The sequence below is a fragment of the Hyperoodon ampullatus genome (genome assembly GCF_949752795.1).
Source record: "Hyperoodon ampullatus genome assembly, chromosome: 1".
Classification (NCBI taxonomy): Eukaryota; Metazoa; Chordata; class Mammalia; order Artiodactyla; family Ziphiidae; genus Hyperoodon; species Hyperoodon ampullatus.
In genome coordinates, this window is record NC_136914.1 from 94,431,982 (window position 1) to 94,504,070 (window position 72,089).

Below are 72,089 nucleotides of genomic sequence, written 5' to 3' on the forward strand. Positions count from 1 at the left end.
TTTGTAATATTATAAAATACAGTTCTTTTCCATTAACTTTTTGTTCTTAGTTCCTTGAAACAAGAAAAATTAGGAATATGATTGTTCATATTCTTTTTTTAAAATAAATAAATAAATAAATTTATTTATTTATTTATGGCTGTGTTGGGTCTCTGTTGCTGCACATGGGCTTTCTCTAGTTGGCTACTCTTTGTTGTGGTGCGCAGGCTTCTCATTGCGGTGGCTTCTCTTATTGTAGAGCACAGGCTCTAGGCATGCGGGCTTCAGTAGTTGTGGCACATGGGCTCAGTAGTTGTGGCTCACAGGCTCTAGAGCACAGGCTCAGTAATTGTGGCTCACGGGCTTAGCTGCTCTGCAGCATGTGGGATCTTACTGGACCAGGGCTCGAACCCGTGTCCCCTGCATTGGCAGGCAGATTCTTAACCACTGAGCCACCAGTGAAGCCCTGCTCATATTCTTGATGCGAACATAACAAGCCTTTGTTGAAACATGAGTTAATACCAAATATAGTTTGAAAATTCAAGTTCATAATTATGCCCCATGAGAACATAAAATTTTTTCTTCATTGTTCCAATATTTGTAACTTTTATTTCTTTCTTGTCTGAGTTGGCTAATGTATAAGAACTACACGAAATAAACGAGAACAGAGCATCTTTGTTTTGTTTCTGATGTTAATAGAAATACTCTAAAATGTTTTACTATCAAGCCTTCTACTGACTTTGTTTCAGACCATTATATAAATATTGTTAATAAAGATTCATCTCTTTCTACAGGATCTTCTTTGAAAACATTAGAAATTGACATGGAACTTTACCAAAAGCATCTACAGGCATACCTCAGAGATACTGCAGGTTCAGTTCCAGTGAATATCTCAATAAAGCAAGTCATACAAATTTTTTAGTCTCCTGGTGCATATAAAAGTTATGTTTACACTATACAATAGTTTTAAGTGCACAGTAGCTTTATGTCTAAAAAGACCAATGCACATACCTCAATTTAAAAATATTTTATTGTTAAAAATTGCTAACCATCAACTGAGCCTTCAGAGATTCGTAATCTCTTTGCTGGTGGAGGGTCTTGCCTAGATGTTAATGGCTGCTGAGGGATCAGGGTATTAGTTGCTGAAGGCTGGGGTGACCGTTACAATTTCTTAAAATAAGACAACAATGAAGTCTGCCACATTGATTGACTCTTCCTTTCAGGGACAATTTCTCTGATAGCATGCAATGATGCTGTTTGATGGCATTTTACTCATAGTAAAACTTCTTTCAAAATTGGAGTCAATCCTCTCAAACCCTGCTGCTGCTTCTTTGTTTTTCTTTTTGGCCGCACCAAGCGAGCGGCATGCAGGATCTTAGTCCCCCACCAGGGATCGGACCTGCACTCCCTGCAGTGAAAGCGTGGAGTCTTAACCACTGGACCGCCAGGGAAGTCCCCCCGCTGCTGCTTTATCAACTAAGTTTATGTAATATTCTAAATCCCTGTCATTGAAATTGTTGTCATTTCAACAATTTTTACAGCATCTTCATTGGTGTAGATTCCGTCTCAAGAAACCACTTTCTTTGCTCAGCCATAAGAAGCAATTGCTCATCTGTTAAAGTTTTATCGTGAGATTATAGCAATTCAGTCACATCTTCAGGTTCTGCTTCTAATTCGAGTTCCCTTGCTATTTCTACCACATCTGTAGTTACTTCCTCCACTGAAGTCTTGAACCCTCAAAGTCATCCATGAGGTTTAGAATCAGCTCTTCCAAACTCCTGTTATTTTAACCTCTTCCTATGAATCAAAAATATTCTTAATGGTATCTAGAATGATAAACCCTTTCCGAAAGGTTTTCAATTTATTATACTTTGCCTAGATCCACTGGAGGAATCACTATCTATGGTAGCTATCACCTTACACAATGCATTTCTTAAATAATAAGACTTGAAGGAATTATTCCTTGATCCATGGGATGTTGTGTTAGGAGGCTTGAAAACAATCTCACTGTACATCTCCATCAGAGTGCCTGAAGCTCCGTGAGGAAACCGAGGCGTCACAGGTGATGGCGGAGACGGGTGAGAGGAGCTTCGAAGCCGTCGCGCTCCCACCGTCCCAGCTTCCAGAGGAGCGGGGCGCCCCTCGCGCTGCTCCCGCAGATCCGGTCTGTGACGGTAAGCCCCAGATCGGAGGCGGTGGGGATGGCGGTTACGTAGCGCCCGAAGCGGGGCAAGAGCAGGCTCCGCCTCCCAGGGAGAGACTGGAAACTGCGTTTGTATCCCTGGCGACGGACGGCAGCCGGGGAAATGGCGGCCGGCGGGGAGAGCCGTGGGGCCTGGGTGGGGAGAAGCCCCTAGAAACCTGTGGCGCGGAGAAGTTCGGATCTGAGCTGATGGCGGAGGCGAAGGCTGAGGAAGTGAAGATTGAAGAGGGCCCCCTCTTCTCAGTCGCAGTGGATGAGGAGGTGGCGGAGAAGGAAGGAGTGAAGGAGGGGGAGGGAGTGGAGCAGGAGATGGAGATGGAGGAGAAGCCAGTAGGTGGAGAAGTAGAAATGGTGGAGAATAGAGTGGTGGAGGAGGCAGGGCACCGGCCCTGCGTCGGGATCTCCGCATGAACCCTCTGGAGGCCATCCAGCTGGAGCTGGACACTGTGAATGCTCAGGCTGACCGGGCCTTTCAGCAACTAGAACATAAGTTTGGACGGATGCATCGACACTACCTGGAGCGGAGGAACTACTCATTCAGAATATCCCGGGCTTCTGCGTCACTGCCTTTCGGAATCACCCCCAGTTGTCCCCCATGATTAGGGGCCAAGATGCAGAGATGTTAAGATACATAACCAATTTGGAGGTGAAGGAGCTCAGGCACCCTCGAACAGGCTGCAAGTTCAAGTTCTTTTTTCGAAGAAACCCCTATTTCCGAAATAAACTGATTGTCAAGGAATATGAGGTCAGAGCCTCTGGCCGAGTAGTGTCTCTTTCCACTCCAATCATATGGCGCCGGGGCCGTGAACCCCAGTCCTTCATTCGCAGGAACCAAGAGGTCGTTTGCAATTTCTTCACCTACCTAGTTTTCAGACCACAGCCTTCCAGAGTCTGACAGGATTGCTGAGATTATCAAAGAGGACCTGTGGCCAAATCCACTGCAATACTACCTGCTGCGTGCAGGAGTCCATAGAGCCAGACGTCGCCCAATAAGGGAGCCAGTGGAGATCCCCAGGCCCTTTGGGTTCCAGTCTGGTTAAACTTTGCATTGGTAATGTTCCTGCATAAAGTCCCTTTCTGCCCCTTGCTGGACCTGTGCTTGGGCAACAGAAATGGGTATGCCTTCTACTTTTTTTTTACTCCCCTTTCTTTTCCTGACATTTCTGCAGCCTTTTTCCCTTGGACATTCAGTTCCCTCAGCCTCAAGATTGAGACCATCATGACCACGCTCCACCACTTCCACATGTGCATTAATATCACATGCTGCATTAATATCACATGCATATTCATGCTGCATGAATCAATCCATGATTCACACCACTCCTAAGCCAAGTTTGTGATGATGTAAATTGCACTGCCTTTATCTGCACTACTTGGACCCGTTTGTTCTCAGGGCCTCCGGTCTGCCTCTTATACCTGGAGTTCTAGATTTGTCTAGGAGCCCATTCTACCCGCTTTGCTCTTCAGTACAGGCATATAGCCTGTGGACAGTTGCAGGCCTTTAATGATATCAAGGGAGAACAGCAGTGGACCACTTGGCCTGTATGATTTATGTGACTCCATTGCTCTTCTTGTGCCTCTGGTCACCACCTGTCGCTGTCTGCTACTGGCTGTGCCCTTGGCTGCTACCTACTGGATGAACATCTTCTAGACCATTGTCAGCCCCACTCTGGTTTCTGGTAAACAGTCTCCAGGTTTCCTGCCGGCACACAAAAGACCTTCCATTCTTCTCCCCAAAAGACCTCTCCTCTATTCCTCACCCCCACCCCCCTTCCCTCCACTCCCATCATCCAGAACCCTATTAACTGTCAGGCAAGTGGTTGACGTGACAAGTTAGACTTGTCCTTGTGGCAGGATGGCCTAAGGCTGGTGTCCATTCAAAGTACCAGGCTTTCTCAGCCTCAACTAGTGAATTCAGCCAAAACCTAGGTACCTCTTTGTGCCTCCTTTTCTCATCGGGAGCGTGATTAAGTGCCAGGGTGGCAGTACACTTTCTCCATTGTCTCTCTTCTGGCTCTTAAAAGAAGTGATAGCTCATAAACATCTGCAGTATCAGGTCTTTTAATTCGGCTCTCCATTATTTCCAGAGACAGGTGTCTTGTGTAGACTACCAGAGCTCTTATTTCCCTCTGCTTTCTTCCCTATCCTCTACCCACTTTAGCAACATCTAGAGGATTTAAAGGGAGACAGATTTATTAGATTAAATGAAAAGCGATATCTAGTCCCTAATGGATGGAAGAACTAAAGATACTGTGATGGGTGCCCAAAGCATGGGAAACTAAACAGAAGACCACAGGCAAAAATGAGCCAGGAAAAATTGGGCCTAAAATTTAGACTGAGAGCCTTCAAGGAAGGTTCTCTCTGTCAGTGGTGATGAGAGAAGTTATTTTTCTCAGGATAAACAGGGGAGAATTGAAGGGTGTTGGAATGTTAAATATGTTGTCTAGAGAAGAGATCTTTAAAGAAACGCAACACAACTTTGCTTTCTCTCGTTTTCATTTGACTGACTTTATGAGGAGGATTAATACTGTGTCTTTTATTTCACTAGTATTTAGTAAATCCTGTTATGTTATTTCTGCTTACTGGGAAAATTGAGCTGTACAGGCTTTATTTTGCTTTCAGTTGGGAACATTTGGAACAGTCTTATTTTCCTATATGATATAGAGACTTAAATGAATATCTATAGTGGATTTCAACTTGTTTCTGTTAAAACCATATCCTTAGAAATATAATTTGAATAACTTGTTCTTGTCATATTATTAAGACTTTGGAAATTGTTGTCTTCGTGGAAAAATAACTTACTAAAAATGTGTGGCTTAATTGTCTTGATAATTTGCCCAGTTAACAACTTAATAATTGATGTGTCTCTTTTCCTAAGTAGCATAAATACTTGTGAGGTTCCTCTGTCTCTTTGAAAGTATACCATTGATATATTGGTCTTTCCTTATATGCATGATGGTAAAATAAAAGCATGTTACTCTGCAAAAAAAAAAAAAACTTTTAAATGAGAGACGTGTAACTCTTCCTTTTACTTGAGACCTTAGAGGCCATTGTAGGATTATTAATTGGCCTAATTTAAATATTTTTGTGTCTCAGGGAATAGGGAGGGCTGATGAGAGGAAGAGTGACCATGGAATGGCTGGTCAGTGGAGCAGTCAGAACACACACATTTATCAATTAAGTTTGCCATCTTACATGGGCGTGGATCATGGCACCCCAAAACAATTTCAATTGTAATATCAAAGATCACTGATCACAGATCACCATAACGAATATAATGATAATGAAAAGGTTTGAAATATTTTAAGAATTACCAAAATGAGACATAAGACACGAAATGAGCAAATGCTTTTGGAAAAAATGACACTGATAGATCTGCTCAGCACAGGGTTGTCACAAACCTTCAAATTGTAAAAAACATAATGTATCTGTGAGGCACAATAAAGCAAAGTGCAGTAAAATGGAGGTATGCCTGTATTGAGTTGATTGTATAATTTTTCTTTTAATGGTGAAAATATTTTCATAGACTTTCTGATATTGAACCATCTTAGTTGCTGGAATGTACTTCACTTCATGGGGTCATATAATTCTTTCAATGTATTGCTGAATACTATTTACTAATATTTCTTTTAAATGTTTGCATTGATATTTATAAACAGGATTGACCTACAGCTTCCTTTCTTATGCTAACTTTGTAAGGTTTTGATATTAGTATTTGCTGACTTCATAAAAATATTTTGAAATTTTTCTTCCTTCTCTGAGCTGGAAAAATCCAAAATTTCTTGTCCTAGTACTCTTGAGGGGAGAGTTTCTAGATAACATTCTTGATTTTTTTTCCAAGGCCATCAGTATGCTTAGATTTTTTTTTTTTTCTTTTTTCTGAGGTCAATTTTGGTAGCGTCTACTGTATTATATATTCTCCATTTTATCTAGGTTTTCAAACTGATGGGCACAGAGATTTGAAAAGTAGTCTTATGATTCCCATTTCTTCTGTATCTGTTTTAATTTCCCTCTTTTCATTTGTATTTTTTTATATTTATGGTTTCTTCTTTTCATTGATTAGGCTAGGAAAATTAGGATAGTTTATTTCATTTTTTATAAAGAATAAGATTTTGATAAGAATAAGATTTTTGGTTTATTTACCAATTGTTGTATTTTACTATTTTATAATCAATTAATTTCATCTTTCATTTTATAATTTTCTTCCTCTCCTTTCCTGAGGTTCACCTTGTTGTTCTTTTTAACTTAATGACAAATTCCTAATTCACTCACTTTTTCTTGCTTGATAGTGTTTAAAGCCTTAAATTTTCCACTAAATATGGTTTTGTCAGAGTCCCATAAGTTTTAACATGTAGTGTTTTCATTATCTTCATTTTCTAGATATTGTATAATTTTGGTGTTATCTTCTTTAGTTGGAAATAACGTGTTTTGATTTTCGTTTCTATGAGAAAATATTAAGAATTTTATATTCTTAAGCTAAATACGTATGTATTAAAGGGTTGAGATAAATTATATGAATGAAATATTTGCAAAAATATGTTCAGCATAGAATCTGCATTGAGGATTACATAAAGTTAGTAGAATATAGTTTTATTTCTGTGGTGTAAATTTATCAGTGTGCATTTGCATTTAATTTTAAAATTCATAGCCTAATAAGATATTAAGATTAACATATTTATTAAATGTGTAGGGCCATTCAATAGCTACTAAGTGTCTACTGTATCTCCAGCATTGAGGTGGAAACTCTGGGAGTCCCAAAGTAGAAGTCATACTTTCATGTCTTTCCACATTTTCTTAGTTCTCTGGAAATGGTAAATCACAACTCTTATAAAGAATCTTTGAATATAGGTCATTTGGAAGTCAGAAATGCGTCCAGTCTGTAAGTTATGACCCACTATTGTGGACACTGATTACCAAAATAAGAACATGATCCCTGACACATTCTACTTGCACAGTAAATGATGATTAGGTCAGTGTCTGCAAAACTGATGACAACTATTGTGACACAGTGTGAGGAATGCATGACATGGGCAAAGCAAATCTGGCCCTAAAATACTAGCATTTTCCATCATATGAAGTCCTCACAGCCTCTATATTTGCAGTATTTATATAGAATATTAATGTACACATACAATCAAATAATAGAAATAAACTGAGCATAGGTTAACTTGTGAAGATCTGCAAATGACAGAAATTTTCAAACTGGGTTGAATTGTGATGCACATACCATTTTAAATGTAACCTTCTGACCTTCTTCCATTGCGTGGCTGGAAAATAATAAGTGAGAAACAAATCAATGTAACTAAGGAGAGAAGTTAATTTTCATAGAAAGCAGCCTAATGATCTCGTTGAGTGGTATTATTTCTTCCTTATCTATATCTGTTATTTTCCTCCTTCTTTCAGTCCATTCTCCTCCAATTTATTGTTAGAATTAGTTTCCAAAATGCAAATCTTACCACATAGCTCTCCTTAGACTTTATAATAAAGTTGTAATTCCTTAGCTAAATATTTCATTGGCTAATATTTCTTTAGCTAAATATTTCATTAGAACTTAAGGAGTAATACATCTTTCAGACACTCATTTCCTACATGAAATGTTATGGAACTAAACTGTGAAATAGGTGAATGTCATTTGGGGTATTTACAGACACGAGTAGTGGATTAGAGAAGAGATCAGAGATGCCATGATATTAAGGCAATAAGGTGGCGACAGAAGTGTATCTCAGATTGTAACACTTGCTGTCAAATATCTTTAGATAAACTACAAAACTTAATTAAAACTTATGAGTTAATGTAAATAAATGCACAGTGAAAGTATTTTTCAACGTTGATGTTGATTGATTTTTTTTTTTAAATATAGTATGTGCATACCCTGAATAAAAAGAATCCTCTGCTTTGGCCTTGGAATTCTCCCTGGAAGAGAAAATGAGGGCATTACAAATCAAACAACAGTAAAAATAAGTGCAAATGCTTCTTGAGAGTGTAGTTATTTTAAGCTATCATAATTAAATAATGAGGGAATCAAGGACTTGAGTATATAATTCATATCAATAAGTAATTTTTGTATTTCTACTGGAAGAATTTTCAGTGATACTAGCAGTATCATCAGCGTGTTGTATTTTAAGGTAATTTCCTTATTAGTCTAACAGATAATATTTTCATGAAATTTGTCAGTTGTACATATATTCATCAATAAGTAGGCAGAGGATATTTCATAGATAATTAACTATATTTAAAATCTCCCTTCAGCAGTTTGTTAGGATGAAATGATTTCTTTACAATACATATTGTATGTACTAATACATGAACAGGCAAAAATATAAAATAGAATTATGTCATAGCTAAAATATATAATATATCTATAGAAATTTAAATTGAGGGACAAATTTGGTAAACTATATTTATTCAATGGGACTTCAGAAGAGATTTTTCCCAATATAATTATATTAACAGAAATGGTAATGAAAAAAAAAAAAACCAAATAGGAACAAACTGATCATTCATAATGGATGTATTTTGAAGTGTTTCTTTTCTCAAAATATTTCAATTCAAAGTTAATGGAAAAAAATATTTAACATTTTATGATTTCCATAAAGTTGGTTCTTATAGCTTCCTATTTTCAAGAGCAAGTTATAAAAGTATCAGGACAGCAATTATATGAAATTTGTCATCAAGACCTTTTTCAAGTATTCCATAATATAAGTACAATCACATTTTTAGATTCTAAGAAATGGCCCTGACATCTATTAAAATTCTAAAATCCCTTCTTTACAACAAATGTATCTTAAATTCTCAACATTCTATATCTAATTCTCATCCTGATTATTAAATCCCCCCAAATTGCTTTAAAGATTGAAAATTTTAATATTTAAAAATGTACACATAGAAACTTTATATGTTTATATAAGAACAGCTATGTATTTTATATTACACAGAAAAAAAGAAAAGTGAGACAGATGTAACTTAAAATGTGCCCAAATTTAAAAATTTCAAACTCAGCCATACAGGTCTTTTTAGTCTTATTGGAGATAGAACAGTATATAAAAGAATTTGGGTGGTAGAGCTGAAAAACATGTGGGGATGGAAGTGAGGATGTCTAGCAAAGAACATGTAAGAAAAGGGTTTGAATGCACTAAAATCTGAAAACTCATTTTCTTTAAGAACCCAAAATATTTCACTATCAAAAATATGGTTTAAAACTAGGTGACTTAGGCCCAGCAAAAGTAATACTTTACTGTAATTTTCTAAAATTCATGTTTTACATTTTTTTCTCCTAGAGATTCCTAGAAAACCTGGCTTGCTGCAAAATACTTTTAAGAGCTATCATTTGTCCAACAAGATATTACTACTAATTCAGAGTTCACACTTTTATATAGTTATCTGTAAACATAGATAGTCTCACTCAAGGTGGAACATTTAGATAAAGTACCAAACCGCCCACAATACTGAGTAGCTTTGATTTTGCAAATACTAACGCTGAAGTGTTGTAGTAAGCTAATAATTTGCTGGTGTATTTTAAGACACTGGATCTTTACATTGAAATCTTACACTATTCATAAGTCAGGAAGACTCTTCAGAAAGTAAAAGTTAATTCAAAAAAGCATATATTACTTCTAGAAAGTTTGATGAAAACTGATTTGATTTTTTTCATATTGGAAATTCTAAAATTTTAAGGGGCTACTACAGTCCCTCTTACATTTCTCATTAACGTTGGCAGCAGTATTGTCTTCCATGATGGAAGCTTAGTTCAATGATGTGAAGAATTTAGAGAGGAAATAGTGATCATAAAAATAAATTTTGATGAATTTGCCTAAACTGTATGTGTTTTTAAAAGTATTTGAAAACTTTTGGTAGTAGAAGAATAAAATTAATATGGTATTCAAATTAAGAAAAAATTTAATAATAAAATAATAGAAATATTCAAGATTAGACTACAAAGGAAACAGCATAGTGAAAAAAAAAATTTGCCTAGACTGGAAGTCAAGAGATTGTTATAATCTCTAATCCCACTTACTACTATGATCTTGGGAAACTCCTTTAACTATTCTGAGTTGTTTTCCTTTTTGTAAACTGGGGATAACAATACTTGTTAAATGCCAACAGAGTTGTCAAAAGAATAAAATGAGATCCTATAAGACTAAAAACTATAAGGCATTCCAACAATGTAAGGCATTACTTAAAAATAACGCCTAGAAACTTTCATCATTGAAAGAGTTAGGATTCTTTTCAAAGGACAATAAAAATGCCACAGTTTCTAGTTTAAAAATGTGTTAACTCATTTATGTTCCTCTTAGTTATGTTCATCTTAAACACAGACACTGAGTTTGAGCCATATTTTTGTTAACTGTGGAAAAAACGAAATACCTACGTTTAATGTCTGATATATTTATAATACTTCATGAGCCTTACTCTTACTAATACTTTAATACCTGGATAGAAAGCTTGTCATTCCAGCCATCTGCCGACCTGTACACAGAGGGGCAGTAAATGGTCCTTGATCTTTTCTCCTATTCCTATCTAATGACTAGGCACACTGCCATGTCCTTTCTTAAACCAAGAATGAATAGGTTTCCTCACTGGGAGGGGCACGGCCCTTGGAAGGAAGTCTAATCCCGGTTTTCCTCACTGCCCACAACCTGGCTTAGAAGGGACATATAATGGGGAGGAGGACAGTTCTCTTCTTCCTGAGTGTGAAAACACTTCTGCGAACAGATGCGCTTCTGTAGGCTACCTGGGTGTTACATGAGGCTTACCCAGAAGAAGATCTTATAAACCACCACCACAGGGAATGAACAGAAAGGGCTGCCACACACAGAGTGGCGAAGCAAGCATGCAGTTTGTGTTACATACGTCCACTTTGAACCTCTTCATTCTTCTCTCATGCAGTTGTGGAATGAGCTGCAGCAGCGGATGCAGGACAGACGACTGAGAGACATGAACACACACACGTGATGAGCACAGAGGTTTCTCAGCATTGGGCATAAAGACGGCTTCCTATTTGTTTTTGTTTTTACCCACCATCCTTGCTCCAGACAAAAAAGAACAAGAAAGATGTGACCTAAGACAGTCATTTGTGAGCATTTCAAAGAGCTGTGGAGAATAAACCAAGAGATGGAATAAAATTTCCAGTTTTATGATGGGACCTTGCTCTTTCCTGAGGGCCTGAGCTCCATCTGCAGCAGCCAACAAGGAGAACACCCACCTGCATCTTTGAGAAGCAAAAAAGCTGTCTGTCTGTTTCCAGACTTACTCAGAATGATTTGGGACACATGAAACCAACTCTGTGAGAATCAGTTTTCCATCATGAACATTTTTATCTGGAAGATTATACTGTACACACATCTAGTAATCTTCTTTATAAAATATATATTTCATTTAAATTGAACATGTGGAACAAGACAACAGGAGACACACAAAATGGCAATGTGTCATTGCTAGTGAAAAATGTGACTAAGATACATTTTCTCAAGATGTAAAGATGCCGAGCAGAAGAAAATGAAAGCACATTTGAGACATGCGGCTGCCTGATAATGGTTTCATTTTAAAGGCATGACTTCAATTGAACCTTCTCACAAATATTAAATTCATTCATCAAATGGACTACTATAAGCCTCATATAGTGGTTATTTGTTAATCAATTCTACTTCTATTTCATTTGAAGCCAGTATAACCTAACTTTCAACTCCTCACATGTAAGAATATTCAACGGGATAAACATTTAAAACTGAGTTTATGGTTACAGTTACTTTCCCACAGGTAAACACGTTTAAAATACACTACGCTCCTCGTTTCATAAATTGGTTCACGGTAGTGAGTCACAAGCTTAGAAAGAATATTATAGTCAAGTAATTATTAAGTATTCTAGATTGAAACACCAAAGTAGATTGGTTAGCATTTTAAAAATCCATGCATACAAAAAGAAAAACTACCACTAAAACCACACAATTTAGAAGTAAAATGAATTCAAGTTATTGGTATCTGGCTAATCTTAGTAAATTCTCAGATTAAGTGCCTAGTTACAAATAAGGAGCTCTTAGGAATACAAGTGGTATTTCTAGTTATATTTAAATACATTTTTGACAATCATCTTTTAAAATAGTTCTTAAAATGACTTTGCATAAGTCTGTTTTTCCCTTGCACTAATCACCATCTAAAACAATATGTTTTACTTAATCATTTGCTTTTCTTTCCTCTAAAATGTAAGTTGCATGACATTTACTGCTATATTTCTAGTACCTAGAATTGTGCTTGGCACATAGTAGATACCCAGTAAATAACTGTTGAATGAATAAATGAATGAATTTAATGTACTTGTAGTTATTGAGATATAAAATAAATGTATAATAAATATTGAATTCCATTTGTTCACGCACATGTAAACTTTTAAAGAAAAATAAACAAGAATTTTGATCTACTCTATAAGATAAACTGCAAAAACAGGTTTAAAATAAAATACTAGTGATTACTAATAAGAAGTAATTCTACAACTTACCACAGCATTTGAATTGCCCAACTTTTGTGTCTTCGAATAATGAAATAAGAACTGTTAAAAAAATAGTGAGCTTTACTATAGATAATTAGTGGTTTCCTTTATTATTTTTTAATGTATATATTTATGGAAATAACCTTACCCTTTTGGTATTATCTTTTTCATCTGTTTCCTGTTGAAAAGAGAGATATAGAAATGTCATTATATTAGAAAATCATAATATGTATAATATAAATGTATAGTTTAAAATTTATAATTTATTATAAGATTATATTATATAATTTTTAAAATATATGACACATATGTTATACATAGAACATAAGACTGCAATTGGTTAAGCATATATTACTCTAAAAATAAATGGGCAATTAATCAAAAGCTTTATAAATAAAAGTATGTTTATAAATAAAAGTATGAACAAAGATCTTTACTACAGCATTATTCATAAGAGTGAAAAACTAGAAACATCCTAAATGTTCAGTAGTGGTGGAATAGGAAATACTGATATGATCACATGATAGAAAATTCAGGGAAAAAGACTAGAAGGAATCGTATCAAAATATTTGTAGTTGTTATCATGAAAGAACAAGATTATCAGTTATTTTTGCTTTCTTCCATAAACTTTTTTATAGTCCTCTCTCCCTACAAAAATCTGTCTTTAAGAACAAGACATATCATTCCTTTTTTGCTGTTCTTTTTTTTTTCTCATTTTCTTTTAAAATAAATAGAAACTCATGGATAAACACCATTGCCATTTATTTTCTCTTAATTAGGAAAAAAATCAATTAAGTTTTGGAAAATGTCACTATTAAAAACATTGGGAAAAAATACAGTTGTAAACACTTATTTAGTTTAAGAAAACATTTATGCTTTCAAAATATCAAGTTTTCTTTGAATTACCATATGTGAAAGTCATGGAAGTCAGACCAAACCAGTGATCATAGGTTAAACTGCTAATGAAGAATACATTCTAAACCTAAGGCTCTTATCCTTAATAAGGTAATTTTAAAATTAGTTTACCTATAAGATACAGAACATAACTGAGGTATGGTACCTCATGCCACTTTTCAAGTTCCCATTGCCTCACTTTGGGACAAAAAGTTCTCACACAAGAATCAAATAATAATTTTAATAAAAACTGAGACATCACAGTAAGAATATAATTTTCAAACCGACATTGACAATATAGTTTGCTTTTTTGCATTCTTAATGTCCTCTCTGACAAGGTACACTGTCCTAACCTCTGGGCTTAGAAAAATGCATCTGTTCTCCAATTATAGTATGATTCAGGAAGAGAGAAAGAGCCAAATGACCTCAAATTTCTCTCATCAGAACTAGAACACATCTTATATTTGAAGGGGACACACCATTTTCCAATTAGATGATTGCAAACTCCATTAATATAACCCTAAATTCTCAGGCATCAAAGAAACTGAAGTATTTGTTTCTTATCCAAAGTCAATTTATGCTCTTCTAGCTCCTCTTGGCATGCTTCCTAAATTGGGCATATTTTCTTCCAGGAGGAATTCCAAGATACCACCGAGCAATTTTTTTGCCTACAAATTAAACACTATTTGAACCTTACCTGGGGCTTTGGTAGAGTCCCCATAATTATGAAGCAAAGCTCCTCCAATGCACTGGATGCCTAATGGAAATGAGAAGATATATAGGCAATGCTTCTGCTTTATCATCACTTGCATAGAAGAGATAACCATAAAATGTTAGGATCACAAGGACATTCCAACCGTTAGGAGAACCACTGACCGAAACTGCCCGCCCTGGCCAGGCACCACAGTAACCACTTGCATGAGTTATCTTACAACAGGAGGTCCTGGTAAGAATGCGGAACTAACAAGCTAGTACCAACCGGAAGAATTCAGGAAAGGTCAAAAGGAGAGAAGAGACTCCAGTCCATATGTTACTGAGTCCAAGCTCGCTCTGCTTGCAGCACAACAGGCCAATAAATCGGAGACGAGGTGCTGAGGCAAGGAATACGACTTTATCCGGAAAGCCAGCAGACCGAGAAGATGGCAGACTAATGTCTCAAAATAACCATCTTATCGGGGTTTGGATGCCAGTTTCTTTTATAGCACAGAGACGAGGAGGAGATTAGGAAGTAAAGTAAAAAGGCCATACGTTTTGCAATATCCCCTGGAATGGCCAGCCTCGGGGAGGGGATGTGTTAATTTCTTCTTTCTTGCAGCCATCCACAGGTGGACAGGGTCTGGATGTTTCCCTGAACAAAGGCACTTTGGTTTAACATTCAGGCAGAGGGGCAGGGTTCCCCGAGGCAGGCCATTATGTAGAGACAATATCCTTTTCGTGAACAAAAGCAATGGGAAGCAAAGGTTAAAGTAAAACAAACAGATCCAACATGTAGTCAGATTTGGCTCTTCCCTGTTACACATATGTCCTACCAACCTCTCAGTATCCTTCTCGCTGGAACCCATCTTGGCTGAGTGATGCACGCGCCACCAGGAAGGACCCTGAGTTGGTGTGATTGGCCAGAGATAACCCGGAAACTAGCCCCATTACCAGAAAACCCGAGACTGCGAGCCACGTGGCAGAGCAGTTCTCCTGGCTCCCTTACCCTGCTGCTCTCCGCCCGGGCTCCCCTTCCCAATAAAGTCTTTTGCTTTGTCAGCACATGTGTCTCCTCGGACAATTCATTTACAAGTGTTAGACAAGAGACCACTCTCGGGCCCTGGAAGGGGTCCCCCTTCCTGCAACACAACTACACCAAATAGAATCCTTGTGGCCCATTGACACTGTTGGAATCCCTTGATTTCTCTCATGACAAAAACTTGGCTCCTAAAAGTAAAACCTTCCTTCCAAAGAGGAAAAAAAAAAAGTTACATATTGTCTATATGCACTGATTAAGGCTTCCACTGTGGGTCCAGATACAAAATTCTCAGTATTTGCTAAAATTCTATGAAATTCTGTGACTGAGAGTAACTAAGACAGTGCCAAAAGAAGGATTATTCTTCCCACCTTGCAGCAAAGTCTGAATCTACATGTCAAAGTGGTGAGCCTCGCTGAATAGTACTCATTACTGGCTAATTTGAAAATCCTTCAACTGCTCGCAAACAATGGGAGTTTGGAGAAGAAGCCATGTATGGTGCACCTAATGTGAGTTCCCACCCTTCCAGGCTGCTGACTGCATACCCCAGGGTCAGGTTTTTCAAAGCACCTGAGCACAGAAGCAGGGCAGGGCTCTTGTGGTTTGCAGCCAGCTGGGTGTGGTGAGGAGGAGCCCAACTGGACAAGCAGGGGCGAAACCCACCTTGCACAGAATTCAGCATAGTCGCACCAGGAGTAATTGATTACTTAATAAATACATATGGGAAATAATGAGGAGCTGAAACAGTGTGGGAGTGGGGTAGGGCTGTGGAGTTGAGCGGCCTGCAACTCCAGAGCAGTGCAAATTCCATTTCTCTTCTTTATTAGCTGTGTGACCTTGGGCAGGTTACCTAACCTCTCTAAACTTCAGTTCCTGCAGCCATAAATCAGGGATGACAACATCAATGCAGAATTCTTGGAAGGATTACACGTAGGTAAAGCTCTTAGCACAGTGCCACATACAGAGCAATTAGTTAACAATAGTAGCGCTGAAAAATGTGTGACCTGTAAAGCTTGATTTAACAACTGCAGTTACTGCTAATTCAGAAGACGTGTCATAAAGGATTGTTCAGGGCCAGCAAGATCCTCACCCTTTGAACAACAGCACATGTTTAACAGGATTGGCTATAGTTTAGGGATACAGTTGGAGTCATGAAACAGCTTCTCTGAGCATCCCACCTAGCATGTCAAAGGCCTGCTTTGTTCTCTTCTATTTGTTTGCCTGCCCAGTGCAAATTGTTGGGATATTTGTTAATAGTATTAAATGGCTCATATTTAAGTAGTATTTCAATAAATTATCAAACATTTTCATATACATAATCCACACTTTGTCTTTAAAACACAGCTTGACATATACAGGATGGGAATTGTTATTCTCACATATAAGGCAAGTGAGATTCTAAGAGACTGTCACTTGCCCAATACTACACACGGCTAGGTCGTCTGATCTATAGGTATCCCTGTGTTGCACTGGTATTGACTGTTAAGCCTACGGTTGGGAGTTGGATGAGAGAGAAAGCAGAGTGTGAACACTGATACATCTTTTCTCACTTTTTCTCTTCAGCATTGGGTATGCAGCTCACCCCAGAAAAATCTAGAAATAAATCCCTGAAACTTCCTCTGATGGCCCATCTAGAAATGCTGAAAAAATACAAAATAATTTTTAAAAAAATCTAGTGATACCATGTGTCTCTTAACTCAAAGAAGAATAAATTTAGATATATGAGTGTCCCCTTAGAAAACAGCTTCTAAGCCAGCTGAGGCTTGGCAACAAGACTGAAGTTTGACAGAAAAAGTTTCAAAACAAATTGCATTTTCTCCAGCAACTTTTTACATGAAGCCAGTATTCACTGAGCTACAACTATTCTTTAAGGATCTTTCTCATATGAGATTTTTAATATTTTATTTTTTATTTGTGGACCTTTTAAAGAGCCTTTATTTTCTATTTGGTAAAAATGTTTTGAAGAACTATTCAGATAATCACATACATAATATAATAATAGTTAACAGGAAATTAACGATTTTTAAAAAATGGTATCAGTTAGTGTAAAACGTTTCATAGTAAATTTACAAAGCTCTCCTCAAAAGGTACAGCCTCCAAATCCAACAAAAGCTTAGTTTACCTTGATGGTATTTAGATGAGTGCTTTAAAATTCATCCTTTTAATTTTGAAGACATAAAAGTGATTCTGAGGGTGTTCCTGAATTTCCAATGTAATGCAAAAACTGGTGTGCTGATTAATATCCACCACATGTTATACATCCATCAATGCTCCTCAAGCAATTTGAAATATCATTCATAAATGTTGTCTATTGTGATTCTGGTCTTGCTTTACCACTTAATGCCTCTAACTTGCTGCAAGTGATCCTCTGCAGGCTGAGGAACCAGTCGAGGCAGGAGAAAGGCTGCTTCTTCACACCGGCCAGGATGACATTCTGGAAGGACTACGTGAAGGACAGGCATCGCGCCCTGGCCAGACCACGTAGGGGTTCACCCCAGGCACACAGCTGACTGTGTCGAGAAGCCAAGAGCCTCTGCTGAGCCCTCTCCTCTGTTCAGGAGACTTAGTGATGCTGATTAAGAAAGTTAAGACACCAAGCCTAACTCTGCTACACCTGCACTCAGAGACAGCTGCAGACAGAGGGAGCAGCATCCAGCAGAGACGTGTAAGAAGGACACACTTATTTCCCACGGCTCGTGTTTCTGAGACTGCTGGGACCTGGGACCCTTTGCTGCAGTGCTGCAAGTCTTGCACCTGGACAGACCTCTCCTTGACCAACCAAATACAAAGAAACCATGTGGGACTAAAAATAACTGAGTGTATGCACAGTTGGGGCAAATTATGAACCAAAAGATACAAACAGACCAAAAAACCTTACTGCCACTTCTGAAGAGCTGGGGGCCAAAAACAGGGTGTGGGGAGCAAAGGCAGGGTACAGAGCATGCTCCCTGCACTCAACACCACCAGAGGAGTGGCCCAAACACTTAAGCCAGCCCTCCAGCCTGACCGCTGGACACACCCCTACCCTCACCCCATATAAGGAACTAGCTCGCCCCCCCTTGGATAGTGAGCAAGGGCACCAGTTACCTGTTCTAGCTCCCCCTGCTGCAGCAGGGGCCCCAGTAAAGCTTTGCCTGAATTTCTTGTCTGGCCTCTAGTCAATTTCTATTGATTAGGGAGGGCCAAGCACACTGGTCTGTATCATTTCCAGGTACAGAAGCTAGACCACCACTCCTCTCTCCCCAGTCCTCTTAACCCTTTCCTACGGAAACGGGAGTGAGTTACCTGACAGATGATTGAGAGGAGGAAATTGGGCACGCTCTGTTGAGCCCTTTCCTCTTAGAGAGCCAGCTCTCTGGCCAGTTGTTCTTGCCTGACTGCTGCCCCGTGGCAGAAAACCTGATTCTGGCAGGAGGCTTGAGTCACAGTCTAACCTCAGTTTAATTCTGGGGGTAGTTTCAGCAGACACGCTTAGCAGCAGATCTAAGGCCACATTCACAAATTGACTTTTCAGTTACAATGATATTTTGATCTCCTAAGTCTGACTCTGTAAGTTCATCTCTCCATGGGTTGCAAACTCTATTGAGGGCCAGGATATTAGTCCCCCAAGAGAGCAATGGGTTCATTATTTTTAATCTAACACAGAATTTGATTTTGAAATTAGCATTTTAATTTCAAAAATATGGGTATATTATCTGCAAATCTATTTTTCTTAGAGATAAAAGCCCTAGCACTTTACACCATAAACTCAGAGCACTCATTATTACCTGCAGATGATGTAATAATTTCTAATATGTTGACATTTTAGTAAGTCCATAAAATAATGATGGGTCCAAAGGGAGAGATGGAGTATTTCAGCATGACACAAATGCTTACATCACTATGAAACACCTCCATTTGGAATTACCTGAGGCAGAGGATCCATGGACAGGAAAGACGAACAAGCATCATCTAGCTGTAGAAAACAAAAATGCCAGTTACATCTTGGAAACAGAGAGAAGATAGCAAAAAATGGAAAGCAGATTTTACGAAGTCAAGTTACCTATGCAACATTAATTAAAGTTCCATGACTGTTCAGGACTCTGGATTTGGGAGGCAGGAGCCTTTTAAATCCAAGGAAGTCCTGGAATTGGGATTTCCCCAAGATTCACCCCCAGGCACAGGGATATACATCCCCATTAACAGTCAGTAGGGATCATCAGAGCATAAAGATGCTTCAAACATTGAAGGGAAAAACTTCTGGTATTATTCAGCCTGAGAAACGTGAGTAGTGACTAAAGAATGGCCTCAAAATTAAGGAGCACCCTGCTATGTGGTTCTTTAAATCTAACCATATCTACATATAAATCTAATCACACCATCTAAATTAACATGATAATAGCATGTGTGCTAAATGACAAAGAATGTAAGTAAAAAGTGTTACACAACATGGGCCATCTTCCAGTTCTCTACCAAGAAGCCAGCGTGAGAAAATAGTTCTATTTTACAGTGAAGGTCTACTGAACTATGCTTGCCAACTAGCTGTCCTCGGCTTTTTTTTTTTTGCCAACTAATTTAATTTTTATTTTATATTGGGATATAGTTGATTTACAACATTATGTTAGTTTCAGGTGTACAGCAAAGTGGTTCAGTTATATATATACATATATCCATTCTTTTTCAGGTTCTTTTACCATATAGGTGATTACAGAAGACTGAGTTCCCTGTGCTGTATAATAGGTTCTTGTTGATTATCTATTTTATATATAGAAGTGTGTATATGTTAATCCCACACTCCTAATTTATCTTGAGGGCTCCTTTCTGTGGCATTTTTTTTTTTAATTAATTAATTTTATTTATTTATTTCTGACTGCGTTGGGTCTTTGTTGCTGCGTGCTGGCTTTCTCTAGTTGCGGCGAGCGGGGTCTACTCTTCCTTGCGGTGTGTGGGCTTCTCATTGCGGTGGCTTCTCTTGTGGAGCACAGGCTCTACGCGTATGGGTTTCAGTAGTTGTGGCTTGTGGGCTCTAGAACGCAGGCTTCGTAGTTGTGGCACATGGGCTTAGTCACTCCGTGGCATGTGGGATCTTCCCGGACCAGGGATTGAACCTGTGGCCCCTACATCGGCAGGCAGATTCTTAACCACTGAACCACCAGGGAAGTCCCTCTGTGGAGTTTTGATGAGATGTTTAGGAGGCCTTGCCAAAGACCTTGTTTCCACTGTTCTGCACACACATTTGTGAAGCACTTTCTGCTGAATGTTATTACAAAGCTCTGCTGGGGGTACACCAGATCTTGGTAATGGTCTCGTGGAGGTTGAAAAAAGGATCCATTTCTTCAATTTTTATTGCACATTTAGGGAAAAAGCCTTCAGAGAGAAAACTTGGACCCTCTAATGCCTTGATGTCCTCATAAGTAAACCTCACGGTGGGAACTCCAAGATGGTTGATGAAGTAATCAGCATCATCTTGCATCTGTACAGAACTGATATTTGTTTCTGGGTACTGATCTCTTCTGGAACAGTTGAAATTATTTTTCTCAGCTACCAGATGCTGAAGAGATGGTGAAGCTACAGGGTAGAGACTTGAGTTACCGCTTACAGGACTGTGGAGACTAACATAAGCCACAACATTTTTCTGCAGAACCTTCTTGAAATCCTCTCCCCATTCATATGAGCCAATATTTCCAAAAGCTGTTCCACCCCATGAACAGAAAACAATAGTGCGGTCTGGTCTCCACCCTCTCTTGACTCTTAACATCAAGGCCCGGATAAAAGCTGTGATGATGGCAGTGCTGCTGGCCCATTCTTGTCCATTATAATTGTATGCGGTATGATGATGGCTGCCAACTATGATATAACGGTCTGGAGATGTCGAGCCTTTTAAATATCCAACAACATTAGTCTGGTTCAAATTTTGTGACTGTCTGAATTTGCATGCTGACAATTCTTTCCTCATTTGGAAGTTCTAGAGGGCTACAGGCACTGTGTGTGATTCTATCTTTCAGCGAAGAGATGAGTTTTGCAACGAGATACGCTGAGGTGGGGTGCACTAGTAGAGAGGTGAGGTTTGATCAGTTTTGTCTAAAGCTTCCATCTGCTAGTGTTGGAGGGTCTCCTGCAGAGGCGGGGGGCACTTGTGGCTCACCGTTGGGACAAGGACACTGGCAGCAGAAGTTCTGGGAAGTACTCCTTGGTGTGAGCCCTCCCAGAGTCCACAGTTAGCCCCACCAAAGAGCCAGGTAGGCTCCCATGCTCTGTCCTCAGCTTTTATCCTTAAAAGAAACCTTGAAAGATCTTAAACTGTAGTATGAGATTTATACTAATCATTAAAAAACTGTGCTGAGAACTTAAGCACTAAGCTTGGTGTCTAGAGTTATCTATGGCATTTATTTCTTTGGTGGCCTTTTAAAATGGGACTAGAAAAAATGGTACTGATTCTTGTCTGTCTGGGATAACTTAGGTTGAGTCCTATTTATGACATAACATCTCAGGGGCCCCCTTCTAGTTTCAGAATTGTTTGTTGAATTTAATTTAATTGCCATTCTCACACTAAACTGAAGGGGGATAATCATACCCTTTAGTCATAATTTCTCAAGCTCCTCTGGTTTCCAAGTTGAACATGAACTAACATACATAATTCTGTAATTTAGAGAATAAGAAAGGTATACGGTATGATAGAAAAGCATACGTTTATGTCTCCTTTTTATGTTCACAGAACTTATCCTCTCTATATATCACAAATACTAGGAGAATTGTTTTATTCTATTTGTCCCTTGTGTCCATCCACCTGCTCCCTCTTCCATGCCATATAAACCCAGAATCATGGATACAAACACACACAGACAGTGGTAAACTTCTTGAGGGCAGGGGCTACCTAACGTGCCCAAATAAGTGTTCAATAAATATTCTTTAATTAAATTGCATTGAGTTTGTGGGGGAAAAATTAAAGAGAAGTCAATTGAGAAGGGAAAGCGAAAAAAATACCCTTTTAAGCTTCAAATTGTGACTAATGCTTTATGTATCACCCCCAAATGCGATTTAATTTGCTTTAGTAGGGTAGGAGGAAGTGGTTCCTCTCGAAATTGTTGTGATGTTTAGGTATCTGAAGACTTTACATGCTCAAGGGGAAAGCTGTCCACCCCCAGCCCAGGCTGCTCATTTGTATGAGGTGGCCATGTCCACGGACAGCGGACCCTTTAACTTCAGGGATCACTAATCAGTGCATCAATATGGCTTGAATAAAAACATCAGAATAAGAAAAAACACCAATTAATCAAATTAGGAGATAACTGCAAAGCTTTTCAGTCTTTGTTCTCCTTTTTTTTTTTTGCAGTACGCGGGCCACTCACTGTTGTGGCCTCTCCCGTTGCGGAGCGCAGGCTCAGCGGCCATGGCTCACGGGCCCAGCCGCTCCGCGGCATGCGGGATCTTCCCGGACCGGGGCACGAACCCGTGTCCCCTGCATCGGCAGGCGGACTCTCAACCACTGCACCACCAGAGAAGCCCCACATATGGTTCTGTAGGAGAATATGTTTGGGCTACATACTCAGGAGAGGGCATGCTAGACCATGGGGATATCTAGGTGGCTTTCTGGATGGCTACACCAGTTGACACTCTCATCAGCAATGCATGGGGATTCCTACACCCTACATCCTTGCTAACGTTTGCCATTCTCTAGATTTCAATTTTTTGCCAGTCTAACAGAAAGTGACAATATTTTTGTCTTAATTTTCATGTCATTGTTACTAATGGATTTGAGCAGCTCTTTAGATGCTTGTTGGTCTTTAGGTTTCTTCTTTGTAAATTGTTCTATTCTTTGACTATTTTTACTTTGGACTCCTGTCTTTATCCAATTAGCTAGAATTTCTTAGATATTCTAGAAACGAATTCCTTATCAGTTTTAGGCATTGTCAATATCTTCTTTCAAAGGCTCTTACATTTTTTCAATGGAGTCCTTTGTTGAAAGAAATCTTAACTTTTAATGTAGTTCAAGTCATGAAGTTTTTGGCCTTATAATTTATGGTGGAAGTTTTTTATGGAAAAATCTATGGAAATTTTTTATGGAAAAGCTTATTAAAATTTGTGGAAAGAAGCCTTTCCCTGCTCCCAGCTCACAAAGATGTTTTTCTAATAGAAAAGATATTTCCTATTAGCTCTATAATTTTACCCTGTATGTTTAGACCTTTAATCCACCTGGAGCCCACCTTTGTATGGGGTGTTAATTTTATGTTTCTCCATACAGTGAGCCAGTTTCTCAACCCTCATTTGCTGAACAATCTGTCCTTTTGCCTCTGAATTTTAGTGTTACTTCTATTATAAGTTAAGTTTACGTGCACATGCATTTGTCTCAGGTTGTCTTAGGTTGGGTTCCCCCAGAAACAGACCTTGAGATAAGGATGTGGATATGAGTAGATCATTTGGAAGATAACCCAAAAAGCACTGGTAGAAGAGTGGAGAAGTAAAACAGGGAAGGGAAGGAATCCAATCAAGGGTATATTATCAAGCAGGTTACCACCATTGTAACTGGGATCAATCTGCCTGGGGTACTCTGAGACACATTGCAGAATACATCTCAGAGTTATCCCACCTGAGGGGAGAGGCAGCTAAGGTATTCATCCACCAACTCTCTTGGGTCACCAACTGATGGCTATTCCTGTCGTGGGGGCATTTGGTCCCAGGCACTTCTGGTCTGTCCTGAGCACAGGCCAAACAGGCAGAGTTACAGGTGCTTGCAATTAGAAACAGTAAGTTTGGAGTGTGCTAGAATGGTGAATGACAAAGGGATATCACAGGGCACTGACAGTGTCTGCTAAACTCTCCAAGCTCTAGTCTCAGTTCCACTGGTTCATTCATCTATTCTTATGCCCTCACCATACCTTTTTTATTAGTACAGTTTCTTAGTATATCTTGAAATCTGGTAGGGCAAGTTCTGGCTCTTAGCTCTTTATATTTAAAATTTCCTTAGCCATTTGTAGACCTTTATTTTTCCACATCAGTTTTAGGTTAAATTTATAAACTTTCCAAAAAAAAAGTTAAGTGGAATTCTGATTGGGTTGCATTGATTTTATGGGGTTTACATTGACTAATTTAGGGAGAATTGATATTTTTATTACAGTAAATTAATTGTTCCCTCCAAAAGCAAAGAACGTCTCTCCATATATTCACATTATCTTCTAATTCTTTTATTAAAATTTAATTTTTTCTCCATAAGCCATTGTGTATTTTTGGTTAATTCCTAGATACTTATAGTTTTTGTTGCCATTGTGAATGATGTAATATTTTCATGTTACTTTTTCCTAGTGAAAAGAAATGTTATTGATTCTTGTATATTGGTATTATATCCAAAACTCTTCTGAATTCTCATTTTAGCTCTAATAGTTTAAGAGCGAGCAATTTATTAATGTAATTCATCATGATTATAGATTAAAGGAGAAAAGGCATATTGCTTATCTCAATACTGGTGCAGATAAAATATTTGATTAAGTTCACATTTTATTTAGGATTAACAAAACTCTTAGGAAGATAGGAGAAGAATAGAAGTTCCTTAACTAGGTAAAGGTTATATAACAAAATTCTAGAGCAAATTTATGCCCTATGGAGAAGCTTTAGTTACATTTATTGTGTAACATAGTACTGGAGGCCTTTGGCCAATGATTAGAAGGAAAGAAGAAATTGTTTCTTCAGTGCTTATTGTATTACTATAGCACCTTTTTGGCATCAGATATTTTTCTAGGAATTTATTCATTTCATCTAAGTTTTCAAAATTATTACCATATAACTGTCCATGATACTTTGGCAGGGGTAACAGCTTATTGAAATATAATTCAGATTCTGTACAAGTCGCCCATTTAGAGTGTACAATTCACTAGTTTTTTTAAAAGCTATTATCCCGTTTATCTAGAAAGAAAATAACAGCTTGATATAATAGCCTTCTAGAGAATATATATGTACACACAGAAATTAGGCTTGGGGGTCAAGATAAATGTCAGAATTTAATCCTGATGGTAGCAAGAATTAGCTTACCTCAGATGAAGGCTATAACTCAACTAGTTAGAGCAGAGAATGCCTTAAGGTAGTAGAACAGCTGCCGCTTCCCAGTGCCCTTCTTTTCTCTCCCTGAGATACGTCCTAAATCTGTGGGTTTATGGGACTAATGCAGGATGCGAGTCCCACCAGATTAGAGGGGCACTGAGTCTCCTCAATCTGTTTTTTTCTTTATCAGTTTAGAGGGTGATGTCATTGATAGGTAAAGCAGTAAATCTATACTCTAACTACCTTGTTACTGGACCTAAAGTTCATGTTTTGAATACAGACCTTCAAACTGAACCACAGAATATAGGAACTCTCTGGTTCAGAGCTACAAATAACAAGGGGTCTTTCCATAGGGCCTTTGCAGCCACGAACTTTTTTTTTTTGCGGTACGCAGGCCTCTCACTGTTGTGGCCTCTCCCGTTGCGGAGCACAGGCTCCGGACGCGCAGGCCCAGCGGCCATGGCTCACGGGCCCAGCCGCTCCATGGCATGCGGGATCCTCCCGGACCGGGGCACGAACCCGCATCCCCTGCATCGGCAGGCGGACCCCCAACCACTGCACCACCAGGGAAGCCCTCAACCATGGACTTTTTAAATTACAAGTCATGACCCACCACTGTCCATCCCTTAGTGGATAACTTTTGTCTAGACCAGTATGATGACTCCAGACCACATGACACAATTCACTAGTTTTTAGTGTTATTTACTGAGTTCTGCAAACTTCACCAGTCAATTGTCCATAATACTTATTTAAAACATTAAAAAAAATTTTTTTCTGTTTTTATTTTTTATTAATTTTTATTGGAATATGGTTGCTTTACAATGTTGTGTTAGCCTCCACTGCACAACAAAATGAATCAGCCATACACATACAGATATCCCCTCTCTTTTGGACTTCCCTCCCATTTAGGTTACCACAGTGCATTAGGTAGAGTTCCCTGTGCTATTACAGTATGTTCCCATCAGATGTTTATTTTATACATAGTGTCAATAATGTATATGTGTCAATCCCAGTCTCCCAATTCCTCCCACCCCACCACTTTCCCCCTTGGTATGGACAGATAAAGAAGATGTGGTACATGTATACAATGTAATATTACTCAGCCATAAAAAGGAATGAAATTGGGTCATTTGTAGAGACACGGATGGACCTATAAAGTGTCATACAGAGTGAAGTAAGTCAGAAGAAGAAAAGCAAATATAGTATAAAACATTTTTTAAATTTCTCTTTTTCTTGGTGATCTACCCTTTTTCAGTGTATGTCTTTTTTTATCTTTATCTTCTCCTCTGCCTTTTTAAATCAGTACTGCCAGTGCTTATTAACATTTTGAAAGAACAAACATATGATTTTGTTAATATTGTTGATTTGTTCTCTCCTCTCTCTTTTTAATATTTATTTCTGCCCTTATTTTTATTATTTACTTCATTCCTGTTTCTTTGAATTTTCTCTCTTGTTCTTTTCTCACACATTTTTCAGTTGAATGCTACGCATATTTGTTTTTAAATTTTCTTTTTTCCTGATAAATATATATGAAGTTAAAATTTTTCTAGCTACTGTTTTAGTAGTAGCATACAAATTTTGACTCATAATATTTTTATGTCATTCTTTTTCAGTCTAGGGCTATTTACCAAAATTCCACTTATTTTCCTAACAGATGGGATATTTAAGTTATCCTTTTGTTAATAGTTTCTAACTTTATTGCATTATGATTGGAAAACATTTAAAATGGATCCTAACTGATGAAAACTTTCTTTGTCTTCTAAAACATGGTCTGTTTTTTTAAAATGCCCCAATTATTCTCAAATAGAATGTTCATACTGTTTAGTACAGGTTTTAAAAAATATTTCTAATAGTTCAAATTCAAATTTATTAATTGTACTGTTGGGTCTTTGACATATCTACTTGTGTGCTATTTGCTTTAACTATCAGGTTTGAGAGAGGAATATTAAAATCTCCAACTACAAATGTTCATTTATCTATTTTTTCCCTGAATTTCTATCAACTGTTAAATAAATTTTGAGATTGTTCTGTTAATATATATTAATGATGGCTGTATCTTTTTGCTTTGTTGTTCTTTTATCAGCATATAAGATCCTGCTTTGTCTGTTAAAATGGTTTGTGTATTTGAATTCTATTTTATCAGATATTAAGACTGCTACTACAATTTTCTTGCAGTTTATATTTGCTTGATATGTCATTTTCCATTCTTAGCCATTTTTTGTTTCCTGCTTTAAGTGTGACTCTTATAGAGATCATATTGCTAAATCTGTTTGTAAAATCCAGCCTGAGAATCTCTTTTAAGGGGTGTATTTTAGCAATTCATATTTATTATAATTACTCTATTATTAGGACATATTTGTGCCACCTTAATTTACCACTTACTGTATTTTTGGTTTCTTTTTCATCTTTCCTTCTTTCACTTGACAAAGAGAATAATTCTGAATTCAGAATGTCAGTAAAATCACAGTTGTCCCAAAGCTCAACTACATTATTTCACTTTACCATGATAATTTTAAAAAGGGTAAAGTTTCCACTAGTTTGTGTAAGGATAATTCTTTACCTCATTCCGCAACTGTAATTCTTGTTCCAGCTGTAATCCTTGAGGCAATATTGGAGCACCTAAAAATAAAGTTTTGGATGATAAAGTTTTGATTTACTTTTGGATGATATTTCTCATTTTTCACTGTACATCACTACCCTCCTATTTCAACTAGATATTTCAACATCTGACTTAGTATAAAGAGACATAATTATTAAATAAACCTTAAAACATTACAAAGACATTACTCTCAAGAGTGAATTTCTTATATGTCTACACAAAAACTTGTACATGAATGCGCATAGCAGCGTTATTCATAATAAACTCAAAGCAGAAACAATCCAGATGTCCACCACTTGGTAAATAGATAAACAAAATGTAGTACATCCACACAATGGAAAATTGTTGGCAATAAAAAGGAATGAACTACTGATATATACTTCAACAGAGATGAATCTCAAACATATCATGCTAAATCAAATAAGCCAGATGCAAAAGATCAAATACTGTATGAATCCATTCATATGGAATGTCCAGAGAAGGCAAACCTATAGTGATAGAAAGACTAGTGGTTGCTTGGGGCTGAGGGTAGGAATGCGGATTGACTGCAAATGGACATAACAGATCTTTGGGGGGTGATGGAAAATTGTATTGTTGTGATAGCGGCACAACTTTTTTTTTTTTTTTTTTGGTGGAGATGAAACAATACTTTATTTGTTAAGGAGAAGTAAAAGTACAAAAAGGTTTATATGACAGAACATAAAAAAGTGAGAAATCCATTGTACTTAATTCAGAACGCTTGAAGAATCACCTATGCCACTATGTATGAATAATGCAGGGGCAGAAATTTATTACGGACACATATATTTTGGTTTGGATTTAGTGCTGGACCTTGTTTGACTTAAATCTTGTAAAGAATGATATTCAACTAACTGAAATAACATTTTTCAAGTAAGACAATGCCTCCAGGGTATTGCTAGTGTGATCCTGAAATAGAATTTGGATGATGAAGTATCAGATAAAATTTATGTAAATGGTATGATGTTGTAGCACATTAACTATGATGAGTGAGGATCTTTTTCTTATTCTGTTTTTTTTTCTTCCCAGTTTTACGAAGATGTAATTGACATACAGCACTGAATAAGTTTAAGGTATACAGCATAATGATTTGACTTACAGATATTGTGAAATGATTATTACAATAAATTTAGTTAATATCCATCACCTCATATAGATACCAAAAAAAATGTTTTTTTTTCCTTGTGATGAGAACTCTCAGAATATACTGTCTTAACTTTCAAATATACCACAGAGCAGTGTTCACTACAGTCATCATGTTGTATGTTACATCCCTAGTACTTATTCATCTTATAACTGGAAGTTTGTACCTTTTGACCACCTTCATCCAAAATTATTTTACCATAAATCACAAATTAATTTAAATTAAAAGACAAATGAAAACTCCCAAAATGTATGAAACATATTTAATAAAATGTGATGGTAAATATCCTTATAATATAGAACTCTTTCAAATCAATACAGAAAAGAAAACATTAATAGGCAAATGACTGCCCAACTCCTTAAGTCTACTTAAAAATCACTGAGTTGCAACATAATAAAGACCATATATGACAAACCCACAGTCAACATCATTCTCAATGGTGAAAAACTAAAATCATTTCCACTAGGATCAGGAATAAGACAAGGTTGCCCACTCTCACCACTGTTATTTAACATAGGTTTGGAAGTTTTAGCCATGGCAATCAGAGAAGAAAAAGAAATAAAAGGAATCCAAATCAGAAAAGAAGAAGTAAAGCTGTCACTCTTTGCAGATGACATGATACTATACATAGAGAATCCTAAAGATGCTACCAGAAAACTAATAGAGCTAATCAATGAATTTGGTAAAGTAGCAGGATACAAAATTAATGCACAGAAATCTCCTGCATTCCTATACACTAATGATGAAAAATCTGACAGAGAAATTAAGGAAACACTCCCATTTACCCCTGCAACAAAAAGAATAAAATACCTAGGCTAAGGAGACAAAAAACCTGTATGCAGAAAACTATAAGACACTGATGAAAGAAATTAAAGATGATACCAATAGATGGAGAGATATACCATGTTCTTGGATTGGAAGAATCAACATTGTGAAAATGACTATACTACCCAAATCTATCTACAGATTCAATGCAATCTCTATGAAACTACCAATGGCATTTTTCACAGAAATAGAACAAAAAATTTCACAATTTGTATGGAAACACAAAAGACCCTGAATAGCTAAAGCAATCTTGAAAAAGAAAAATGGAGCTGGAGGAATCAGGCTCCCTGACTTCAGACTATACTACAAAGCTACAGTAATCAAGACAGTATGGTACTGGCACAAAAACAGAAACATAGATCAATGGAACAAGATATAAAGCCCAGATATAAACCCACACACCTATGGTCAACTAACCTATGACAAATGAGGCAAGGATATACAATGGAGAAAAGACAGTCTCTTCAATAAGTGGTGCTGGGAAAACTGGACAGCTACATGTAAAAGAATGAAATTAGAACACTCCCTAACACCATACATAAAAATAAACTCAAAACGGATTAGAGACCTAAATGTAAGACTGGACACTATAAAACTCTTAGAGGAAAACATAGGAAGAACACACTTTGACATAAATCACAGCAATATCTTTTTTGACCCATCTCCTAGAGTAATGGAAATAAAAACAAAAATAAACAAATGGGACCTAATGAAACTTCAAAGCTTTTGCACAGCAAAGGAAACCATAAACAAGACCAAAAGACAACCCTCAGAATGGGAGAAAAAATTTGCAAAGGAATCAACGGACAAAGGATTAATCTCCAAAATATATAAACAGGTCATGCAGCTCAATATTAAAAAAACAAACAACCCAATCCAAAAATGGGCAGAAGACCTAAGTAGACATTTCTCCAAAGAAGACATACAGATGGCCAAGAAACACATGAAAAGCTGCTCAACATCACTAATTATTAGAGAAATGCAAATCAAAACTACAATGAGGTATCACCTCACACCCATTAGAATGGGCTTCATCAGAAAATCTACAAACAACAAATGCTGGAGAGGGTGTGGAGAAAAGGGAACTCTCTTGCACTGTTGGTGGGAAAGTAAACTGATACAGCCACTATGGAGAACAGTATGGAGGTTCCTTAAAAAACTAAAAATAGAATTACCATATGACCCAGCAATCCCACTACTGGGCATATACCCAGAGAAAACCACAATTCAAAAAGACACATGCACCCCAATGTTCACTGCAGCATTATTTACAATAGCCCGGTCATGGAAGCAACCTAAATGCCCATTGACAGACGAATGGATAAGGAAGATGTGGTACATATATACAGTGGGATATTACTCAGCCATAAAAAGGAACGAAATTGGGTCATTTGTAAAGATGTGGATGGATCTAGAGACTGTCATACAGAGTGAAGTAAGCCAGAAAGAGAAAAACAAATATTGTATATTAACGCATATATGTGGAACCTAGAAAATGGTACAGATAAACTGATTTGCAGGGCAAAAATAGAGACACAGATGTAGAGAACAAACGTATGGACACCAAGCATGGAAAGCGGCGGGGGTGGGGTGGTGGGGGTTGTGGTGGTGGGATGAATTGGGCGATTGGGATTGACATGTATACACTGATGTGTATAAAATTGATGACTAATAAGAACCTGCTGTATAAAAAAAAATAGAGGAAACCTAGTTATTAGGTTTATAGACATGTGTGCAGTTAAAAAAAATAAAACACTACTGTTACCTTGAGAAAAAAAAAATTGACCAACTCAATGAAACCTTGTGAATATAATGTTAAAAAGTATAACTATGAAGCATAAAATTTAATTTTAGTATGAAAAGATTAGAATGGCAAATTATATTGAAGCTATGTGGAATTATGTTTATAGACAACAGGAAGAGAAAATAAAAATGTAAATGTTGCTTGATAGGATAATGAGATTAGAGGTGGGCTTTAATATTTGTCATTGTTATGCTAATACAATACCTTTATAAAACCTAAAAATCGTCAAACAACACATTTTTTAAAAATTGTGGTAAAATACACAAAACAGAAAATTTATCATTTTAACCATTTTAAAGTGGACAGTTCAGTGATATTAAGTCAACAAAATTTTAAAACTTTCAGATGGCACCTGAATAAAAGATGTGTTGTCCATTGGTGATTTTTTTTTTTTTTGTGGTACGCGGGCCTCTCACTGTTGTGGCCTCTCCCGTTGCGGAGCACAGGCTCCGGACGCGCAGGCCCAGCAGCCATGGCTCACGGGCCCAGCCGCTTCGCGGCATGTGGGATCCTCCCAGACCGGGGCACGAACCCGTGTCCCCTGCATAAGCAGGTGGACTCTGAACCACTGCGCCACCAGGGAAGCCCCCACTGGTGATTTTAATGTATCTGGTATAGAACTAAAGTCACCACAAAACTTCTTCTGGGAAATTGGCAGATCATAAACATAAAAAATTTATTTTGCTTTATATTAAACCTTATTGTTTTACTGTTTCAAAATTCAAATTTACTCACAAGAAAGAGTCAGTTTCATATTAGATTTGGTTTCACAAATGCTGCTCCTGCTATTCATTCTTATCACCAGAAAAAAATGACTATTAGTGACTAATGATAATATGTTCCAGAAAATAAAAAGTTAAGGTCTCTTAGAAACAATACAAACGTTATCAGTAGAAGTAAATTATAGCAAGTTTATATATTCAGGAGAATGTGAAACATACCACTGATTGTTAAAGGGTTTTAAAAGCTTTTTATTACATTTGGTAACAAAATTATAGGCTTAGTTGTAAAATCCAGGGTTAACTACCATTGGGAAAATTAACTATACATTAGAGTAAACATTTAGAAAATGTTTTTCTAAAATGTTCAATCTAGGTCAATAAACTTGTCTGTAGAAGTAAAAAAAATAATAAAATAAAATAAAATGTATCATGTCCTTTAACCTTCATACCAACCTTTTAAGTTAGTTATTCTACTTATTCCCATTTTAAGATGAGGAAATTGAAGGAAGGAAAGATTAAGCAATTTGTCTCAGGTCACCAAAATATATACATAGCAGAAGCAGATTTCAAACCAGACTCCAAATCCTGACAGATTTTTTTTTTCTAATTCTACCACCTTTCAGATGTCTTGCCTTGAGTGCACAAAAATTTGTGCTAGTATTTAATCTATGTTCTAATAATAGTAATAGTATTTCGCTACATTTTCTGTACCCAGCATTAGAAGTGACTTACAGGGGTCATGTAGTCCATAGTAGAGAGTTGATTTGTTTGAATCCCCTTTCATGGGACAGCTATTCAAGGTGGACAAATGAACTTACACACTTCTCAATTAAATATTTCCCACCCTAGCACAAATGTATATCCCAAAGTCACTGTTGTCTGGTGGATATTACTCTGAGCTGATTCTGTTTTCGGGAAGGGATAAAGCTGTGCTTCTCAAATTTTCATGCAAAACACCTGGTGATCTTACTTAAATGAGCTTCTGATTCAGTCATTCAGGGACAGGCCCAAGAGTCTGCATTTCTAGCAAGCTTCCCGGTGATACCGATGCTGCTGGTCCATGAATAACTGTGAATAGCCAGGGGGAGTGAGCACCGCATTGTAGAAAGAAACAGAGGATGCCTCTTATTTGACAGAACTAGGGAGCTCAAATAAACATTTTAGGTGTAACCTTTTTGATGAGTCTGAATATTTCCAAAAGGGGTATATGAATGTTGTCATGAAAAAAGTCTAAAATCCATAGGCCCATTCCTTACAGCTTGGATGCATTACTCATCTGTTTTTACTAAGAGTGCACAACTTTGAAAAATAGGAAGATAAAAGAAAGAGGAATGGAGGGAGAGAGAAGTATTTGATTGAAGAGAACCAGAGTCAAGTATGATGCAGGGAAATGCACAAGGAATTCCACTTGTTGGATTCAGTCTTCACCTGCCTGTACTTCTGATTTCTCCACTCAAGATACCATGGTTAATCTCTGTTTGACAGGGCATTCCTGTTTAAAGAATACAGTTTCCTATTATTTCTCCTCCTGACCAACCCCCATCCTCCAGTAAAAGTGGGAGCTCCCCCTCCCCATTGCCTTACCAAGAGCATGGAGAGTTTGCCTCCTTCCATGTCCCCAAGCTTGCATGGGCCACACTAAAATTGCCATTATGTCTAACCTAGTCCCAAGCACTTATATAATCAAAAGGGGGTACTTTGTGGCTCTTACACAAAACAGTCTCAGGGTAAAAAGGTTAGAGAAGCCAAAATTACAAAATGTTTATCTATAATTTATAGAAAACCATTAATATCCTATGACTGAATCCAAACATAAGGGAAAAATTTTCCCCCTTTGTCTATTTGTTAACTAAAGTTGATGTGATTTTCCTCTCAAGATACCCCAGATGTGGGCTTTATACTAATCAAATAGCCATACTAGATACTTTCGCAAGTATTGTCAGGGATGGTGCCACTGTCATCTACAGCCTAAAAACTGTACTGTTTTTGATCAATCAGTTTCAAGTTAAGTGAAATCTTTAGTCTTATACTGTACAATCTAACTAATGCAAATAATATGGATAGACAACTTGTGATCTGTAAATATACCATGTGTAAGTGAAAGAAAAACAGACTTGATTATTCTAAAAGTGGTATCAATTTTCTTTTCTCTTTGCTAGTACTTAACTAGTGTAGTGTTTGGAAGTCAGAAACTGTTACTTCTGACTGAATTTTAAGAATTATTCCATGAATAGGGGCCTGAGTAGGAAAAGACACTTCTTAATTTAGTCTTAGGCACTTGATCACTTATTGTCAGAGGCCACATCAAGCGACAGTTTGTTGCAGATATACAAATGTGCCCCTCTTTCAGGAAATGTCCTTCTTTATTTTAGTGTTCTCTGAATAGTAAACCATTTCCAGCCACCGAATCTGTGGCTGGTCTTTTATCTTCCCATTGCTATTTTATGCTCTGCTAACTCATTTTTGCCAAGGATGTTGCACTTATTGACATGATTTTTTTTTCCTCTGGCATTGTGGCATTTGTTTTATTGTTTTTCAATACATCCACTTGCGTGTTGAGTAATGATTATCTTGGTAGATTATCTCCCAGTTTTGCTTATGTATGTCATGCTTCCCCTCCAGTGCTATGTTTAGGGTCTCAGGACTAGGGCAGATCACCAGGGCAGATCAGACTAGGAAAAATTCACCCTCTTCCCTCCCCATCACATTTTTAGAGAGATAAAATTAATTTTTTGGTATCAAGAGCAGATCTGAAGGGGAAAGAAGACGGAAAAGGGTAGTCTATGGGGTCTCTGTGTAGGGAAAGAGGTATTTCATCCCTTTGCTTGAGAAATATTGGGGATATTTATGAGATGATTGGCCAACCACCAGATATGCTCTTTTGAAAATAAAACCCAAGACTTGCCTTTTTAAGAAATCAGCTGCTGCTTTCTATAGTTTCTGCTCAATCACCAGAAGCCTGAAAATTCCCCTGCCTCCCCACCAAAACGAAGTTACCTCCCACTGATGCAAAAATCACTGCAAGCATATAGTATGTAACATGCATGGAAAGTACATTTGCTTTACAGAAGAAAAAAATTAAACTATGATTATCTGCTTCCTTAATAAGGTAGATAAAAATTACCAAACTAATTTTACCAATAAAAGATTAATATTACTTTGCATGTCATGCTGTAGCACTGCTGAATATGTGATGGAGAAGGTTTAGGTCTCCTAGCTTCTGACTGCTTAGATTTCATAGTCAAATTACCTTGCTTTTCAAGCACGGGTGTCCCCACCTCCCTACATCTCCAGTTCCTTAAGGAAAGGGGGAAAACGATGAAAGGACAGCAAAAAAAAAAAAAAATTAGGAAAAGAATAATAGTTTGAGTTCCCCCACCTCTACCTGAGGGCTGGGCTACATGCTAAGAAAGGTCCCTACAGTTATGGTTTCAAGTCCCTAACATTCTGAGCAATGATGAAACAGTCAGCCCTCCTTTATCCTACTGACAGGAAGGAGAGCAGAGGAAAACTAAGAGGACCTGCTGAGAAGCTAGAAAATTCATGATCTTAGTAGGTCAGTGGCTGGCACTGGAGGGGCCCTGGCTCAGAGCTGGGAGATGAGGGATGGTCCCCTCAAGGTACCTGGAAAGGTAACCTTAAGGGAACAGGGAAGTGATCTCTCCACTGGAACAAGTTGCATCTGCTCTACAATGTCTCCCAAGCTTCAGACACCCCTTCCTGACCTTGCTTTTGCTTTTCCCACACCTTTCCTCTAAGCAAAGCTCAGGAAGTCCCTACTGTTATCAAACCACATCTGCCTTCACTGGCTTTAGCTGTAGCATTGACTGAAAGCCCGGCTTGCACATTTGCTTCTCCAACTCCGCATTGTAAGAAGGTCTCTATTCCTTTTCCTGATCTGGTCCCTGAAAACCTATGAGGCACAGAGCTGACTCTTTCCCCTTCTATACGACCAGAACGGGGCATGTTATTGCTCGGGATTATCTGAACAGACAGGAGCTCACTCACCAAGGAAGTCGAGCACTTTGCAAGTTGACCTCGCATCAGCAGGGGAAGTATCAAACCTGCTCTAGTTTTGCTTCACTGATTGCAGTCAAAGGAAAAGCATTTCCATTTTCACTGTTTTAACTCCCATTACCCGAGGGAGCCCTACAAGTTTCCACCGAACTCAGGCTGCCCGGCCTGGGGATTTAGGCCAGGCCCAGGTCCGCGCTCGAGCCCGGCCACTGGCACCTGCGCCGCTGGCTGCCTTGGGGCGCCGACCCGCTCCTGTGATTAAGAGCGAGAACCTGGGGAGCCCTGCGGCACGAGGAGGTGGCAAATCTCAGAAGCCAAGAGAAGAGGCAAGAAAGGGAGGGAAGAGAGCGCGGCGATCACAGCGGGGAGGAGCGGCGCGGGACCAGGCGGTGGCGCGGGTGCCCTGGGAGGCGCGGGGTCGGCTTACCTCCGCAGCTGTCCGCGCAACAAGACAGCAGTAGTAGCAGCAGGAGCGGGGACGCAGCGGCCACCTGAACGGGGGGCGGCCCGGGGCGGCGGCTCGCGACTCGCAGCATCCCGGGACCCTGCACGGCACCGGCCCGCGCTCCAAGCGATGCTCTGGCTGAGCTTCTGCGTCCCTGGCGCGCTGTTCGCCCAGTTCGGCCGCCAGACTGGCCCACCCGCGCTCTGCCAACTTTTAAATCTCGCGGACACGTGGGCTGAGGCGGCGAGGTCCCCGCGCGCGTCATCTCCCCGCCCCCGGCCTCCCTCGCGTCACTCCCAACCCGCTGCCGGCTCCCGCGCCCCCTTCACAAGTTTCTGACTCAGAGTACCACTCATTTTCGTCGCCCCCGCCCTAGGGTCTCTGGGATAGAGGAGAATGGAATTAAAACGAGGCAAGTCCCTTCCCTTCTTTGGAAGCAATGAATGGGAGCTGGAGGGAAATGGCAAGCCAGGCGGCCCGAAGAGGCTGGGACGCCGGTTTTTACGCTGGACGGTGGCGATGCTCTGCCTGGGACGCCCCTTATGCACCTTCCCCGGGAAGCCTTCTCTGCCCCTCCCTCCTGTCCTAGCGCTCCAGTCACCACCTCGGTGCAAGCACCTCTGTTCTGTTCCCTTGCTCATCCTCACCTCCTGGCCCAACGCCCGGGGCATGTTAGAGCAACACAAGTTCATGGTGGTGGTGTTCCCCAAATTCCTACCTGGTCTGAGACCTTTTAGGGAAAAGCGGTTGTCTGTTAAAGACGGTTAAGAAGAAAGGACTGCTGAGGCTTGACCACACTACATTTCTAACAGTTCTAGAAGGTCTCTGGCTGTCCTGTGGAATTCCAGTCCTAAGGTAACTCCCTTTCCTATGCATTTCTCCTGATGTCACTCCCTAGCTGTTGCATTCTGATTTCCAGACTAACCTGACTTCTGCTATCCCTCTCCATACTTTCCTTCCTAAGTGGAAACATCCACGAAGCAGCTTCCTCCAGGGCACCAGCTGATACAGTTTTAATTTCCTTCTCCAGAAAGATGGAAGACGGATCTTGTTTGACCTCCTTTTGAAAGGAATGCTGAGGAAAGGGTAGAAAAGGAAGTACATTAACATTTCTTAAGGGACATCATTATGTCAGGCACTTTCCCGTGCTATTTCATTTAAAACGCACAGCACCTCTGGGATATAAAAGTATTATGATTCTCATTTGATGATGCTTAGAGATATTAAACAATCTAAGGGTATCAGCATGTGAGGGAGCCACTGGCCATTCTACTCTCTGAAGGTGCTTCTCCTCTAAATCAGGGATTTTAATGTATCAGACATGCACTGTGCAACCCACCACAGGCAAGACATGTCCTTAAGGATACAACTTTTAGTAATCTTCCTAAAGGAAATTACAATTTAATAAAGGACCCCAAACCCACACTCAAATAGCTGTATTACAAGGCCCATTGGGATGGTGCTCTGGCAGAAATACAGAGAGGCAAGAGAATAACCCTGATAGATAAAGTGAAAAAATAATGCCTACCACTTTAAAGTTCCTTGTACCCATGAAGCCTGTGAGCAAGGCCAGATTATAGAGTCTGGTCCAGGTTCAAAGGTGGATGAGAATAGATTTGAGTCAAGGTTGTGTGTACCTTGATTTATCCCCAAAGTAGTAAAAAAGTAGTGCAAAGACTGTAAATGAAATAAGGATGTCGGTGGGGGAAGAAGGCTCTGGTTTCCCGTTGCCTTCTTGTGTCTCCTGGAGGCGCAGTGAAAGATCACTAGTCTCAGCCACTTGTGTGGGGTGAGCTGTCAGTGAGAACAGAAAAACCTGAAAATAGTGGGCTCGATGCTTTTTATACCCCCAGCAGGTCAGGAAAAGAAATGACTTGTGTATTACAAGGTTTTTTCCTGCATGAATCAGGCTGCTCTGGATGTTCCTGTACATGGCCCTTGGTGCGCATATGTAAGAGTTTTCTGAGTTATATACCTAAGAATAGTTATTAGGTCATAGGGATATGACCTAAACTCTGGATTGTTTTCCAATATGTTGTACCAATTTACACTTCACTAGCAGTGCATGAAGTTTCCATTGCTGCACATCCTTGCAAAAACCTTTGCCACCCTGGTGGGTGTGGTATCTCACTGTGGATTTAATTTGCAATTCCCACTACTAATGAGGATGAGTATCTTTTCACAAATGTATTGGCCATTATTGTTTTCTCTTCAGTGAAATGTCCATTTATCTCTGTTGCCCATTCTTCCCCTTTGGGTTGTTAGTTTTTTTCTTACCCATTATAGAAATGCTTTATGCATCTGGAGCTTTTGTTGGTTAACTGTGTGGCAACTATTTCCTCCCTACATGTGGCTTTTCCTTTTACTCACTGTATATGAGTTGTTATTTTGAAGAAATGCTTAAGAAAAGACTTGCAGACAAATGGTCGTGCTATTGTGTGACTTGGATGATAAGAGAACATGGATGAGGCAATGAGGGAAAATAGACACTTTATTTACCTAGGAGCTAAGTGGGGCGGGGGTGGGGTGTGGAATTCCACAAATATCTAAATGGGAAGAAGCTGATTCCCAAGGTTCCCTTTTGTCCAAATATTCCAAAGAAGCAAGATCCCTTATCTCTACAGTGGAGGCTTAACAATTTAGTTAGAAACATTCCAATCTGTATTTAGTTCACATTCATCTAACATGAGTTTATACATCAGTATCTACCACCAGGTATACTGCAGCATCTAATGCATTCCTACTTACTCTGTTCAAGACTGAAAGTTTGATTCTTGGTACCATGCTGATTCCTCTCACCTATTTATCTCTTGCAAATTGGCAACTGGACTGTGCTTTCTGTTTACAACCTGCAAGAATGAAGGCTCAATTAGATCATGGACCTACAGATTAGTGAGACCTGCAAGCTTGTGACAGGGGTATCTAGAAAAGTCATCATGGAGAGCATTAGGAAGGGGAGGATGGTTGCATGTCAGGAGAATGGGAGAGTCAGCAACAGATGGAAACTCAGGCAGGCAGTAATTGGCAATAGCAAAGTCTAGTAAAGTCTAATAAAGAGACCCAGCTTTAGGAGCTGAGAGTAGGGGCAAGATCTGGAAGATTTAGGAGTTCTAGGCAAGATAGCCATGAATTCCTTCAAATAGTAATTGAGCACCTTCTAGGCTCCATTCTAGAAGTTTGGGATATAGCAGAGACCAAGTCAGTTAAAGTCTCTGCCTTCATGGAGTTGACAGATTTTCAAGGAGAGGTAGATAATAAGCAAGGAAAGAAAACAGAACAATTTCAGATAGCAGTAAATGCTATAAAGAAAACAGGGTAATGAAATGATAGAAGTTGACTGGGAGTTGGGGGAAAGATACTTGACACAGGATTATCTAGGGTTGCCTCTCTGAGGGGATGATATGAGAGGCCTGAAAGACAAGAAGAAACCAGAAAGATCTGTGAAAAAAGAGCCTCAGGCAATGGGACCATCAAGTGCAAAGGCCCTGAGGCAGAAACTGAAAGAAATGCCAAGACTGAAGTTTCCAGGAGCAGAAGGAAGCCAGTGTAACTGGCACAGAACTGGTACAGAGTAAGTGGAATATGCGGAGCTGATGTTGGGAAGTAGGCAGGATAGGGTCCTGATCATTGAAAGGTCTTAGAGACCATGGGAAGGAGTTCAATTTTTTTCTCTAAGTAAAATGGGAAGTCTTTGAAGGATTTTAAGTAGAAGAGTGAGATGATTCGATTTACATTTGAAAAATATCACCCTGGCTTCAGTGGAGAACAGACTGTGGAGGACCCCAGTAGAAGCAGGGAGAACATGGTAGAAGTCCACACCAGAGCCATAAAACTGGAAGAAGTACTGATGCATGCTACAACATGGATGAACCTTGAAAACATTATGTTAAGTGAAAGAAGTCAGACACAAAAGGTTTCAAATGGCATGATCCCATTTATACATAATATCCAGAAGAGGCAACTCCATACAGACAGAAAATAGATCAGTAGTTTCCAGGGGCTGGGAAGAAAGAAGAGTGACTGCTCATAAGAATAGAGGATTCTTTTTAGGGGCATTCCTTTTAGGGTGATAAAAAGTGTTCTGGAATTAGACAGTGATGATGTGAATATACTAAAAATCATTGAAGTGTACACTTTAAAAGGATAAATTTTATGGTATTTTAATTACATCTCAATTTAAAGAAAAAAAGAAAGAAATTCAGGCCAGATACGATGATGATGACCTGTGGCAGAGGATGGTGGCAGCCTCTGCAATTTAGCACAAGAAAAATTTGTCTATTTTTGGCATTAAATATCCAAATTTTGTTATTTGACAAATAACAGTACAAAATAACAAATTTTGTTATTTAACAAGTAACAGTCCTGGATGTTCTTGGTAACTATGAAATCCTCCTGTAGAACTTTGTGAAGGCATTCACCTAAGACATGTCTGTATCAATGACATGTCTGTATCATGCTATAGTCATTAATTAATTTTTTCAGGGCAGAAAATATATACTTCATAAAACCCAGATGGAGAATGTTGGTCTTAATAGTCACTTTGATATAACTGTTATTTATGAATAGCATCATTATATAAATAATGGCAAGTGGATTTTGTGATGACCTGTTCTAAACAGTTTATAGGACACTCACTCATTCAGGAAGCATTTATTAAGCCAGTGTCACCTGTAAGATTTATAGACGAACAAAATGCTGAAAACTCTGCATCTTGTTTTATCTTTTCTAAGACCACCTGCACCTTGTCATGCATCTTCCCAATTTTCTGTTATTTACTGCTTAAGTTCATGCAGGATGATCCACTTAGAAATACCACCCTAATATCAAATTTGAAATTTAGAGAAAAGTTTTTGCTTAAGGGTATCTAATACTGAAGAGTAAAGTTCTGATGAGATTACAGAAGTTAAAAGCAAACTGCTCCAAAGACTCAATTTAGCCTTTGGTCTCTAAATAGAATTCAGGGGAGAGGCCAACTGTGGGGTTACAGAGCACAGGTTCAAGTGGAGAGGGTCATTTGTGGCAATTACAAGAAAATGACCAAATGACTGGGGGTCTATTTGCTTCTGAAGATGGGTATCTATTATTTAGTGACAAGGATACTTTTCAGCTCTTTCCACAAACAACTTTGGCATCTGGATGAAATTCCCAGCTCTTTCCACAAACAACTTTGGCATCTGGATGAAATTCCCAGTTTATAACTTATGTTTGCCTTCTCTTTGAACAATAGTATTTCATACATTTTATAATAACTCCAATAATCCTAACTTTTCCTTTTCCCATCTGTGTTTTCAAACTAGGTAGATATCGACCTCTCTGATTCCAGGAAAATATGTTGACTCAGAACGACTTTTGGATGAACTACAGGTGTACTGAGAAATCAACGCAGGAAAAACACTCTTCTAAGAGACGAGAAAAGAATAATGAATACAAGAAATGGAGGACCACAGACCAAATACATCTACATTTCTTAAGGCTTTCTGTTGTAGGATAATTAACTTTGCCCTGATAATGATGTAGTAGCTCACAAAATTTAAGAAATGCAACATCATTCTTTATGGGAGAGGGAAACTCTTCTTATTTTCTCTAATTATTTGATAAAATTTATTTTAAACAGTTTACAGGAATAAAAGTCCTTCCGCTTGAGGTTGTTTTTCAGGTTCATCCGATGCACATAATGAGTGTGATGTGGACTAATGGTGAATAAAAGATTTGTATGTTCAAGAGACATTCTTGCTAATGTCTTTGCAAAAGGAGCTACATTTCATCTCTTCAATCTCTTGCATTCAGGAGGAGCTGTGGGTGGAGATACTGTTGGTGAATTCTCTAAGTACAGGCCAGAGAAGGTTGCCATGCAGCCTGAAAGCAGCATAGATTTATCGCAGAGAGACTTTAGAGATAAATTCCTTTTGAGAAAAGTAATAAGAGAATTTCTTAAAAAGCAAAAAGTCAATAACTTTTTGCAGTTACACTGATGCCCACAAGGCTAGATTTTCACATGATAGATGTTCCGAGGGTAAAGCCATTATAGAAATGCAGCACTGTTATTACTAATTTGAAACATGACGTTAAAAAAAATTCCAATCCGTTGAAGGCAGAATCTTTCTCCGTTCCTTAAATTGCAATTAAAATATTTATACATACTAATGAAAGATTTATTAGATTTTCTTGACATGCTTATGAATCACATCGTGGCAAAGCTGGCAGCAAAACAGATACTTCCAGACATAGGAAGTTTTATAAAAATGGAACCTAAAGTTAAATGACAGTTAAAAAATACAAGGCTAAAGTAAAATTTATTATTTCTACACAATAAGTTGTACAACCATTTTTTATCACTAGACTTGTTTTTCAATCTATTTAAAAATGAGTCAAAACGATTATATTTTCTAAAGACATCTGTATTTATGAAAAAATATGTAATTTCTTTACACAGGTGTGTTAAAATAAAATTTTTTACTGCGTTTGGTCAAAGGTAATTGAAAGAAAGGAAAAGAAAATTGATATTATTTGATCTTTTAAAAAATGCTAAAATAAAATAATCAAAAGAGACCTGGAATGAGTTTCTGAATATAAAAATAAGTGCCATTTCAGTTAGTATTATAAAAGGAGAAATCACTACTCATTTTATCTCTAGTGTCTCAAATACTTTTAGCTCTGATTTTTTAAGTGGACCATAACAGATATGAACTGCTCAATGTATACGGATGTATGTCATGTTGATCTAAATTAAATACTAGAAATTTAAGACATTTCTGAGAAGAATAAAATTAGTCAATGTTGAGTAGTTCATTCTCTTTGTTCATCTATGAAGTGATCAAATCCCTTTTTCTCAAAAATGAATCACAGGTCCTTTTTTCTGTTTTCACCCATTAGTACATATGTAAGCTACTTTCAGTCTTGAGTTTCAACCCTGATTTCAGAGTTTTTAAACAGCTTAAAGGGAAAAAGCAGAAGTAGGCAAAATAATAGATTTACTTCCTAGAGAAAACTGAAAAATAAAATTAAGGCAATCATTGCCTTAATTCAGTGTGTTTCCAAGCAGATCAACCCTGATATTCTCATCATGACATCCATATGTTTAATGGTTTAACTACCAACACTTGATTTTTGGCAATTGTAGTTGATCAATAAAAATAATTTGAACTTCTTTTTCTCATCCTTCTATCCTCCTGTACTTTTATTCTCTTTAAAAATATACCAAAGAATTGCCTTCAACTCCTTTCCTATCCTACCACATTATACTCTATCATACAATAGAGACCTTCAGGAATGCTGAGTAAATTCTATATTGGGCAAAGCATTCAAGGCAAATATGTTACATAATTGATGATGTCTCCCTTCCCTGATCCCTGGATAGTAAATAGCACCCTCTTCCTCTCAGCACTTCCCGTCTCCTTTACACACCTTTTTCTCCTTAACACTTATTACCACCTGACATCATACTAGATATTTCTATCTATAGAGTTGTTGGTTTGTTTTTTATTTGTCTCCCTTTGCTAGGAGAATACCAACTCAGGTTTTTTATCCTTTTAAAAACACTTATAGTCACTTTCATATTGTTCTATAACTCAAGTTCTCGGTGTTAAGAGTACTTGGCATGCAATAAGCACAAAAATATATATACATGAATAAGGAAAATAAAAAACTGATCTATAAAACTTTCATTTATAATAGTATACAACCTTTAAGCACATATCTACTCTATAAATGGTGATACACCCTATAACTATATTGGAATGATAAAGCGATCTTTCATTGTCCTGGGTTCTGTTTCCTATTCTGACATAGTGAGTGTGGGAGACTTGAGAAGATGGAATTTATAAAGAAAAGAGTCAATCAGCATATGGTAGAAAATAAACATAAATATAGAAATGCTGTTAGACACTGGGATTATGTAACCAGGAGAGCAAGAATTCTTGGAGGCAGTATGACCTCATGATTGAGAACTTGAGCAGAGGACCTGGACAATCTAGCTCTTGATTCAGAGCAGCACCACCTACTAGCAGCAAGACATTGTGATACTAATTGACCTTTGAAAGATCCAGTTTTGATTATCTGTAAACTAAGAGTGCGTAAATTTTTTTTGCCTGCATAACATCCCTTCCTTTGGAAAACCATTCCTTTTTCTGTAAGAATCTCACATGATTCACGGATTGATCCCTGAATTTGCCCCAAAGCTATAGCACAGGCTTTCTCTTTCTCTGTGAGTCTGACATACATGGACCATGTAGGTTACCACGTGCAGAGAGGCTGTCTTGGAATGATACCAATTAGCCATGAGAAATGGAGAGACAGAGAAAGAGAGAGAGATGGAAATTGTTATACATGCTGACATCTGGCCAGGCCTGAAGCCAGGTCATCCTTTGACGTTCAGAGTTAAGTAAATCAAAAATTTCCATTTTTCTTTTAAGTTGGGATTCTTACATTTGCAGCAGTAACCGGCATGAAATAAGTGCACAGTAAGTTTTACTATGTTGGTGATGACTAACAAGTGGATGAGGAAGAGAAATCATTAAATAGAAGAGAGGGTTTTGAAAACTTCTTCTAAAGTTTTACTCCATTTTTGTGTATTTCATAATGAAGAGTGTCAATGCTGAGAATAGGAAGAACAGACACAAGAATGAGGAGAATTCATTTACTTCCATGAAACTTTCAAGATCTAGACCCACCAATTTTTCAGGAAGGCAGAAGGAGGAGATGGGACAAATGACTACAATAGTCTTTTACCATCCAGACCTCTTACTAAACACACAGCCCAAGCTCTCATAAACTTCTTAACTTTTTATTTTGAAATAATTATAGATTCACAAGAAGTTGCCAAACAATTTACAGAGAAGTCCTATGTGTTCTTTGCTTATTTTCTCCCAAAGGTAATTTCTTGTATAATTATAGAACAACATCAAAATCAGGAAAGTGACATTGGCACAATCCATAGAGCTTATTCAGATTTCACCAGTTTTACGTGTACTCGTGTTTGTGTGTGTGTGTGTGTGTGTGTAGTTCTATGTAATTTGTGGTTCTATGCAAATCTGTGCAATTTATGAATTGCACAGATTCTTATAACCACCATCACAATCAAGACACAGAGCAATTCCATCACCACAAAGCTCCCTTGTACTACCCTTTTTTAGCCATACTCACCCCTCTCCTCATCCCTAACTCCAGCAGCCACCTGCTTTTCCTTTTATTTTGTTATTTTAAGAATGTTACATAAATGGAATCATATACTATGTTACCTTTGGAGAATGTCTTCCCCCCCCACCTCAGCATAATTCCCTTGGGATCCATTTAAATTGTTATCTATTACCAGAAGGTTGTTCCTTTTTATTATATTACATTTAACCATTCACCTACAGAAGGGCATCCAGTTTTGGGCTATTGTGAATAAAGCTGCTGTGAACATTTGTGTACCGTTTTTGTGTTGATGTAAGTTTTCACTTCCGTGAGATAAATGCCCTAGAGTGCAATTGCTGGGTCATATGGTAAGTGCTTATTTAATTTTATAAGAGATTGACAAACTATTTTCCAGAGTGGCAGTACCATATTACTTTCCCATCAGCAAAGAGTGATCCAGTTTCTCTGTATCCTTTCCAGCACTTGATGTTACTGTTATTTTTGTTTTTATCTCAGCCATTCTGATAGGTGTATAGTGATATCTTGTTGTGGGTTTAACTTGCACTTTCCTAATAGCCATTGATGTTGTGCATCTTTTCATTTGCTTGTTTGCCATCTGTATGTTCCCTTCAGTGAAATGTGTGCTAATGTCTTTTGCCCATTTTCTAATTAGATCCAGTTTTTTTTTTGTTTTTTTTTTTGCTGTACGTGGGCCCCTCACTGCTGTGGCCTCTCCCGTTGCAGAGCACAGGCTCCGGACGCGCAGGCTCAGTGGCCATGGCTCACGGGCCCAGCCGCTCTGCGGCATGTGGGATCCTCCCGGACCGGGGCACGAACCCATGTCCCCTGCATCGGCAGGCGGACTCTCAACCACTGCGCCACCAGGGAAGCCCTAGATTCAGTTTTGAGAGCTCTTTCTGTATTCTAGATACAAGGTCTTATGTTGAATATGTGATTCACAAACATTTTCTTCCAGTTTGCAGCTTGGCCCTTCATCCTCCTCATAAAAAGCAAACTTTTAAATTTTTTTGAAATCTAGAATATTTTAATTTTTATTAAAAATTTTCATTGAGGTATAATTGATGTACAATATAAGTTTCAGGTATACAACATAGTGATTCACAATTTTTAAAGGTTATACCCCATTTATAATTATTATAAGATATTGGTTATATTACCTGTGTTGTACAATATATCCTTGTAGCTTATTTATTTTATACATAGTTGTTTGTACCTCTTAATCCCCTATCCCAACTTGCCCCTCCCCTCTTCTCTCCCCACTGGTAACCACTAGTTTGTTCTCTATAACTGTGAGTCTGTTTCTTTTTTGTTATATTCACAGTTTGTTTTATCTTTTAGATTCCACATAGAAGTGATATCATACAGTGCAAAAATTTTAATTTTGGTTAGATGCAATTTATCACATTTCTCCTTTTAGGAGTCATGCCTTTGGTGCCAACTCTGAAAGCTTTTTGCCCAGTCCTAGGTTCTGAAGATTTTTCTCTTAAATATAAAAGTTTTATATTTTTGTATTTTATTTTTAATTAAGTCTGTGATTATTTTTAAGTTAATTTTTACATAAAGTATAAAGTTTAACTCAAGATTCTTTGTTTTTTCTTTCTTTCTTTCTTTCTTTTTTTTTTTTTTTTTTTTTTTGCCTATGGATGTCTAACTGCTCCAGCACTGTTTTTTGAAAAAACTCTCATAAATTGTTCTTAATAGTTTTTTTAAAATTTATTTTATTTATTTGTTTTTGGCTGCATTGGGTCTTCATTGCTGCGTGCAGGTTTTCTCTAGTTGCTGTGAGTGGAGTCTACTCTTCGTTGCAGTGCGTGGGTTTCTCATTGCAGTGGCTGCTCTTGTTGCAGAGCCCCGGCTCTAGGCGTGCAGGCTCAGTAGTTGTGGCGCATGGGCTTAGTTGCTCCGCGGCATGTGGGATCTTCCCGGACCAGGGCTCAAACCCGTGTCTCCCGCATTGGCAGGCGGATTCTTAACCACTGTGCCACTAAGGAAGCCCTATCATAAACTTTTAAGAATATTAAATTGCCTTTGATTGTGTTTTCATCCTTTTGGTATTATTTTAAAAGCTGTTCAGAAAGTGGGATAACCACTTTTTATTCAAAGTCAATTTAGGATAATATTGTTTGCTTTGATTAGATTTTACTGTATCTGCAGCCTCTGAAAGCCATTTTTGCTAACAGATCAATTGCATCTCATTACACCTCAGGAAAGGGAACAGCAGCGGCGTGCCCCCCACCCCCCCACCCCCCCACCCCCGCAAAAAAAAAAAAATGCTGTGAACTTTTCCAGACTAGAGAAAAATGCTGCTTGTAAAAATAATAATATCCATGTCCCAAGGGTCCCATCATTTAGCCTAGTTTCTTCCTCTTCAACAAAACCTGGCATTTATATGGGAATTAATGCGATCGCAAGAAAAATCAACACCTCAAGCATTACATGGAAACTGTTTTCAAAAAGTCCATGTAAGGAATAAGTCAGTAAACTGTTTTCAAAAAGCCCATGTAAGGAATAAGTCAGTTTACTGTAAGTGTAGATCAAAACATATGCTGGGACAAGACTTTATTTTCAAGAAAACATACTCCATTTAGAACTTGAAAATGTCAAAGGAAAGAACTGTGTGATCCTTCCGTCAAATGGAAAACTATACTGGGAAGTGAGTATGGGTCTGGAGATGGATGAGATAATAGTCTCTTTTCCCCTGCGTCCAACACAAAGACCTTTACAATCCTCGGGAAAATTTGTGCAGGTTTGTGAATACCCTAGAGAAAGAAATCAATCCGTCAGAAGACAGGCGAATTACACACTGCTGCTGCACACATGTATGTCCTTTACCTAACTGTGGCTTAGATATGAACACGATGGAATGGCATCAGATAGTATGCTTGGGGCTTCAAAATCCAATATGGTTGATTTACTAAGATTTATAGCTGCAAATTTGACCATTTCCTCAGCAATATATGCCTGTGAAATGATGATGATGATATAGCACTTTATATATATTATTTCACTCAGAGGCGGTTGCAAAAAAAGATAAAAAGAAATACACCAAAATGGTGATTGTGATTGTTTTTATTTTCTCTCAATTTCACACGTTTTACAATGTGGTCAATTTACCTTTTAAATTAGAAATACATGTTCATATTCAAAAGATCATCAAGCTATACACTGAACACTTTGCATTTTATCATATGTAAATTATTTCTTTAAAAAGTACTGAAAAAATGGAGTGAAGGAAATGCATGTGCAAAACACACACTACCTATAAATCAACTCTGTTACTTTTCTTGAGGAAAAAAAAGACTTATGAGACATACCAGTTAAGGGCAATGTATGGAATTTGTTTAGATACTAATTCAAACCAATCAATTATATACAAATAAACAATTAGGGGATTCAGAACTGAATATTCTATAGTATTAAGGGAAGTATTGTTATGATTCTAATGAATGTACAATTTGCATACAATAAAATGCACAGATATTAGGTGCTCAGTATGACCAGTTTTAATAATTGTATCTGCTTTAACAATTTGGGTAGCCACCACCCAAAATAAGATATAGATGTAGATGTAGATGTAGATGTAGATGTAGATGTAGAAAATTTCCATCACCCCAGAAAGTTTTCTCCTGTTCCTTTCCAGTCAATAACCCCCAACTCTTACCTCAGAGTAACCAATTTCTAGCTTCTAGCATAATAGATTAATTTCACCTATTCTTGTACTTCATATAAAAAGATCATACACTAACATACTCTTTTGTATCTGGCTTCTTTACATATCATTACATATCATTAAATTCACCCACTCTAAGTATACAATTGAATGACTTTTAGTAAGTTTACCAAGATGTGCAACGATCATATAATCCAGTTTTAGAATATTTTATCACCCCAGTAAGATCTAGTAGGCTCGGGCTCCAGATGGCACAGTGGTTAAGAATCCGCCTGCCAATACAGGAGACACTGGTTCGAGCCCTGGTCCGAGAAGATCCCACATGCTCCGGAGCAACTAAGCCCGTGTGCCACACTACTGAGCCCACGAGGCACAACTCCTTAGCCCTTGTGCCACAACTACCAAAGCCCATGCGCCAAGAGCCCAAGCTCTGAAACAAGAGAAGCCACTGTAATGAGAAGTCTGTGCACCGCAACAAAGAGTAGCCCCCGCTCACCACAACTAGAGAAAAGCTCATGTGCAGCCAAAGACCCCAATGCAGCCAAAAACAAACAAACAAATAAATAAAAAGAATCAGAGCAGAAACCAAAATTAAAAAAAAAAAAGATCCAGTAGAGTCATTTTCAAGTAATCCCCATTTCTACATCCAATCCAGGCAGCTACTAATCTATTTTCTGTCTCCACACATTTGCCTTTTCTGGACAACTCATATAAACTGAATCATACAATTTGTGGTCTTTGTGTCTGGCTTCTTTCACTTAGCATAATATTTTTAGGTTCATCCATGTTGTAGCATTCCTTTTTATTGGCTGAATAATATTCCATTGTACAGATAGACCATATTTTATTTATCCGTTCATCTCTTATTGAGCATTTGGGTTGTTTCGAATTTGGGGCTAGTGTGAAAATGCTACTGTTAACACTCACATGTGAATCTTTGTCCTCATATATGTTTTCATTTATCTTGTGTAGATAAGTAGGTGTATTACCGGGTCATATGGTACATTTATGTTTAACTTGTAAAGAAGCAGTCAAACTATTTTCCAAAGTGGCTATGTCATTTTACTCTCCCACCAGCAAAGTATGAGTTTTAGTTTTTCCATATCCTTGCCAACATCTGTTACTGTCTTTTTGATTGCATCCATTCTAATGAATATATATCAAATAATGTTTTTGAGATCTATCCATGCTGTTGCATATACTAGTAGTTAATTTCTATTTATTGTTCAGTAGCATTCCATTGTATAAATATTCCACTTTAAAAACCATCCATTCTCCTGTTCATGGACACTTGGGTGGTTTCCAGTTTGGGGTATTATGAGTAAAACATTATCAACATTCTTGCACAGGTCTTTCTGTGCACTCAGATATTCCTTAACTTAGGATGGGGTTACTTCCCAATAAACCCATTGTATGAATATGTCATAATTCAAAAGTGAATTTAATACATCCAACTTACCAAACATCATAGCTTAGCCTAGCCTTCCTTAAACATGCTCAGAACACTTACATTAACCTACAGTTGGACAAAATCACCTAACACAAAGCCTATTTTATAATAAATTGCTTAATACCTCATGTAATGTATTGAACACTGCTTTGAAAGTGAAAAACATAATGATTGTCTGGGTACAGAATGTTTTTAGTGTATTGGTGGTTTACTCTTGTGATCACATGGCTGACTGGGAAATGTGGCTCACTGCTTGGCTCAGCAGCATGAGAGAGGATTGTACCACATATTGCAGCCCGGAAAACATCAAAATTCAAAGTTCCAAGTATGGTTTCTACTGAATGCTTATCACCTTCACACCACTGTAAAGCTGAAAAGTCCTAAGCCAGGACCCTCTGTATATGTTTTTGTTTCTTTGGGGGTAAATTCCTAGGAGTGAAATTGCTAGGTAATAGTGTAGATGTATATTTAATTTTATAAGAAGTTGTAAAGTAATTGTGCTATTTTACACTCCCAACACCAATGTATGAGAGTTCCAGTTGCTCCACATGCTCACCAACATTTGATATCAATCATTTTTAATTTTAGCTTTCCTAATATTATTACTTTTTAAGGTGATGATAGGATTGGAGTTAATTTTTTGTGTGGCCTTATTTTTTAGTGATAATGCTGAAATTTTTACAAATGAAATTAAATGTTATCTGGAATTTGATTCATAATAACCCAGTGCGGGGAGGGGCAGGGAGTGAGGTTGAGTTAGATGGAATATGTTTTGATGGTTTTGTAGCCGGGGAATGAATGCCTAGGTGTTCATTGAAGCTTTCTCTCTAATCATGTGGTCTTAAATAGTCCTAATAAAATGTTAAAAAAATAAAAAAATTTAAAATATATGTATACATTTTAAAAAATGAACCAAGTATTTAAACTGTTGAACCAGCCACAATATTTCACTTGGGAACATCTAAAATTTGTTCCTTAGGTGTTACTTAGCAAATAACTGCCTCAGAGTACTAAAAGTTAACAGAGTATAGTGCCTTACACACAACGTCTCCTTAAAAACTACCCTTCTTGTATAAAAGAATATCATTGTTACATTTAGTAATATAACAGCTCTATTTTCCCATGATTTGATTATTTCAGAGAGAAACAAGTCTTAATAACGAGGAAATGTTATTATTTAGAGCTTTTCTGACCAACATGGATGATTCTCACACAGGCTAATTCTTGTGAAATCTTGATGGTATCAGTTGTACCATCTAAGAAAAATCTATTGGCGAGAAAATAGAAGCATTCATAATAACTTTTTTTCTCTGAGCACTTTGATTATCCTAGGAACATGGAAAACTATTTAAAGTCACTGTAATCAATGTAGTAAGTGCTCAATAAATATTTGTTGAATGATGTGCCACCCATGATTGACTGATGGACAATAAGATAGGTATAGCAAAAACCTGCTGACCAAAGTTCAATTTCCTTAGGCCTTAAATTGAATGACCTGGTGTTGGGATCCTAGATACACCTGCTTTTCAAGTAAAGTTTCTTTTAGAGCTTCGTGTATGTCAGCTTGGAGTCTGTCATTTTGGGGGATGGTTACCCTGTGTGCCATAGTTTACTGTGAATCTGGGATGTGAATATAATCTCAGAGGGCTGTGAGGGATCATGGATTTAATTTTATTTTGTGTCTCTGTATATAGGGGAAGTTACAATACAATACATTCTTTTTTTGGTAACAGTTTAACACCAAATTTATAAAGATATTAACTTGAAATCATGGTTCCCTAGATTTTCTGGCAAAGTTTGGAAATCTTTTAATTAAGCTTTTTAGTGATGGAGTGTTTTCAGTCTGTAAAGTGTGATATTCAAGGTTAAAAGGAGTAAAACAGGTTGTGAGGCTTTGGGTAGGTATAACTCTTCCTTCCAGTAAGACTTTCCAAAAAGCAAATTGGCTGTAAATGTTGGACTATGTTTCCTAAAAATAAACAAAAATTTATCAATTATCAGAAATATTGTTTACATGTAATTTATATTGTATAGAAACTACTTTAAAAGATATTCTCCTCAATATTTCAAAGAAAAAAAATTTTGGAAATGCTTCCTAGAAAAATTGTAAAAAGTACTACCACTTGCCCTTGACTTCAACTACATAAATCTATAACCTCCTATCGGATATGTTTTCTTACCTGTTTTGAAATCTCTTTGTAAGATTATTCACATTTCTACTAAACAGAATTTTATAATAATAATCCTGACATTACACACCTGAAACTCCTGTATATTAGACTAAAAAATGTCAGGAACGCAATATTGTGATATAAAAAGATAGGCATTAACCGGTAAAATAAACGTCAGAAATTTTTCTCTTTAAATGTTATCTGTCATTTTAAGGAAAATGTTTAGAAGTGTAATTGTAAACATTAGAAAACTGTCAAAATAAAAGAAAATTGAAATCTAAAAAGATAATAAAGTCATGTAATCAAATTATTATTAAATCATTAGCATTATTTTCAATAACTTAAGGAGAATAAATAACTTGTCCAGATGACAGATGAATAAACGAGAAAGAAAATTATCTTTGGATATAGATTTCTAATGTATTATTTTTGTCCTTATTTGTTAGAAGTTAGTTATAATATTTATTGGTGATATCAAAACTGCCAAACATTAGCATTCTCATTTATAATGGTTGCTATCAGTAAGGACACACTCAAAAAGGACACCATCTAGACCCAGTCACACAAGATAACTGATCACTCTTATGTCAAAGGACAACTCAGAGAACACAGCTCATTCTAAACATCATCCCTAAGCATTATTAACAGTCTCTTGGGACAGAAGCAAAGAAGGCTCTCATTGCCTGTCAGTAGCTTTGACGGCCAGACTTTCATTTCCAAGCACACACTGTACTTATTTAAAACATAAAGATATCAAGTGGATAATGTCTCCTTTCTTCTCCAAGGTTTGATTGATGATTTCATTCTGTGACTTTCTACTCTGTGAGGATATGATTTCATGAGAGTCGTTTTAATTCCCCAAGAGAGAGCTGAAGTGTTACTTTTTTTGTTATTAACTGTGAAATCTTAAAATTCATTTGACTCATTTTTGAATCTTATACACCAAAAAATGACACACTCCAGGCATCCTGAATTATTTTACTTTATCCTGTACAACTCTAGATTCATGAACCATACTTAATAAGCTCAGCTGGACTGTGATTATGGTAAATGTAAATGGCTCTAGAGATGCCCTAAATCCTGTATCTCCTCAAGTGAAGGATCCTTAAACATCACAAAACTACCTGAAAATTATATGCCTGTCATGAATTATATTAAAAATAACATCAGCAGAATGTCTATTTCCAAATGCCTTTTTTTGTACAGAAATACAAGTAACAGAAAAGTGAAAATTTAAAGTTTATAAAAGTTTGTTTTATGAACAAACCTTCTGCCAACTTAGGTATTTAAAGTGCCCTTGCTTTGGCAGCCATTATTGAAAATATATTTACTATTTTTTCTCAGTCTCTTGGAGAAATTTTCATGTCAAATTATTGAGTTATTTGATGTAAATGACTACTCCTTTCAACACTTTCCATGCACATTTTTTTTTCTAGTAGTGACCTTCAAACAGCATTTTCTTTCATGATATAAAAAGTCCAAGCTAAGCCTCATACTTTTCTTTCATATTTGGATGTTTCTCGTGGATGTGTCATGCCCAAGGCACGATAGAGCTGCACATAAGGAACAAAGTGTGTCTCCCCATAAGTGACTAAGAGATGCTGCATTAGAGGCAGCTAAACATACCAACAACAGTCATTTTTGTTCCAACTGCCTTTTGAATAATCATTTCTTATGAGCTCCACCATCCAGACCTCCCCACTACTTGTAATTATCAACAGATTAGCTAGAGGATAAGCAACTGGTTTCAGTAACAATATACTAAATTTTGTGAGGGAATTTATATTATCTAGAGATATTCACAGGTTTGTAGTTTCATAAGTTCTTAAGATATATCATGGAAGAAGGCCAAGGGTCCACAGAGTTACTATACATATTTTATATATGAGAAAAAGAAAGTTCACAGACAGTAAGTGACTTTCTCAAGTCTGATTCATACCCAGATCTGTCTAACAAGAAAGCCTATTTCCTTCTGCCATGAGTAGGACCTTCTAAGCAGTGACACTGAGCAAACATTCTGGGTACAGGTGATATTTGCCCTTTTAAATCCAAGTTTGAGCTATGTAATGATAATAATAATAATAGAGTCCACAAACCCATAACTGCAATTTTTAAGTCACAAAAGCCCAAACTAGGTTTTATAACTCATTTGGCAGAGAAATCTGACATGACCTGAATTAATTTGGTGGCAAAACTTGGCCTGAAATGTAAAGACTACTCATAACCCTTATTTATACCATTTACTTTGAGTCTTCAACATTTTGCAGCAGAGATATTTATCTGTTCATTACAGGATTCTTTCCCCAGACCAAATGGGAGTTTTTTTGTAATTCATGGTAAACATATGATGTTATTTTTCAAAAGCCAAAAAATTCTGAATTCTGACACATCTACCCCAAGGGTTTTAGGCAAGGAATTAGAGATCTGAATAACAACAGCAACAATAATATTAACACAGATAGTAAAAGTGGAATTTTACAGTTTTATATCATCTTTATTTTTTTTATAAAATAATTTCTCATATATATATATATATATTTTTATTTATGGCTGTGTTGGGTCTTCGTTTCTGTGCGAGGGCTTTCTCTAGTTGCGGCGAGAGGGGGCCACTCTTCATCGCGGTGCGCGGGCCTCTCACTGTCACGGCCTCTCTTGTTGTGGAGCACAAGCTCCAGACGCGCAGGCCCAGTAGTTGTGGCTCACGGGCCTAGTTGCTCCACGGCATGTGGGATCTTCTAGACCAGGGCTCGAACCCGTGTCCCCTGCATTGGCAGGCAGATTCTCAACCACTGTGCCACCAGGGAAGCCCTCATATATATTTTTATTGCATTTGTCATCATAATGTGAAAACTTCCTAACTTCTTTGAATAGGTTTGTCCCGATTATCTATTTAGAGGGAAGAGAAAACATGACTCAGCTCTTGACTCCATGAAGTCTCTTGGTCCTATGTAACCTGACATCAAAAGACCTGGCTTCTGTAAATAGTGCTGCAATGAACATCAGGGTGCATGCATCCTTTCTTTTTTTTTTTTTTTTTTTTTTTTTTTTTGTGGTACGCGGGCCTCTCACTGTTGTGGCCTCTCCCATTGCAGAGCACAGGCTCCGGACGCTCCGCGGCATGTGGGATCTTCCCGGACGGGGGTACGAACCCGTGTCCCCTGCATCGGCAGGTGGACTCTCAACCACTGCGCTACCAGGGAAGCCCCATCCTTTCGAATTATGGTTTTCTCTGGATATATGCCTAGGAGTGGGGTTGCTGGGTCATATGGTGGCTCTATTTTTAGTTTTTTAAGGAACCTCCATACTGTTCTCCATAGTGGCTATACAAATTTTTTTTATTAATTTTTATTGGAGTATGGCTGCTTTACAATATTGTGTTAGCCTCCACTGCACAACAAAATGAATCAGCCATACACATAGAGATATCTCCTCCCTTTTGGACTTCCCTCCCACTTAGGTTACTACAGTGCACTGGGTAAAGCTCCCTGTGCTATACAGTATGTTCCCACCAGTTGTCTATTTATACATAATACCAATAATTTATGTGTGTCAATCTCAGCCTCCCAATTCCTCTCACCCCACCCCTTTCCCTCTTGGTATCCATACATTTATTCTCTATGTCTGTGTCTCTAATTCTCCTTTGCAAATAAGATCATCTATACCATTTTTCTAGATTCCATATATATGCATTATTATATGATATTTGCTTTTCTCTTTCTTACTTCACTATGTATGACACTCTCTAGGTCCATCCACGTCTCTATAAATGACCCAATTACATTCCTTTTTATGGCTGAGTAATACTCTATTGTATTGGCTTCCCTGGTGGCGCAGTGGTTAAGAATCCACCTGCCAATGCAGGGGACACGGGTTCAAGTCCTGGTCCAGGAAGATCCCACATGCTGTGGAGCAACTAAGCCCGTGCACCACAACTACTGAGCCTGCGCTCTAGAGCCCGTGAGCCACAATAACTGAGCCTGTGTGCCAAAACTACTGAAGTCCGTGTGCCTAGAGCCTGTGCTCCGCAACAAGAGAAGCCACCGCAATAAGAAGCCCACGCACTGCAACAAAGAGTAGCCTCCGCTCATCGCAACTAGAGAAAACCCACACACAGCCACAAAGACTCAATGCAGCCAAAAATAAATAAAGTAAATAAATTTATTTTAAAAATATTCCGTCGTATATATGTACCATATCTTCTTTATCTATTCATCTGTTGATGGACACTTAGGTTGCTTCCATGACCTGGCTATTGTAAATAGAGCTGCAATGAACATCGTGGTACATGACTCTTTTTGAATTATGGTTTTCTCTGGGTATATGCCCAGTAGTGGGATTGCTGGGTCATATGGTAATTCTATTTTTAGTTGTTTAAGGAACCTCCATACTGTTCTCCATAGTGGCTGTATCAATTTACATTCCCACCAACAGTTTATGAGGGTTTCCTTTTCTCCACACCCTCTCCAGCATTTATTGTTTGTAAATTCTTTGATGATGGCCATTCTGGCTGGTGTGAGGTGATACCTCATTGTAGTTTTGATTTGCATTTCTCTAATAATTAGTGATGTTGAGCATCTTTTCATGTGCCTCTCGGCCATCTGTATGTCTTCTTTGGAGAAATGTCTATTTAGATCTCCCCCCCACCACCATTTTTTGACTGGGTTATTTGTGTTTTTGATATTGAGCTGCATGAGCTGGTTGTATATTTTGGAGATTAATCCCTTGTTGGTTGCTTCATTTGAAAATATTTTCTCCCATTCTGTGGATTGTCTTTTTGTTTTCTTTATGGTTTCTTCTGCTGTGCAAAAGCTTTTAAGTTTAATTAGATTCCATTTGTTTATTTTTGTTTTCATTACTCCAGCAGGTGGATCAAAAAAGATTTTTCTGTGATTTATGTGAAAGAGTATTCTGCCTATGTTTTCCTCTGAGAGTTTTATAATGAAGATGTGGTACATACACACAATGGAATATTACTCAGCCATAAAAAGGAATGAAATAGTGCCATTTGCAGAGACGTGGATGGACCTAGAGACTGTCATACAGAGTGAAGTCAGAAAGAGAAAAACAAACATCATATAATATCGCTTATACGTGTAATCTAGAAAAATGGTACAGATGAACTTATTGGCATAGAAGAAATAAGAGTCACAGATGTAGAGAACAAATTTACAGTTACCAAGGGGGGAAGGGAGGGTGGGACAAAATGGGAGATTGGGATTGACATATATACACTAATGATACTATGTATAAAATAGCTAACTAATGAGAACCTACTGTTTAGCACAGGGAACTCTGCTCCATGATCTGTGGTGACCTAAATGGGAAGGAAATCTAAAAAAGAGTGAATATGTGTATATGTATAACTGAGTCACTTTACTGTACAGCAGAAACTAACACAACATTGTAAAGCAACTATACTCCAATTAAAAAAAAAAAAGACCTGGCTTTTAACTTCTTAAAATAGAAATGAATTCAAATCAGAAACAGAGAATGCTGGAGTGTGTGTGTGTGTGTGTGTGTGTGTGTGTGTGTGTGTGTTTCTTTTTTCTAAGTTTTTCATAAATAGAAGCCTCTCTGGTGATTTGATTTAAAGAGGAAAGGCACTAAATTTTTATTTAGTTGTCTTAATATAATTTGACCACAGTAACAAATTAAGGGCTTTAATGACCAGTGTTGTGAAATAGGGTTCTGGCAGATATTAAGAAAATGACAGGATATAATTCTCATATAAGCATAAAAAATGTTTCTTTGTCTCATAAATTATGGATGATCAGTTGTACATATTTAATCAAGATATTTCTTTACTCTCTAGAAAATTTTAAATTTAAATCAAGTTTCCAAATATTAGTGGTTTTCTAGATCAGTAGTTTTCAATCTTCTTTTTTCTGCCTCAAAACACAGAGGGATACAACATATTCCCTTCAGTAACAGCAATTCGCAAAATATCATTTACACAGCCAGCAACAATTCCTATGCCTGGAGACCAACAGAACAAGACAGTTTATCAGTTTGGGTTTTAATAAACATCCAATACATTTCATTTATTTCCTCTTACATGTTCTAGATGCTCACTTCTTATAGCTTGAACTTTGCTAGCCTAGGTTGCAGGCTTAGGGTGAGGGGAATCTAGAATGGATGATAGAGGAGGTAGATAACAAATATCAACTATAGCCTTGAGATCATTTGCAGCAGTAGGGACTGTAGCTTGTTCTATTAACTGTCCTGACTTGGGTCTTTTGTAGGGATTGTGGCCAGCCACCATCTTGAGGGCTCTGGATTGGACTCAATGTAGGGTCGGGCCTCAAGCATATAAAAATACTCTTTTCATTGCGTATATTCTAAGGGATCAGAGGTTATCTCCTAGGAGTTAGTCAGGGGTCAGTCCTACAGAGATAGGTTTTCTTTGAAATGCACAGGTTTGGGGAAACCCAGACCTGCTAAGTTAGCCTTTTACTGCACACATGTATTGGTTTTATCTTCCTAACTAGAGCACATGGTCCTCAAAGAAAAGGATCATATATTTACACAGTTTTACCTGAAGTGAATACATACTTGGTTGTCTCTTTGCCAGAATCAGAGCAAATCAGCATTTCTAAATTCCTGAACTTAGTTTTCTCCCAAGAACATGTTTCAGTATTACATTTTGAAAAATACTCTGGAACTGCTCTATAAAACTGGTTTGACACCCATGTTGATTGCATGCAGTTATTATTTACCTCCGTGAAAAGCTCAAGGATCCCCACTCTTGTTGACTTTCTACTCCAAATGTGGATCAGGGTCAAGGGCAAGGTTATTTTATTGGATTACAGTGCCAAGAAGGAACTTCATTGTTAATGCAGAGGAGTGAAAAGTCCAAGCTTTCCCAAAATCATGTCTTTCTGACTCTTCCTTTTTGGCTCTCTTCCATAAACCCCAAACCAATTAAATCAGAATATCTGGAATTTGGGACCAGGACCCCAGGCAATTGTAATGTGAAGCTAGGGCTGAGAACAAGTCATGTAGAGGGCCAAGATTCAGGTGAGGGCTCAGACAGGCAGGTGTGGAAGAATCCTTCTAACCTACTTAGACTGGTTCCAGCCTAGGCCTCACTAAAATGTGGTCCATGGATCAGCAGCATTGACTCCACCTGGAAGCTTGTTAGAAATGCAGAATCTTAGGCACTACCCAGCTAGATTAAGTCAGAACCTGCATTTTAACAAAATATTTAGGTGATTTATTGTATATTAAAGTTTCAGAAGTGGTGACCTAGGCAAGAGGACTCCTCCTTATACCCCAGGGCTCCATATTGAAATTAGAGACCAAATCTCTAGCTGGTAAGTGTTCCTTGGTCTGGCACATTTCTTCTTCTTCTTTTTTTTTTTTTGCAGTATGCAGGCCTCTCACTGCTGTGCCCTCTCCCGTTGCGGAGCACAGGCTCCGGAGGCGCAGGCTCAGCAGCCATGGCTCACGGGCCCAGCTGCTCCGCGGCATGTGGGATCTTCCCAGACCGGGGCACGAACCCGCATCCCCTGCATCGGCAGGCGGACTCTCAACCACTGCGTCACCAGGGAAGCCCCTGGCACATTTCTTCTTGTAGATGGTTGGTGAAGGATGGAATCAGGTTCCTATTGTTTCCATCTCATTCAGTCTATCATCTTAACTCTACTTAGAGTTATTTGCAGGGGGTAAAAAGAAGAATGGGAAGATACCAGAAGCTAGTCCATCAATTATATCAGCTTATGTAATTAGGAGTTATGTTCACAGTGAGTTTCCACTATACTCAAGAGGCTTATTTTACAAAGTAAAGATAATAAGGTTTCAGAGAATTGGCTAAAAATCTTCTGTGACTTTTAATGAGTAAAATTTGGGAAAAGAGAAGTCAGTAATTAGCATCCCATGGTCATTACACTTGGGCACTAAGCTACTAAATGGCAGTCTATGCCAGGCATAGACCTGCCTTAAAGGAGTTTCAGCCAAATCCTTCCACCCCCAGGTGCTCTGAGCTGACCAGCCTTGTCTCTGGACCATTCTGCCAGCAACAGCCTTAGAGGAAGACTTGAGATTTTAAGATAATGGCTTACAAAACTCAGACCTTGAAAATGATGGTAATGAATCATTTCTGAGCACTTACTATGTGCTAAGCATTGTTCTAAGAGCCTTAAAAGTATTAATTCATTTAATCTTCACAACTGTTTGAGATACTATTATTATTCCTCTTATACAGGTGGGGAAACTGAGATACAGAGAAGTTATATAAATGGTAAAGCAGGATTCAAACCGAGGTGGCCTGATACCTCCAACACAAGGCAGTAGACCTTACTATATGGAGAATCAATATAGTAAAAGGGAAGGAGGTCATTGGACTCTCTCTTTTGCTCATCTGGGGAGTATTTCTAAGTTCTACAAACAATTAGGTAGATGCAGACTTCAAAATCTTACTTCAGTAATATTTTATCTCTCCAAAGCAACACCTTTCAAACTTTAATGGGCATATGAATGAGTCAGGAATCTTTTTTAAAATGCAGATTCTGACTAAGAATATCTAGAGTAGGGCCCAAGATTTTGCATTTCTAATAAGCTCCAACTTAACGTTAATGTTGCTGGTCCAGGGTCCACACTTTGAGTAGCGAGGCCACAGGATGCATAAATATATATATTTTTAATGCATAAAATCACAGTCTCACCTCTTGCTAAATAGATTATGTAGCAAGCATTTCATCCTACAAGTCTGTGAGGTTGTTCCAATCTAATTGTTAGTAGGACTTAGAAATTCTCTGCAGAGGGGCAAAGGGAGAGTCAAATGGTTTCTGATACTCCGTGGTGAGAATCTGAATTTTTGTACTCTTGTAATTTGGTATCACTGATATGTTTAGCATGAAGGTATTCTAAAGTATGTTTCTTACCTCACTGATGGTAATAGTTGCTAATGTTATTTCCTTAGTTGATACTTAACCTGCTTAATGTTTCAAATTTTACCTAAAATAATAAACACATGAACCAAATAGATAGTAAAAAATAGTAATTTAATTTCCAGATTGTAGACACAAGTGAATTCTCTTTTATTGCACTCTGTCATAGTGAAACAAACAATAAAAATGTTTTATATATATTATTTTGAAAAGATGCTGAAGTTTGGATTTAAAAAGTGGGCTACAGAATGTAGATCAAAAATATTTATTGCCGGGGCTTCCCTGGTGGCGCAGTGGTTCAGAGTCCGCCTGCTGATGCAGGGGACACGGGTTCGCGCCCCAGACTGGGAAGATCCCACATACCACGGAGTGGCTGGACCCGTGAGCCATGGCCGCTGAGCCTGCGCGTCCGGAGCCTGTGCTCCGCAACGGGAGAGGCCACAACAGTGAGAGGCCCGCGTACCACAAAAAAAAAAAAATGTATTGCCTACATGGCACAAGGGAGCACAAATTGCAAAATGATAACTCACACCTATCCTTTTAAATTTTAAAGTGAGGCAAATGTCAAAGATATTTGCGTAATATGATGTATTATTCAAAAAAGAAAGTACACAGTTTTCAGACCAGCATATATAATTTGATGTCAATAGTACAGACAGACTCACACACATAAACACGCATACACACACTCAAGAAAGAGCCAAAAGAATGTACTGAGATTATCAATACCAGAAAATGGCCCAGCAGCTCCTTGTGAACATGAAACTTCTTTTTTTTTTTTTTTTTTTGCGGTATGTGGGCCTCTCACTGTCGTGGCCTCTCCCGTTGCGGAGCACAGGCTCCGGACACGCAGGCTCAACGGCCATGGCTCATGGGCCAAGCCGCTCCGCGGCATGCGGGATCCTCCCAGACCGGGGCACGAACCCGCGTCCCCTGCATCGGCAGGCGGACTCCCAACCACTGCGCCACCAGGGAAGCCCGAACATGAAACTTCTTAAGACTCAAGTTCATCATGTTTTATTAAGAAAGTTGAATTCCACCTCTTCTGCTTGCCTCTGGGTGGAAGACTCAGTGAAAAGGACAAAAATCAGGAAGAATATATTGAAGCAAGCAGTATAGTCATGCAATGGTTTTCTGGAAAAGTTACAATTAGTTCAAATTATACATATAAAAAGTAAATCATAATATCAGTGCACTTCTCTCTTGTCAGACCTCATTTGTTTCTGGAAATTTGAAAGTTGATTTCTAATACAAAATGGTCATGGATGCCTAGAGCCCACATTCCTAATCCTGAATCTGCAATTTCATCAGATGTCTGGATAAGAAACTTAATAACTTTTTACTCCACAGTCCCCATTGTCCCTCAAGATGTCATAGCTTCAGTTGGGAGATTCAGAACTAGAACTTGGAGCTTCAGGAGTAAGGGCCTTCCAGAAGGAAACTCAGCAGCTCTTTCCCCAGACAATCAAAGCTGTGTGAATCTTCTCCTTGGGCTGGGCCACTTCTTACTTGCTCACTGGAGGCTCCACAGACAGCCCCATAGACAGCAGAGCAGAACTTCCTTGGAGTCAGGTACATCAGACAGATGCTGCTCCAAATCCTGATACTGAAACTCACAGCTGGTTTTATCCTTTTTTTTTTTTTCCTTCTAGGTTCTAAGACCTAGAACACTGCTCAGGTGCCTTGACAGCTGAACAACTTATCCTAACTCCTTCAGCACCTCCACCAAAGGACAGCTCTCCACAGGCTCTGGTCTAGGTTGAACAGCTTTTTCAGTGGACAAAAATTCTTAGAGCTGTATAAGGGAAGTAAGGCTATGGAGTACTGCACCGTATCAGCCTCCTACCTATCCTTCAACTAGGGCAAGTGCCTGCCAGAGATGTTGTTTGGTAATGTCTGAACTCAGATGTAGGGGAACTTAGGCAAAGCCATAGGTTCCCTTTCATATGAGCTCCTCTGAGAGCAGAGGGGTGTATAATAATAACAACAGCACTTACCCAGCACCTGTTACCTGCTATGTACCAGGCAGGCACTGTTATAAGAAGTTTACACAAACTATTTTGCAAGGAAGCTACATAAAATATTGTCACAAAAGTAATATTGTATTAATGTAAAGTAATATTATCTCCATTGTATAGATGAGGAATCTGAAGGGCAAGTGACTTAATAATTGAGTACATGTAAAGGACTTAAAACTGTGCCAGGCACATAGTAGACTCAATAAATGCTACTTATTTCTCACTAAAGAAAGTCATCAAACCACAAGGGAAGAGAGAAAGGAAGAAGAAAGGAACAGAGAAGAACTACAAAAAACATTCAGAAAACAATTAATAAAATGGCAATAAGTTCATATCTATCAATAATTACTTTAAATGTAAATAGATAAAATTCTCCAGTCAAAAATCATAGAGTGGCTGAATGGATAAAAACAAACAAACAAACAAAACATCTATATGCTGCCTACAAGAGACTCACTTCCAAAGTAAAGACACACACACAAACTGAAAGTGAAGGGATGGAGAAAGATATTCCATGTAAATAGAAATAAAAAGAAAGCTGGTGTAAGTATATACTTATCAGACAAAACAGACTTTAAAACAAAGACTGTAATGAAAGACAATGGGCATTATATAATGATAAAGGGGTCAATCCAGCAAGAAGGTATAACACTTATAAATATACATGCACCCAACATGGGAGCACCAAAATATGTAAAGCAAATATTAACAGACTTAAAGGGAGAAATTGACAGCAATAATAGTAGGGGACTTTAACACCCCACTTACATCAATGGATAGATCATCCAGACAGAAAATCAATAAGGAAACATTGGCCTTAAACAACACATTAGGTCAAATGAACTTAATAGATATATGTAGAATATTCCATCCAAAAGTAGCAGAATATACATTCTTCTCGAATGCATATGCAACGTTCTCCAGGATAGATATTATCAGAAAGACAAGAAATAACAAGTGTTGGTAGTAAAGGGAACCTTCATGCACTGTTGGTGGGAGAGTAATTTGGTGCAACCACTATGGAAAACAGTACGGAGTTTCCTCAAAAAGTTAAAAATATAACTACCATACAATCCAGCAATTCCACTTCTTGGTATCTATTTGAAGAAAACAAAAACACTAATTTGAAAAGATATCTGCAACCCTATGTTTATTACAGCATTATTTACAATCGTCAAGATATGACCACAACCAAAGTATCCACTGATAGATGAATGAATAAAGAAAATGATAAAGAGAGAGAGAAATACTATTCAGCCATAAAAAAGAATGAAATCTTGCCATTTACAGCAACATGAATGAAACTTGTGGGTATTATGCTAAGTGAATGGCCAGACAGAGAAAGACAAATACAACATTATTTCACTTACATGTGGAATCTAAAAAACAAAACAAACAAAACAAAACATAACCCAGACTCATAAATACAAAACACAGACTGGTGGTTGCTAGTGCAGAGGGGAGTTGAGAGGGAACAAATGGGTGAAGGGGATCAAGAGGTACAAACTTCCAGTTATAAATAAGTCGTGGGGATGTAATGTACAATATGGGTAATACAGTCAATAATATTGTATTAACTTTGTATGGTGACAGATGGTAACTAGACTTATTGTGATGATCATTTTGCAATGCACACAAATGCTGAATTATTATGTTGTATACCTGAAACTAATATAATATTGTATGCCAAATATACTTCAATAAAAATCTTTTAAATGTTAGTTATTTTAATCACACAATTAGTAAGCAGCAGGGTTGGGATTCAAATAAAGGCATCCCCCACGTTAACCATTCACCTTCTACTGCCCCTTCTGTGTAAACTGAGCTCTGAGAATAGCCTTAAGTATCCCATGGTTACTCCATATATATCTAGAAACAAGATATTCTAATACAAAAATATGATCATGTTACTTATCACTTGTAGAATAAGGCCAACTCTCCTTATCATGGCATTTGAGGCTTCTTACCATCTCATCCCAGCCACTGTTCCCCAACACCCCTTGTTCCAGCCCATTGTTCCACTCACCATGGCAGTATTCCTGGCTTGTTCAAATCTCTCTCTCTCCCTCTCTCTCTGTATGTGTATTCATGCTCCTCCTTTTGAAGCGCTCTCTTCCAACTTCCGTACCTAATACCACTCCATCAATAAAGCTTTCCCTAAACCCCTCTTTCACTCCTAATCCCATCCTGTGGAACTGCTGCCTCACATCTTCTCCTGCAGGAAGTTTCTCATACCTCTCTATAGCACTAACTACACAATACTAAAGTCTCATGGTTTATATATCAACCTCTCCCACTGGATTGGGCACTCCTAGAGAGGAGGACCACAAGCAATGATTATTTGGAAAGCATTCGTAAAACAATTATTATTCAGTACCAGGCTCTATGTCTACTATAGTTCATCAGCTGTAACTTCTGGATATTGATTTGTTTGGCCCTTTGGCTAGGGAGCTTCCTCTTCTCCATTACATCACGCCTCAGTTTGGGCTCAGAAGCAAATCCTGAGATAAGGATTGCAGTGAAAGCAGTTTGGGAGGTGCAGGAAGCACCAGCAGGCGATGAGGAACTAGGAAAGGGAAAGGAAGGAAGCAGTAAAGTAAAAAAACCCTAGAGGAAGGGTTGTTGGGTATTTGTATACCATATCCCATCAGTCCTTGGTTGAGGGTACTTGGGGTATTAATTCCCTACTCCTTTCTTCTAGCCCTCCCTTTATAACTGAGAAAAGCACATGGCTCTGGAAAAGCACTTAGTCAAATAGGTGCAGATCCTGGCATCTGGAATGGGCTAGAGCATGCCGCAGTGGCAGGGGAGGAATCTAGGTGTGGCACTGACAGTGTCTGCTAGGAAGCCACTCTAAAACACCCTAGGGTTGGGAGAAAGGAAAACCCTGTACACTGTTGGTGGGAATGGAAATTGGTGCAGCCACTATGGAAAACAGTATGGAGGTCCAGAAAATGAAAAACAGAATTACCATATGACCCAGCAATTCCACTCTTGGGTATATATCTGAAACAAGAACACTAATACGAAAAGATACCTGCACCCCAATGTTCATAGCAGCATTATTTACAATTGCCAAGATATGGAAGCAACCTGTGTCCATCAACAGATGAATGGATAAAGAAGACGCGTTATGTGTAGAATACTATTCAGTCATAAAAAAGCACAAAATTTTGCCGTTTGCAGCAACATGGATGGACTTGGAGGTCATGATGCTATTATGCTAAGTGAAATAAGTCAGAAAGAGAAAGACAAATACTGTATGATATCACTTATATGTGGAATCTAAAAACAACAAACTAGTGAATATAACAAAAAAGAAGTAGGGCTTCCCTGGTGGTGCAGTGGTTGAGAGTCTGCCTGTCAATGCAGGGGACACGGGTTCGAGTCCTGGGGTGGGAAGATCCCACATGCCGCGGAGCAACTGGGCCCGTGAGCCACAACTACTGAGCCTGCGCGTCTGGAGCCTGTGCTCCGCAACAAGAGAGCCCGCGATAGTGAGAGGCCCGTGCACCGCGATGAAGAGTGGCCCCCGCTTGCCACAACTACAGAAAGCCCTCGCACAGAAACGAAGACCCAACACAGCCATAAATAAATTAATTAATTAATTAATTTTAAAAAGTAGACTCAAACAAACTAGAGAACAAACTAGTGGTTACCAGTGGTGCAGGGAAGGAAGGGGTTGGGGAGTGGGAGGTACAAACTATTGGGTGTAAGATAGGTTACAAGGATATATCGTACAAGATGGGGAATATAGCCAATATTTTATAATAACTATAAATAGAGTATAACCTCTAAAAATTGTATTAAAAAATTTAAAAAAAGAAATCCCCCAAGGTTGTGGAGGAGGAACATGAGTTAGAATTCTAGAAGGTTTCCAGTCATTCTCACTTGATAGTAGTTTCTTTCTTTCTTTCTTTTTTTAAAAATTAATTAATTTATTTATTTATTTATTTTTGGCTGCGTTGGGTCTTCATTGCTGCACGCAGGTTTTCTTTTTAGTTGTGGCGAGCGGGGGCTACTCTTTGTTCTGGTGCACAGACCTCTCATTAAGATGGCTTCTCTTGTTGTGGAGCACAGGCTCTCGGCACGTGGGCTTCAGTAGTTGTGGCATGTGGGCTTAGTAGTTGTGGCGCGCAGGCTCTAGAGCGCAGGCTCAGTAGTTGCGGTGCATGGGCTTAGTTGCTCCGCAGCATGTGGGATCTTCCCGGACCAAGGCTCGAACTCACGTCCTCTGCACTGGCAGGCGGATGCTTAACCCCTGCTCCACCAGGGAAGTCCCAATAGTAGTTTCTTAACTCCTAGAACACAACACAAATTCCCTATCTTTGAACTAAAGAACATAGGTGGTTGGAAGCCTGAAAGTAATATGAGATTGAACCCACGGATAAAGTCTAATATAAATTGGTACCAGGATTATGTTTGCATTATAGATGAGGTTATAACTTCAAGGAATAGCTGAATATCCACTATACGTCAAGAAATTTTAAAAAATGTTTTAGTCAAAACAAGATGAGCACAAACTGCAAATGAAGAACATGGCCTTCAGTCATGGAGAAGTCAAATAAATATAAAGACATTTAAAGATCAAGTTAATAAAGAAGTCAGCAAATGGGATCTGGGAGAGTACACCTCAAAGGAAAAAAGGTATTAAGAACCTGAATAGCCATACAATGCAACTGTGCTTGTGGTCCAAAGATCTCTGGGTTTTCATAAGGGAGTTTTACGGAGAACAAACCAATATAGGAAAAAATATAAATGGCTAGAATCTCTGATAATAGCTTATGGGGAGTAGTGCTATGTTATTTCTTTAATTTCCCCAAGCAGTGTTTTTACAGCTATCTTAGTAAGCAAAATGCAATTTTTAAAAAGTAACTTCTTGCAAGGAGTTCTGTGAGTTACCCCCTTCCGATCAAGCCATGTCTGTGCAGGCAGTACAGTGGAGGTAGGGAAAGTGGGTAAAGAATGGACTTGACTGAAAAAAACCAACACATATGCCAAAGGTAGCCAAAATTTTTTAAAAACGGATTCCGGCTCAAAAGCAGAAAAAGTGAATTTATCTGGGTGATATTAATCTCTCTTAATAAGGAATGTTTCAATATGAGAGGGTGGTCTACATGAAAATATAGAAATGGGGATCAGCACAGCTAAAGTTGGCAGAGTTCATCCATGTAACATTGCTCAGGGGAAAAAACACTGACCCTAAGGAAAATAAATATGCTTACTAAAGGGCAGTGCCGTGCTCTGAGTTAGAAACAACTCACTTAGCTTCCTGAGAGTTCCGGCTATACAATCAACCTCCTTTGCTCTGTCTTTGTGCTCATAGAGCAACCACCTGATTTATGTCCATACAGGTTTTAAGATATTGTGAAACCAGGAAGAGCTTCCTGGAGGGCAGATGCGCACGTGTCATGGTGAATGAAGAGCCCCCATCATAAACTGATAGCTTGGTAAGTGTTGTTAAGTTTAAGTCAGACCACTTGCGTCAGATGACTTTTTTGGTAGGCTGAGAAAGGGAAGTTCCTGGGTCACAAAGCTAAGAACCAGACTTGGGAGTCCAGTGACTTCACCAAGGTTAAGGTTAATCTATGACATCTTTCTAGACAACCAGTGAAGCAATCCTCACCCGGATGATCTCTGTACCTTCAAACTGGATAGTATTACCCACATTAGTAGTATATGTGGAAAAACATCTCCAAAAGAGAACTTTCTCAATACACACGGGCAAAGAGGGCCAGTACAGCACGAAGAGGCCAGACTTTGGCGGGGGAGGATAACCAGGACACTCTGTACCTCTACCTTCATCTGTAAAATGGAAATAATTATAACATCTGCTCCTGCCAGAGCACCAGAACTTAAATATACAAATAACTACTGTCTTCCAAATTCATCCTAAGCACCTCTATGTTCTTTGCAAAAAAGTTACTGTTCAAAATGCTTTTTTGGAACTTTACCTTGGAATTTTCCCTCAGAGCCATTCTACAGGCCACAAAACAAACTGTCTCATTTACCAGGGTCAAACCTCAGTTCCCAACAAAAAACAACTTTTCCCAGTCTAATCACCCACTTAAGCCATCATACAATGCTGAGAATGACACCCTGGTCAGTTTACAACTGTGAACTTCAGACTCCCCGGCTCCTGGCTCCTTTCCCGCAGCCCAGAAGCACAACCAGCCTCTGCACTTTGTTTCACTAGCTCTAGCTCTATTTCTCTACCCTGCTACAAACCCTAGAAAGAGTAGTTTGCATTTCTCCTTCTTCATTCCTGCATAATTACTCACCACCGATGACCTGGCCTCCAGTTCCTCTACTTTACTAAATACCCTCATCAAAGATCACCAACGTCTTTCTACAAGCCAAACTCAAAAGCTCCTCTTGGGCTTCCCTGGTGGCGCAGTGGTTGAGAGTCCGCCTGCCGATGCAGAGGACACGGGTTCGTGCCCCGGTCTGGGAGGATCCCACATGCCGCCGAGCGGCTGGGCCCGTGGGCCATGGCCGCTGGGCCTGAGCGTCCGGGGCCTGAGCGTCCGGAGCCTGTGCTCCGCAACGGGAGAGGCCACAGCAGTGAGAGGTCCGCGCACAGCGATGAAGAGTGGCCCCAGCTCACCGCAACTAGAGAAAGCCCTTGCACAGAAACGAAGACCCAACACAGCCAAAAATAAATAAATAAACAAATGTGGGGTTTAAAAAAAAAAATTGCAAGTACTGCAGAGACTGTTAAGGTCAGGTTAGTCATCCTCAGATTACTGTGAAGGGTGGGCATTTAGGCTCAAACCCTTTAACGGGGCAGAAGTAGAACATAATAGGAATGGGAGGAGACACCTTAGGAAATAGGAGGGAGAGGCCAGAGCTTTGTACTTCATAACACAGATAAGAGAGAGGAAACACCTTTTCTCTCCTTCTTCACTTCAGCACCTCATTATTGTTCCCAGTGTAACCTTGGGCAAGACCCTACAGGGACTTCCCGGGACAGACCTCTCCCCCATGTCCTCTGTTGTAGCTCCTCTCTGAAGTACCTACATAACAGTATCTGATACATATTTCCTGAGTTGTTTTCTAGATGCTAAAACCCCACCCAATGGAAGACAATGTTAACTACTTGGTGAGTATGAGCATGCAGCCCCCAGACCTACCGGAGCCTGAGGTTTCTGTACTCTTATAAATTTATTGCTTTTAATTATATGGTGACATACACACAGGATTACCAATTGCTATTTTTAATTTGTTAGTGATTATTAAACTTAAGAGACAATCTTTAATGCAGCAATGTAGCATATAGCCAGTTCTAGATAAATAGTTCCAGATTAGTTAGAATCTGACCAATAATATGAACACACAGAAATGGCAAAAATATGACCTGCTTGCTGGCCTTAATTTCAGTTGGAATTACTATGGATTTAATATAAGATAAATAACATCACCATCATCATTATCACTAATATTTATCAAGTCTATCAAATATGCCAGGAACTGTATACTCTCTCGTTTAATCATCATTATTACTCTGTGAAGAGGTATATTGCAACTCCTTATCACAGATGCAATAACCAAAGCTTGAGGACTGTAGCAGATTTTTGTGGAGGATCATGCAACATGCCCTAGTACACTTGATTTCAGCGTGTCTTGGATATACATTTCCATGCATGTGCCAGTGTCCCACATCAATTCTGGGCCTCAGCATCTCCCTGCTTTGCTGCCAGAAGTTTCTTTGAAGGCTTGGGAAGCTGCTCAGCTATGCAGAAATCTGGAAAGGGAGTGGGGAAATACTAATGACTCTCAGAGTCACTCTCAACCAATGTGGGCAAGAGTCAGCAGGTAAATGCACCAGGATTTCCATCTTGTGATGAGACAGTTCTACACAAGTCCTTAGAATGTCCCCAG

The 72,089-nt window shown here is 38.4% G+C and overlaps 1 protein-coding gene and 1 pseudogene across 2 annotated transcripts; one reads left to right on the forward strand and one right to left on the reverse strand.

The window, feature by feature from the left end:
- The first annotated feature begins 2,011 nt into the window (after positions 1–2,011).
- LOC307048377 (testis-specific Y-encoded-like protein 1) lies at positions 2,012–3,222 on the forward strand (annotated as a pseudogene). Its single transcript has one exon. The product of its transcript is annotated as a testis-specific Y-encoded-like protein 1 (transcript).
- Positions 3,223–7,413: 4,191 nt separating this feature from the next.
- On the reverse strand, positions 7,414–36,967 carry NMU (neuromedin U; the record flags this gene model as incomplete). The annotated part of the gene is made up of 9 exons (XM_079704179.1): positions 7,414–7,449; positions 8,054–8,095; positions 11,033–11,107; positions 12,675–12,725; positions 12,814–12,843; positions 14,257–14,316; positions 19,199–19,246; positions 27,863–27,921; positions 36,859–36,967. 9 exons carry the CDS (start codon positions 36,965–36,967, stop codon positions 7,414–7,416), a joined length of 510 nt encoding a protein of 169 aa, XP_079560305.1.
- Between the last annotated feature and the right edge of the window lie 35,122 nt (positions 36,968–72,089).